Below are 71,200 nucleotides of genomic sequence, written 5' to 3'. Positions count from 1 at the left end.
CCAGAGCCTGTTTTTCTTGCCATCCCACTGTGTAATAAGCAAAATCCCCACAGGACTGAAACGAGGAGGTAGATCGCCTTCCCACAGCACAGTTTCTACCTAGCAGGTGGATGAGAATCAAGGACTGATAAAGGTGTGGACCAGCTAACATACCATTTGTCAATTCTCTAAAAATGTCTTGAGCGGGCCAACTGAAAAAGCTGTACCCACTGAGCATAAAACTGCTCACCGGCTTTCCAGGGTGGAGAAAGCTAGCATACATGACCTCAGCCCAAGAAGCCTGGTTCCTTCCAGACCGATTAGGGATACAGTTAGAGATGTGTGTTCACACTGCAATCAGAATCACAGTTATGAAGGGTTCTGGATTGCTAATGGGGTGGGGGCAGGGAGCATCAGCCCTCCCAGACAGCATGTTCCCAACTACCACATCTAGGATGCCACCAGCACCTGCCACTATCCCACCTGGTCAAGGGGGACCCAAAGGGGAAAATGACTCAGAGAACACATCCCATTGGTCTAAAGCAGGTGGTGTTTTATTAATTACAAGGAAGCACAGTACAGAGATAAATAGTTAAGCAGGGCCAACCTAAGCACAACAATGCCCAGTTTCTTCCTCGCAACTGAACTTAACGACTCATTCCTCTTTGTAATTTCACTATTAGATTAAAAACCACAATCACAAAAAGGAGATGAATTTGTTCCAAACAGTATGAGCCATACACTGTTCTGGGCTCCAATGCCCTTTCCTGAGACAAGCCCAGAGGAGAGAGAAGTTGATCATACAGGGGAAGAAACAGCACTAGACTCGGGATCAGGACGCCTGGGTTCTCCCCTGGCCCCGTCACCACTCAGGGAGGTCGGCGATGAGCACCGCATTTCCCATTCTTCCTTTCCATAAAGCGAGGAGGTAGGAGGAGACTATCCCCAAAGTCCCATTCTTCCAACTCTAGCATCTAATGAACCTAGAGTTTCTCTCATCACATACTTGGTTTGCTGTTCAAGAAGTTTTGGTAATATCTGGATACTATACTCAAGAATTTTAATCTTCAGATAAGAATTTTGTATTACCTTACTCCCCCAGGACTTGGGAACAGAATTTGCATTACCAGGTAGAGAACACTCAAAAAATTCTAAAACTGTGGCAGGGAAGTTATGGCTGCATACATTTACATTTACACTTACACACATATATACACAGGAACTTTCTGGAAGGATTGATCCTTGGGCTTGGCTCCAGGTACAGGAAACTAATACAGGTCCAAGAGAAGATAATTCAAGTTCCTACTTTTTGTCTGGCTTATTGGACAAAAGGCACGTGCCCTGTGCCCCACATTTCTCTGGGGTGGAAGCATCTTGATCTTCTGATAAGAAAAAAAAATTAGGTGGCCTGTATACACATACTTTCAAGAGCTTTTGGTATGAACCAGGAGTCAGGAAAGCAAGAACAGCTATTGATCACGAATGCTAGTAGTTCCAATTAGGACAAGGGCAAAAGGAGGCACTGCATTATTTCAGTCATATGGCTGGTATGGTGTGAAACCACCCAGGGGTAGGTCCTGTAGAGGAAACAACACTCGCAGCAGTACCATCTGTTCCTCTTTGTGTCTGGCATGAGCTATATTTTTAACCTCAGGTGCAACTGAGGTCCACCAGCAAGAGCCCTGTAAGAGCTGCTCTAAAGAGCAGTCTTTCTCAGACCTATATTTAAACCACACTCGCAGCCCCTCTCCCTCCCCTTTACCTTGATGGTTGGCTCTCCATTCCAGCCTACCAGAAGCCTCTAAGCAGGTGCACACAGCCCCGCCACGGAATGTTTCATAAGAAAAGGAAAAGCTTCTGAGAACTATAAATTACATTTGATAAGGAATGCTCTGTGGGGTTCATGGTAAAGTTCACTCCATAAAACACAATGACGCAATTTAGAACGGAGACTTCAGGCTGAAAAAATCCTTTTTTTTTTTTTTTTTTTTTTTTAAGCAGCAGTACATGTGCACTGAATTTAGGCACTACTGCATCTGTGAACTCCCACTACTGTTTAAAGTTCTGCACCGAAGATTTGGAAACAGTGTTATATTTTTTTTAAACTTATTTATTTGACAGAGACAGAGAGAGTGAGCAGGGAAGGGGCAGAGAGAGAGGGAGAGAGAGAATCCCAAGCAGGCTCCACACTGCCAGCGCAGAGCCCAATGTGGGGCTCAAACCCACGAACCGTGAGATCACGACCTGAGCCAAAACCAAGAGTCGAAGCTTAGCGGACTGAGCCACCCAGGCACCCCTAGAAACAATGCTATATTCTTACACATAATTCTTCCTTTCATTTTCTCAGTAGCATCTTTTCTGAATTCAGGGCAATATCCTCAACAACACAGGACCAAAAGGTTCTGCTATAACACTGTTCTTCCCCAAACAAACTGTATAACCAAGTAAAATGTTAACTCTAAAGTAGAAATATGGATGCAGCTTTTAAAATATCTCCCTAAGAGGGGTGCCTGGCTGGCTCAGTTGGTAGAGAATACAATTCTTAATCTCAGGGTTGTAAGTTTGAGTCCCACATTGGGTACAGAGATTTTAAAAATCAATCAATCAAATCTTTTAAAAAATAAAATAAAATACCTCCCTAAGAAATAAAAACATATGCCTACACAAAACTTTATACTAATCGGTGTTCACAGCAACATTTATAATAACCAGAAAAACAATTCAGATGTCCATTACATTGCTGATGAATGGACAAACAAAATGTGATATACCTATACAACAGATCATTTATCAATAAAGTACTGATATATGCTAAAATATGGATAAAACTCAACAACATTATGCTAAACGAAAGAAGCCAATTACACATTCTGTTTATGTGAAATGTCCAAACAGGTAAACTGTAGAGAGAAAGAGATCAGTGCTGGCCATGGGCTACAGGGATTGTGAGGAACTGGGGCGTGACCACTAATGGAGTTTCTTTTTGGGGTGATAAAAGTGTTCTAAAATTAGAATATGGTGACAGTTGTACAACTCTGTAAATATGCTAAAGTCTACTGGATTGTAAACTTTAAATGAGTGAATATTATGATATATAAATTATGTCTCCGTAAAGCTGTTTTTAAAAATTATGACAAATGAAATGACCCCTCTGAAAAAAAATCGCATTGAGCAAATCTTAGGAATAATCTAGACAGGGGCATCTGGGTGACTCAGGTGGTTAAGCATCTGACTCTGGATTTCGGCTCAGGTCATGATCTCCTGGTTCTTGAGATCAAGCCCGAGTCAGCTCTAAGCTGACAGCACGGAGCCTGCTTGGGATTTTCTCCTTCTCTCTCTGCGCCTGGTCCCACCCAACACCCCCCCATACGTGTGTGTGCACACATGAGCACGCTCTCTCTCAAAACAAATTATAAAAAAAGAAAGAAAAAAAAATAGTCTAGACATATGAGAGGCTATTTATTTTTTTCATGTTTCTTTATTTTTTTCAAGTTTATTTTTTTTTAAGTTTATTTATTTTTGAGAGAGAGCTCACACGTGCAAGCAGGGGAAGGGCCAAGAGAGAGGGGGACCAAGGATCTGCAGCAGACTCCACGCTGACAGCAGTGAGCCCAATGGGTGGCTCGAACTCGCGAATCGCTAAGATCATGACCTGAGCTGAAGTTGGATGCTTAACCAACTGAGCCACCCAGGTGCCCCTATTTATTTATTTTGAGAGAGAGGGAATGAGAGAATCCCAAGCAGACTAGACTCAAGCTCGATCTCATGAACCTGAGATCATGACCTGAGCTGAAATCAAGAGTAAGCCCCTTAACCAGTTGAGCCACCCCGGTGCCCCCAATGAGAGGCTATTTAAATCACAGCTGATCTAGTTGATGGAATATTATAAAGGCATTAAAAATAAAAATAATTATAAAGCCTATATGTCATTACAGAAAAATATTTATGGTGTAACGCTAACTGGAAAAAACAGAATACAAAATTAAATGCACACCAGGATTCCCAACTGAAAGAAAAAGCAAAATAGATGGAAATGATGTTTGTGGTAGGATGGTAGAATCACGGTGATTTTTTCTCCCCCTCTATTTTCCAAGCTTTCGGTAATCTTATCCCAGTGTATTAACAATTAAAAAAAAAGTAGCCCCAGTCTTCTCCCTGACCGTTTGCCTAGGCTACGACTTAAAATGAATAAGCAAAATCACCTTGTTCTCTTTTTCAAGTTCCCTTTTTAAACTTCCACCCACTTAGTTTATTGAGATCTACTGAGAACAGCCCAAAGAAGGAAGAATGGGATAAACAGTCCTATCCCATTCCCAGAAGCCGCTTTCATTTTCCTGGCTTTGTCAAAAGCCCAAGCCTAGTCTAGCCAAAAACCTAGCAAAGACAGTCTACACACAGGCCAACTCCATGCTCTGATCTTAAACTTCTGTGGGTGAAGGCAAGTCAACGCTGGCAGGAGGGTGGATTTGGAAAGATTAAACTTTCCCCCTCCTTCAGAAAGGATGGTAAGAAAGGGAAGGTTGGGAAAGAGCCCCTATTTATATCTCCTCTCTGAGGTTTTACGTCCAATCTCCAACTACAGGAGAAAAGAATCCTGAGTCACTGAATTTTTCACCACAAAAGATCCTCCTCTTCTGAGTAACAAAGAATTGTCAGTCACCAACTCTGCTGTCTGCAAACCCCCGAGAACCTATTTCTGTCTTCAGGAACCCAGGCTAACTTTCCTCAAACCAAGCAATGGAGCTCTACCAAAAAACAAAAAACAAAAGACCAGTCTAACACTTGTACATGTGCGTGTGGGAGGGGGAGTATAAGACGAGAGAGTACATTTAAGGGCACACACAGCTATCAGGTAATTTTCAGGATCTACTAACACTGGCGACAGTAACAGGGAACTACATGTGTTTCTGCTTGAGAAAAATGCTTCAATAATATCCTGTTTCTGGAGTATTGCATGAATTCTTGGCATGCAGCCTTCACATGTTTCAAGGGTGCTATTTTCCTTTTCTGAGATGTGAGGGCCCAGGAAAGAGACTACATCACAGACAACAGCAGAGCCTGCCTGTGAAGCCCGTCCAGTTCTCACTACAGTTGCTACATTTTCTGCTGTTGCCATACCAGTACCTTCACAGAGACTCAAGTGTCCCCAAGCCCCGACAGAAGCACAGGTGGCCTTTCACAGCCAAAGTGACCCAGCTCAGCACCACTGGAGGTCTACCAGCAGAGTGGAGACTTCCACACTCAGGTAAGAATCAGAGGATGAGAGAGCAAATGGAGACACCCTGCTGGTTTCTAGGCCAAAGGACTAAAAGGGAAAGAAAAAGGACACCATCAGAGACACACATGAGCACACAAAAAAAGGAAACGTCCACAGGTGCCTGACAGGTTTTAATGCTAAAATCTAAGCCGTATAAGAGGTACCTCTTTCCCCCGCACCTCTACTTTTTCAAATAAAGGTTTTACACAAAGACACGAACTTATAAGCATCCAAGGGAACAATGGCTGTTGCCTTGAATCTGAGCCAGAGTGGGAGTGAACAGATCTTGATGCTCAAGGACAGTCACCCCAACGCTGTCCTGAAATTGCTTCACTGGTCTCAGATTCACAGCGGTTAGCAGCTTCAAATAAATACCATCACAAAACCCTCAGCCCCAACCTCAATTTGCATCCTTTACTTCTACCTGTATGAAAACAACCCTCCCACACTACAGGCATTTTTTTTTCTCACTGATCTAGTTTCCAACTTGCCTGCAATGTGGCACCAAAACTTAACAATGTTAATTTTTTAGGGGTGCCTGGGTGGCTCAGTCAGTTAAGCGTCTGACTTTTGTTTTCGGCTCAGGTCATGAGCTTGGATTCGTGAGATCGAGCCCCACATCAGGCTTCATGCCAACAGCGTGGAGCCTGCTCCGGATTCTCTCTCTCTGCCCCTCCGCTCCCCACGCACTCTCTCCCTCAAAATAAATAAACTTTAAAAATATATATTATTTTTTTAAAAACCATTCCACTCAATGAAATCTCACTATAGTGGAATATGTGGGTGGCCCCAAGACTGAAGCCTTCTTGAGGAGAAACCAGGAAAAAGAGTCTCTATTATCATATACGTATTTGTCCTAATGCTTACCCTTAACCCAACTGTCCTAATCCTCAACACTCAAGTCTGCTTTCAAATATGCGTTCTTTCTCCTCTATTTGTTCTTCCTCCTACTACTTAAAGGAATGCCTCTAAACAACAAGACTTTCCTACTGTCCAGGAAGACAGAAGGAGGAAAGTGAATCCCACTGATCAGCTTCAACTAGGAGACCACATGTCACGTCAGGAGCTCAGTAAAATGCTTTCTGCGTGGCAATTACACAACCAGTACCGGGGGGTCTGCTGACATTCAGGCTTCCCAGTGGGCTTTACAGTCCCGGGCTGCCTCTCAGGGGAACTAGAGGGGAAAAAACGGCATATCTGCTCTCTGGTCTTCCTTCTCAGCCCACAAGCAGTTCTGCTAAAGACTTCACAGTTTCACTGGTTTTAGTACAGAAATGAGTTAGATTAAGTGACTCAGATTTTTTTTAAAGATATCATTCTCTGAGCCCAGAGACAGGCACCAGCACAGGTGACCCTTCAACAACACTGGTTTGAACTGTGTGGGTCCACTTCCACACAGATTTTTTGCGGTACAGTATTATAAAAGTGTTATTTTCTCTTTCTTGTGATTTTCTTTGTAACTTTTTTCTCCAGCTTACTTTACTGTACTAATGCAGTATATAATACATGTAACATACAAAACAAGTGTTAATCAACAGCTTATGTTATCAGTAAGGCTTCCTGTCAACAGTAGGCTATGAGCAAAGTTTGAGAGGAGTCAAAGTTATACATAGATTTTCGACTGCATAGGGATCAGTGCCCCTAATCCCGTGTTCTTTAAGAGTCAACTGTAGCAAGCATAGTTATCTGGTTGTCAAAACAGCTAAGGATATGGGAAAAGAGCACGGGAAAAATTTAAAACATAAGGCAAGTTTTTATCAGGAGGACGGAAAAGTACGGAGGGAGTGAAATAATGCTTAGTAGCAATAAACCTGAAATAAGCTCTTACTTTTAAAAAGCCAGATGCCTTATTACCTTCAGAGAGTGCCTATGTGTGTATGGAATGGGAGGGTAGCTGTAGAAATTGCTGCCCTGGCAACAGCAAAGGAGGAAATCCCCTGCCAGGAGATGCACCATTACATAAGAGCACAAGTTCAGCCACCACACAACAGACACCTGCCAGGAAACCAAACAAAGTGCTGAGGTCTCTTCATCCGCCAGGCTGCATCTGTAACACCTCATTCTACCTTTCTTCTTCTTTCTGTTGCCTAAATTCTGGGCTTTGAGAAGGCAGGCCTCAGCAAATAAGTTGAACACTGCCATGTGACACTGGGTTTGGGGGTGGGGGGAGGGGGTCAGTCCTACTCTGAGCACCCAGGGACCTGATACCCCCCGATCTAGCTATAGGTGAGGATTTGTTTCATATGCCGTGTCTACTACAGTATCCAAAAAGCCACTCTGTGGACAGGAAGTCCTATCTATCAGGCTTCATACCAGTAGTCTCCTCTAATTTAACTTACCGGACAGAAGTTCCTTAAGCAGCAAATGGTTGCCAATGAAAGTTAACAACATAAATCAAAATACACTGACTTAAAGACCACGAACTCCATGAGGGCATGGCTGGATTCTTACTCACTGCGGTATCTTCAAAACCTAGCACAGTGCCGGGCATACATTCTGTATGACATAAATACTTGTGAATACTGAATGAAGGAATAAATAAGCAAATGATTATTGTGCACATACCATAAATGTGTACCTGGGAGAGTTATGGGTGCTCATGATATGAGAAAGCCTGAAGAAGTAGTGCTTTGAAAAAGTTCTAGAAATACTCCATTTTGAATTTTACCAAATGGCAAGCAAATGAGAAGCTAACAGTAGAATCTAGCAGTTAAAGTGTGGGCTCTACCATGGGCTACTTTTATGACTCTGGGCAAGTTATTTGTTTGGCTTTGGTTTCAACTGAAAAAAAAAAGGAGGGGGGAACAGTAACAATACCTAGGGGCGCCTAAGTGGTTCAGTCTGTTAAGCGTCTGACTTGGGCTCAGGTCATGATCTCACAGCTCGCGAGTTCAAGGGCTACGTCGGGCTCTGTGCTGACAGCTCAGGGCCTGGAGCCTGTCTCAGATTCTGTGTCTCCCTCTCTGTCTGCCCCTCCCCTACTTGTGCTCTGCCTCTCTCTCTCAAAAATAAACATAAAAATTATATATATATATATATATATACACACACACCACAAAAGTCTGTTATTAAATGAGATCAAGAAAGTAGTTCTTGATACAAAGCTTGGTACACAGTCCTCAAGAACTCTTCCTATCATTGCTGTTATTGTTGTTTTATTAAACATCTCTTTTACGGAGGGGGAGGTAAACCTACTTCCGCTTCTCCACCCAACCAACTGAAAATTTTCATTTCAGGCTGAATCTGCATCTAGCTAAAAATGCAAAGCCCAGAAAATTCAAAACTCAATGCCATGAACATGTCTCTACTAGCCTCCACTAGATGGTGACAATTTGGGTGTGGAATTCCCCAAAGAGAAAAGGTGTGTGCATCCTTCAGACATATGTTTTAAACCAGAGGAATGAAAAAAGCAAGAAATGAATTCACCACTGCTGAGGATGGAAAGACACTTCGTACTCCTACCGCTGCAGATCTCGAAAGGGAGTAAATGCCTCCTCCAGTTAAGTGAACTGGGTAGTTTCACTGCACCTCTGCACAGAGCTGACACAAGCCCAGTTAGCAAGAGCAACAAAGCCCTGCGAGCCGCCTGCCACGGAGAGTACGTTCTCTGGGAACAGCAGTATCAGGCCTCTGGGCCAAGACATGAACTTCCCCCTAGCCAGCCAAAGACTTGATTGTGACTCCTCTTTCCTCCTGAGTCTTGTGGTCCCACCTCACCCCCACCCCATGCTAACCTCGTTACAGGTAACTTTCCAATTCAACAGCCCCACAGCCGGAAGACGCGGGAGAGTCAGACCTCCACCAATATCTGGAGTCCCCAAAAGCCAGGAGTAAGAAAGCAAGTCTACATATACAAACAGGAAGTGGTTTCGGTGAGTCTCAGCCCGGATAATAAGTAAAGTTTTTGAGATTAAAGACCAGACGAGGCGCGGAGGCTCCAGAAAGCTCCGATGCTCCCACACACGGGCTCCAAGATTTCCTCAGGAAATCCACCGTCGCCAAGCCAACCCGGCCCGGCGCAGGACCGGCGGCTTTGGTCGGCCCGAGGGGAAAATAACAGCAATAAGAAAGAGGGCCTCCGCCTACCTTCTCTCCCGCGACCCGCAAAGTGTGGTCTCCGCCCTGACTCCCGGGCAGGGAGCACGACCCCCACGGCGGGCGAGGCCAGGCGGCGCGCCCCGGTCCCGGCCACCAGCTCGCAGCCGAAGACCGGCAGTCCGGTCCTCCTCCCGGCCTCGGCGCAGCCCACGCCGCCGCCGGGTCAGCCTCCCCGGTGGCCCTCCCGGCCCCTCGCGCGGCCGTCCGGGTGACAGCGGGGCCAGCGCACACAGCAGCAGACGCCGGGCGGCCGGCCGGGGCTCCCCGACGTCCCTCCAGAGCAGTGCGCACCAGCCCGGCGCCCCTGACAGCCCGCGGGGCGCGCCAGTGACACAATGCCTGGCCCCGCCGCCCCCGGGCCGCAGTGACAACTCACCCGGGGAACGGCACCGCGACCTCCGCGAGGGGGGCGCTCGAAGCTTCCGCAGCGCCGGGATCCGCTCTGCCGCCTGCGCGCGCCCGTATCCCTCTCGGGTCTAGGCGAGGCCCTGCGTGCCTGGTCTGGCTGGCGCTGGCCCGCGCTGCGGGAGAAGGCGGTGGGAGGCTGGGGGCGACGCTGTCGCCGGCTTAGGAGAATGGAACGCGGTGGCGACGGCAGTGGCGGCGGCGGTAGCTCCCGCGTCACTGGCCCAGCTGTACCGCGCGGGCGGGGGAGGACCGCGGAGTGCGGGGGGAGGGGAAGGGGCCGGCAAGGGGCGGGGCCAGGCGCGCACGCAACAAGCGCCGGCGTCGCGCCGCCGGGACCGCCCCGCTGGGAGGCCCTGCAGATCGACCGCTGCCAGCACGCACGCGCCGCCGGCGGGGCCGCATGCCCCGCGGGAGGCGAGCCTGGAGCCGTGACGGGGGGAGACGGGGGGGAGGCGGGCGCGGGGGACTGCTTAAAGGGACAGTCACGCCAACTGCGCTGGAGTGGCCGGGGCCGTGGTACCGACCTAGCCTGCGCCGCGTTTGCAGTGCGCTCTCCAGTTCTTTTACTATCATTATTTTGTGGATATTTGGGATGTTATTAGGATTATTGGATTACTATTATTTGCAAATAATTTGCTCTCAGGTTCACAGGACACTTTCCACGCACGTTGGTTGCCTTGTTAGGTCTTGAATCGCTTGCCAGACCTAGGGCTGATGCAGATCATTATCTCCCTATTCAGAAGTGCTTCCCAGACTGTGTAGCGTAGATGACCAGCCCCCAGTTGTCCCGGGGCTCGCGGGGGGGGGCGCGGTCGCTGGGCGGGGGGGGGGGTGCTTGAAAAATGCAGATTCGGGATAGTCTCCAGCCATTCTGATTAAGTAAAGCTAGGATCGGATTCTGGGATCTATTTTAAGAAGCATTCCGAAGTGATTTCTCAGCATACTGAAAGCACTCAATGGATCTCAAGGTTGAGAAAACAGTAGTTAAAAGCAAGAATTGGCAGAGTCAGGGCTAGGACCCTGTCATACTCCTAACTTTGTTTCCCATCCTGAGCCTTGCCCCTTTGGGCTGTTTTCCAGCATATACTATGCCAACAGTTTGTGCACTGTATCACTACATCATTTGTTGGTGATCTCACTGCAACCCTGGGAGATAAGTCCTCTGTTTGGGTGTTTACAGGGCTTGTGGCCCGTTCATGGCCAAGATGGCGACTTACTGTCTTTGTGCCCCAGGGCCTCATGCAGTGCCTGTTCAGAGATGCTCGCTGGCTCAATAAATGTTGCAGCTCTCCTACCTGAGAATTCAGGCTCCAGCTGCAGATTGGGTCAGGCAAGCCCTTTCTCCCAGATGCCCTTTGGACAGGATACTCCCCCCGCAGGACCTCTCAGCAAACCTAGTTCTAGTAGGTGCTCTGAGAAGATGCTGTGAATTACCAGGGCAAGTCCTTGAGGTAGCTCAAACCAGACAAGCAGAGTGTTCCTCACCACCCCATGCACAGGCACCCATCCCCAAGGGAACCCTCCCCTTCTAGGCCCCGCAGAACCTGTGACTGTAGCTACCTTTTCCATTATGTCTGTCCTTGCTCTGCCTTCTTTCTCTCTTGCCTTCCTGCTGGGCATCCCTCCCTTCCTCCTCATTTTCCCTCTCTACTGGGGTTGCACTACCCAGACCACCAGGGGGTTGAAAAGCAAGTATTAGCTTGGCCTGGATCTGCAACAGAGCTCAGCAACCCTATGTGGGCTGCAAGTACACACCAGGCACACCCAAGGCCCAGGAAGGGGACAAGGGAAAGGGTGGAGGAAGAATTAGAGAAGACAAATGGAGAGGGAAAAAAAGGTGGGCAGATTACCTACAAAGGCAGCTTGGTGTAACGGAATATGGATTAGGCCAGCCATGAGATCCCCTGGCTTTTTGCCACTAACCAGCTCAGTGACTTCATGCAAGACTCACCACCTCTCACACTGTAAAATGGCTTCTAGACCCTCTGCAGATCGGTAACTCACTTCTTAAAAATCGTCCCCTGGGTGCCCCCAGTGTCCACAGAATGAAATCAAACTCCCAAGCAAGGACTGTGTCCAGGGCTCTCCACAATCTGTCCCAAGTCTTCTCCATCCTTCCATACACCCTACATACCCCCTCTGTACCTCAAACATGCTACCTACTTCACATCTCAGAACTTGTGCTCACACTATTCCCTGGGCCTGGAATGTCCTTCCCACTTACCCTTGCCACCTTTGCTCTCCTTCTTCCATTCTATGGCATCTTGGACAAGCCTCAGTTTAGCACATATTCCTTTCTGCTTTCTATTACAGGATGCGGGGTGAATCTCTTTTCTTCCTTTGTAAATGCTGGCTCCCCAGCCTCTCCTCTCCCACATTTCCCCTCCTGCTTGAGGCTCCACAGGCCTCCTACAGAACTGAGCAAAAGCCTCTCTACATTCTGCTGTGGGTCTTACTCATCTTACCTGCAACATTGGGGTGGTATTTCACAGCCTAGGTTAAACATTATTATGCCATTGAAAAGATAATTCTTAAAATGAGGGTTAAGAATAATTTAGATTTACACGCTCTGTGCTGGGCATAAAGCGTGCTTAAGACTCTCTCTCTCTCTCTCTCTCTCTCTCTCTCTGTCTCCCCCTCTGCCCCGCTACCCCACTTGTGCACTCTCTCTCTCCAAAATTTAAAAAAAAAAATTTTTTTTTAAAATAATACAGGCTTAGAAAAAAAAAGAATAATTTAGACTTAGAGATTCTAATGTGGAAGAACCCTTTTTTTAAGTCAAAAATTGTCTTAGGGGCACCTGGGTGGCTCAGTCCGTTAAGTGTCAAACTCTTGATTTCGGCTCAGGTCATGACTGACCTTACCTTAATGAGAACCAGCCCTCGGGGCGCCTGGGTGGCGCAGTCGGTTAAGCGTCCGACTTCAGCCAGGTCAGGATCTCGCGGCCCGTGAGTTCGAGCCCCGCGTCGGGCTCTGGGCTGATGGCTCAGAGCCTGGAGCCTACTTGAGTTCGAGCCCCGCGTCGGGCTCTGGGCTGATGGCTCAGAGCCTGGAGCCTACTTCCGATTCTGTGTCTCCCTCTCTCTCTGCCCCTCCCCCGTTCATGCTCTGTCTCTCTCTGTCCCCAAAATGAATAAACATTGAAAAAAAAATTAAAAAAAAAAAAAAGAGAACCAGCCCTGTGTATCGGGTTCATTGCTGAGCATGGAGCCTGCTTGGGATTCTCTCACTCTCTCTCTCTCTCTCTCTCTCTCTGCCCCACCCCCGCTTGCTCTTTTTCCCTCTCTCAAAATAAATAAGCCCCCAAAAATATTGTTTTCAAATTTTTTGTTTTCTTAATTCAACAGCTTTATTGAGACACAGTTCACATACCATACAATTACAGTTTAAATGTATAATTATGTATTTAAAGTATATAATTCAATGGGTTTTAGTGCATTTACAGAGTTGTGCAACCCTTACCACAATCAACATTTTCATGATCCCAAAAAGAAACTCTATACCCATTAGCAGTCACTCCCCACCTCTACCCTGCAACCAATAAGCTACGTTCTTTACCCATAGATTTACCTCTTCCAGGCATTTTATATAAATGGTATTATATAATACGTGGTCTTCAGAATTAATTTTTTGTATCTTACACCTACCATAATGACTTCTAGGACCAGAGCTAATTTTTTATTTTCATTTATTTATCTAGACCCTGTCTTGTTCTAAAAGGACTTAAAATGGCTCTTTGAGCTGGTCGTGTTCTTGGGTCCTTCCAGATTTCCAGTACAAATCCTAGTACTCTAAGCCTAGGTACTGGAAGATGGCTCGGAGTTGGACCCGAGTTGGTGGTGAGTGGTCAATTGTCCCAGTTTGGCTGGGGCCCAGAGGGCCCGTGGGACTTGGGACCTCTGGGCTAAAACTAGGAGAGTCCTCCTGTCAAATCGAGAGGAGTTGGTCACTCCTGTGGTATGAGTCAGAAGGCATGGTTTTCTTCCTTTTCCAGGAATGTGACTAGGAGCTTGTGCTTTTACCACTTAAAGGGCAGGAAGTAAAGGAGAGGAAAAACTTGGCAATTAGTACTTGGGATCTGTGTTGCTATCGTCATCTGTTTAACAGCAGGAATCACAGCTACTGTTAATTGAGCACTTACCGTGTGCTAGGTACTTAGAAGACTTTATTCATGTAGCCATTAATTTTGACAACAACCCTCCAAATTAACATTTCACACAGGAGGAAACATCCTCAGAAGACATTTTTGTAACATCAAATACTACATAGGGGCGTCGGGGTGGCTCAGTCCGTTGGGCGTCCGACTTCAGCTCAGGCCATGATCTCATAGTCCGTGGGTTCAAGCTCCACGTTGGGCTCTGGGCTGACAGCTGGGAGCCTGGAGCCTGCTTCAGATTCTGTGTGTCCCCCTCTCTCTGCCCCTCCCCTGCTCATGCTCTGTCTCTCTGTCTCAAAAATAAATAAAAACATTTAAAAAAATTAAAAACTACATAGCATGTATGTTGCAAAACAAGAATTCATTTGTGTTTGTTCCTAAAGTTATACTTTTCCAAATACACCATATATGGCCCCTTCTACCCTCAATAAAAATAGCAGATAATGACACAAATTGTCCTTACATATCTCTTGATCTTCTTGAAAATGCTTTCTTGCATACCAGCTCATTTTATCTACACAACATCCCCATAAAATGAGACATTATTAATGCCATACTTTCACCTATAAGGAAGTTGAGACACAGAGCAGATTACTGGTTTGTCTGACCTCACACAGGAGTTAGCATGGGGTTTCTTTTTTTTCTTTTTTTAAGTTTATTTAATTTTGAGAGAGAGAGACAGAGAGAGGGGCAGAGAGAGAAGGAGACAGAGGATCCAAAGAGGGATCCATAAGGACAGCAAAGAGCCCCATTCGAGGCTCAAACTCACAAACTGTGAGATGATGATCTGAGCCGAAATCAGACGCTTAACTAAGCCACCCAGGTGCCCTGAGGTTTTCTTGTTTTGATGCAAGATTCCTTGGGCAGATTTCAAAGCCCCATGACAGTAAGTAAGAAAACCCACTTGACCCCAGAGCATGAGGATGTCTTCACAGAAAGTCAGAGTCCAGGATGGGTGGGCCAGGCAGTGCTGAGCCAGCAGAGTTGAGGCGCGGCTCCCAGCCTGAGGAGGAAGATCATCCGCTCAGGTGGTTGGTCTGAATACGCAGGCCTCTGCCAGTACCTTTCCTCTGTTGTGTTAGCAGCCTGTGACCCCTGACGAGTCAGGAAGCTTTGAGAGCCAGGCTCAGTGACCCAGGTCCTGTTGGCCTCCAGGCAGGGGGGCTTTGCAGAGGTCAGAGGTCAGAGCAGGGCTGCTCAGAACAGCAACTACGATTCCCTGCAGGCCCCAACGCTGAGCCCAGCCCTGGTAAATGTACACCTGAGGCAGCATGCACCTGATGCAGCCCAGTCCATGAGCGCGTGTGAGAGGGTGACCCAGCCCCTCCTGCTTTTCTGAAGCACTGACAAGTCTTTGACATTTTTATCTCTGACGCAAACCAGGTAAACTGGGGGCAAGTGTTAGCCCCGTTTTACATTCAAGGAAAAGCCCAGGTCGCAAAGAGAGTGTTCACCTGCTATGTCTTCAGAGGAGAACTGCCCCAATCCTCCCTCCACAGGTTCCAGCCGCCCTGTTTCCTTGTTTCTATTTTCTGCCCTTTGCCCAAGGGCTGGCAGTGACTCTGGGAGTCAACCTGCTGGGAAGAAGGAAGGCACTAGGGGCAGCCCAAGGTCTGACGCTCTTGCAGACACAGACCCCACCCACATTGCTCCGGGTCACTTGAGCCCGCATTCCCTTGATGGCTTTCTTCCTCAAAGCTGCCCTGGGCGTTCAGTTTCAGGTGACTTAATGGTGGATTGGCTCCGCTTAGCTCTGAGCTGCAGGTGGATGGAGGAATGGAGGGGCCCCCTCATTCAGACTGTCTGAAGAGGCAGAGACAGGGCTGCAGAAGCCCACTGCTAATTTACGTCCCAATGTCTGTCTGGCACTACGCTCATGGCTTTACATACGTGACGTCATTTAATCTTTGCGGTAACCTGATGAAGTCGATATTAATACTATTATCTCCATTTTACAGTTGAGGAAACTGAGGTACAGAGAGATTAAAGATAAGACCAAGGCCACAGTTACTAAGTATCGGGGCAAGGCCTACCTACCTCTTAAAGAATCCAACCGCAATTTGCACTGCAAAAAACAAATGTGATTTTTAAAGGGAAATCACTGTCGGTTACCTGCAGTGCTGAAGTCTGCTTGTACTGTGTTTCAAGAACCAACTGTAAAATTGCCAAGATTTTTGTGACTCAGCTGTTAAATATGGGTTTTAATAAAAATTAAATTATATATGGAAAATTAAATAAATTGTATTTCTTAAGTTTATTTATTTACTTTGAGGGAGAGAAAGCATGAGTGGAGTAGGGGCGGAGAGAGGGAGACAGAACCCCAAGCAGGCTCCGCACTGTCAGCACAGAGCCCGATGCAAGGCTCGAACCCATAAACCGTGAGATCATGACCTGAGCCGAAACCAAGAGTCAGATGCTCAAATGACTGAGCCACCCCGGCACCCCGGTAAATTGTATTTTTAAGTAATAAGTACTCAAATCTTATCACTTCCCAACTATTTTACTATATTATATCCTTATCAAATAATGTTTTTGAGTTTATTTACATCTATTATACATGATGGGAATGCTGTATATTATAGTACTTAACATCTCTTCCCAGCTCCACGTTCAATAACATTTCACTGATAGCTTGAAATCAGACATGGTGGAATTTTTTACATCACAGAAATTAGCAAACGCTACAAATTAGACCCCACTCACAGAACAAGTTGTTAAACATTTATCAACACCTGTGTCTGTAGAAGTCACCGTGTGGGAATAGAGAATCCAGCATTGGTGGCCCAGTGCTAGATAAACTCACCAACAAAGCCAGTAGGGTGAGGGTAGGGAGCCTGTGGGTACCTCTAGGAGACAGCCAGACCCCAGAGATTCTCCATTTAACAGGGAAGGTGGGTGAAAAATATTTAATACCCTAAAAGGGAGTCAGTTCCATCTGCCATCTGCCCACTGTGAGGTGCACTATGAAGGTTTTTGTTTGTTTGTTTGTTTGTTTGTTTGTTTTAATTTCCCCAGGTAGAGCTGGATCTCCAGTTACCAAGGGAGAAGAAGGGGCAGGAGGACCCTGAGAGGAAGCCTGCCTGGAAGAAGGGGGTGGGCCAGTCCCCAGTCCCTTGTGAATGCCTGACCTCTAGTGGTGGGAATGAGAATGCAAGCTTCTGCTTTGTAACCTTATGAGGAGGTTCTCCAATCTCTCCCTCGGCAAAGCACAGCCCTGGTGCTCCCCAGCACGGGGCACAGGACAGAGGAACAATCCCTGTGGAACAAACAAATTGACCATGGACAGAAGCACCTGCTTCAAACCAAAGGGTTTCAATTACTCCCTCAGAACCTGTGCCTCCTTTGGATAGCAAGTATTTTATATCACCCCCTTACTACCATGAAATGAAAATCACACATAACTTGCCTACATACGTAATTGTAAAAATTAAATGCATACATATCCCCCCAAAAGACATCAACACAAATGTTCACAGCACCATTATTCACAACAGCAAAAAGCTGGAAACAACCCCAAAGTCCACCTACAGTAGAATGGATAAACACATTATGGTATATCCATACAGTGGAATACCACTCAGCCACAGGAAAGAACAAACCTGCAGTTTATACAACACTGACTAATCTCACAAATATTATTTTTATTGAAAGAAACTAGACACAAAAAAAGTATACACCATATGATTCCATTTATATAAAGTTCAAAGATGGGCAAAATTAATGTATAGGGTATTAGAAGTCAATATGGTGGTTACCTTTAGGGAAAATTATGATAGGAAGGCAGGAGGATGGGACTCTCCGGATGCTGAGAATGTTCTGTTTCTTGATCTGAGTGCTGATTACACAGGTGTGTTCATTTTGCCAAAGTTCATAGAATGTATACTTATGATTGGTCAACTTTTTTTTTTTTTTTTTTTTTTTGGTGCGAAAAGATGAGTTTATTAAAGCATGGAGACAGGACCCATGGGCAGGAAGGGCTGCCTAGTTCACTTTTTTGAAGTATGTAGTTATTCGATAAAAAGTTTACCGAGCAAAATCAGTTAATGAATTCAGTGCATGCACCTAGAGTCTCCATGACTTTGGCAACTATAAATGCAGATGGATGTAGGTGCACAGTTTTAGAGACTCAAATACCCTGTGTAATGTATGCGCCCACTGCGTGATTTTTCTGAAATGGTGAGCTCCTAGTAAAATGCTGAAAAATAAAACCCACTCTTTTTTGCAATTTACATGATAGTTGTATTTTTGATCATTATAAACAGGATTTTTTTTTCCCCTGCATAGACATCCAGCGGGGCACACAAGAGTCTTGTGGAGCTTGTGGATGGTTCCCTGTCCATTGCAGATGGACTAGTAGCGCCCCCACCTCTGTCTGTGGAACGGGGATGATGGCATGCACCTTGTAAGGCTGCTGTGAAAATTAAGTAAGTTCACGTCAATAAAGTGCTTGGAACAGAGTCTGGCAAACAGTGAGCACAAAATAAGTTCTTGATACTATTTTTATCACCCTGACTGCCACCCACTGAATGCCAATGGGTCTGTCAACCATTGTAGCAACCAAAAACACCCCCACACGTGTCCAAACAACCCCAAGGGGGTGACACTGCCCACTGTAAACCATAGTTTTTTTTTGTTTTTTGTTTTTTGTTTTAATTTTTTTTTCAACTTTATTTTGGGGACGGAGAGAGACAGAGCATGAACAGGGGAGGGGCAGAGAGAGAGGGAGACACAGAATCGGAAACAGGCTCCAGGCTCTGAGCCATCAGCCCAGAGCCTGACGCGGGGCTCGAACCCATGGACGGCGAGATCGTGACCTGGCTGAAGTCGGACGCTTAACCGACTGCGCCACCCAGGCGCCCCTGTAAACCATAGTTTAAAGCCTACTGCACCAGGGCGCCTGGGTGGCGCAGTCGGTTAAGCGTCCAACTTTGGCTCCAGTCATGATCTCACGGCTCAGGAGTTCAAGCCCCACGTCGGGCTGTGTGCTGACAGCTCAGAGCCTGGAGCCTGCTTTGGATTCTGTGTCTCCCCTTCTCTCTGCCCCTCTCCCGCTCACACTCTGTACCTCTCTCTCTCAAAAAGAAATAAAAATTAAAAAAATAAAAATAAATAAGAAACCTACTGCACCACAGCATCTAACAAGGGGCAGGGTCATTCACTCACTCACTCCTTCATTTACTCACGCCTTCGCCAAGGACCGCTGTGTTCTAGGCTCAATCTCCAGTCGCTGCCAGGCTGTGTGGGGAGACAAAGATGTCCACAAATAATGACAACACGCTGGGACAAGAGTCTACATAGCCCAGCAGCCGCAAATTGTCCACCTTTGGCCCTCGCCTTCTGCAGAGGGGTTTGGTCTGCCTTGTGGTTTGCTTTCATTTTTTTATTTAGTTGCCAGTATTTGAAGATCAGAAGATTTCACATAAAACACCCAGACTTTCCCTCCCTTGAAGACCCTGGAGCTTGGGGCCACTGTCACAGATCCATCTGCTGGTAGATGCTGGGGAAAACTTAAAAGCTTCCACAAGGGGCAGATGAGTGAGCCTTGAAGGCTCAGTGGGAGGCAGTCAAAGTGGGAAAGGGCATGGGGAGGACACAGCATGTTCAAAGGCCGGGCTCTGAAAACAGCATGTCTGAGGACGCGTCCCTAGTACACGGAGGCACACTGCAGCAGAGGGAGGCCTAGGACCATCCGGGAGCCAGGCCAGGGCTTTGAGCTTCTCAGGTCTGACACCAACCTGCCTTCTCTGCATATTGCTCGACAGAGGTACAAGTTCAACATAAAAATGAACGCCAAGGTTGAGGTGCTGTCAGACATTGTCCACGGCGTCCTTACACCTGAGCTTGCCTATTACATGCCTAGGGGGTTGGGGGACCTTGGGAGATGTGCGAGCAGTGGCGGGAACAGTGTGGTCTTTGGGGTCCCTGCAGGGCTGGCCTCACGTGGTATGACTGGAGGGCAGAGAAAGGCTTCTTCTCACTTGTCTGAAATATTCCGTTCACATGGCCTAACTCAGTGCTTCTCAATGTTATGTGCACAGAGATCATTAACATGGGGAATCTCATTAAAATGAAGATTCTGAATTAGCTGGTCTGGGATGGAGCCTGAGAGTCTGCATTTCAAACAACCCAGCAGGGATGCTGCTCTGTGAGTCCAAAATCACACTCGGAGATCCTAGTTTACGGTTTCTCAACTGTGGCACTACTGATATTTTGGACCGGACAATTCCTTGTTGTGGGGGGAATGCCCTATACATTGCAGCATGGTGAACAGCATCCCTGACCTCTACCCACTAGATGACAATAGCAGCCCCTCATCTTGACAACAAAAAATGCCTCCAGATATTGCCACATGTCCCCTGGGGCAGTGACAAAATTGGCCTCAGTTAAGATCCACTGCTCTAGAGTCTACATGGACTCTTAAAATGTAAGAGTTTATATGTTTATGGGTTTTACCTTTAAGGCACAGAGGCAGAGCAGACAACATAATTTGGGGGGCGCAGCGCAAAGTAAAACATGCAAGCTCTTGATCAAAGAGCAGGGAAATGGTGCCCCTAAAGGTACTCTCTCTGCCCCTCCCCCACTCACATTCTCTCCCTCAAAAATAAACTTTTTTTTTTTTTACATCTAGTTTCTCTTTCTAGGCTTGTGAATATACGCTTTGCGAATTTTGCGGTTTTCCAAACCGTAGATTCTAAACTCCTTGAAGAATCCTAACAATTCCCTGATAAGCTCCATTGCAATGCCTCTGTATATGCTTTTATTTTGTAATGATTTACCGACAGAGTTCACAGCCTGGATGCCAGCAAAACCCCGAAAGTTAATGTTTGAACAAGATGCTGCAGGGAGGGACTCCAGGGATGCAAATGAGCCACCCACAAGGGGTCCCTGCCCTCCTATAGGGCCCCTCCTCTCTCCCACAGTTGCTGCTGTTGCCACTGTCACTGGCAGCAGTCTGGGCCCGGGCCGGCCTGGCCCCCTCCGGGCCGGTGGTGCTCCAGACTGTCCCAGGAATGCGTGCGTGTGTAGACACATGAGGCCCATTGCTCCGTGTTTCGGCCACCCGCACTTATAAAACATTTACCTACTTCAAAGATAAAATTACTATGAATTTCAAGATCGAGACAGAAAAAAAGCATTATTTTTCTTAAATGTTTATTTTTGGGGTGCCTGGGTGGCGCAGTAGGTTGAGCATCTGACTTCAGCTCAGGTCATGATCTTGAGTTCGTGGGTTCAAGCCCCCCCCAGCGGACTCTGTGCTGACAGCTCGGAGCCTAGATCCTGCTTCAGGTTCTGTGTCTCCCTCTCTCTTTGCCCCTCCTCTGCTGGCACTCTGTCTTTCTCTCTCTCAAAAACAAATAAAACATTAAAATTAAAAAAAAAAAAACGGCCAACGTTTATAAACTGTTTATTTTTGAGAAAAGAGAGAAAGCACAGGGGAGGGGTGGAGAGAGAGGGAGACAGAGGATCCAAAGCGGGCTGTCTGCTGTCAAACTCAGGAACCATGAGATCATGACCTGAGCCCAAACCAAGAGTCAGATGCTTAACCAACGGAGCCACCTGGGTGCTCCCAGAAGAAAAGCATTAAATCGAGGCAGGGTCCTTCTGCACACGGGACCTTGTTCCACTACACAGATGACACTCCGAGGAAGCCTGCCCTGCACTGGGTAGTGACAGGCAGTGCATGAGGTGGGGCTTGGTGACAGCATTTATCATGAGAACCCGTGGGCTTCTCACAGGCAGCAGGGGGCAAGTGGAAAGGGGAGCCGGGCTAAGAGACTGAGGGCAAAGGCAGTGTGGCACTGATTTTAGAATCAACTAGGCATCACCAGCACGGCTCCGAGGGACAGGCTGCTCTGCACCGTGGAGGGGACTGGAGTGCCTGGAGAGAGCAAGCCCCCGCCCTGGGGCCGGCTGGTTCCCCCAGTTTCTTAGGGAGCGCACCTCCAAGTTCAAGGCCCCCTCCTATCACTGCTGGCTGCACTTCCCCTACTTTCTCTCTTGGCTGCTCTCACACCAATTCCTTTTCCTGACCTCACTCCAACTTCTTCCCTCCTCTCCGTCCTCTGCCCTGCCCCCTCCCTTTGTAAATTTGTCCGGGGGCAGGCCCAGATCTTCCTCGGTGGTAAGAAACACTTCCAGTGCAAGATTAATTTCAGGGCAGCTAGAAAGACGAAACCTTCTCCCAAAGGCTGAGAACAAATGGAAAAAACATGACAAGGGGAAAACGGGCCTCAAAATGCAGATACCTTTTGAAGGCTTCGGTGAAATCCAAGCCTCCTGCCTCTCAACGGGCTTGCAAGAAATACAGCTGCAGCTTCTGAAGTAACCGCCCAAGAACAAGCCCGGGTCTTGGGCTGAGATGAGCTGTGCCAACAGAGAATTCGCTAGGCCAATGGAGCATCCTGGTCCCAGACACCCATTGCCAGGGATGACCCTGGGGCTGTGGCTTCCAATAAATCACATGTGCGCACAAGGTCTCGGCAAAAGAGCACGTTCACACTCACAACAACCTTGTGAGGCAGGAATCATTAGCCAGCTTTAGTGATAGGAAATAGGGACTCAGAGGTGAATAGCTCAGAGCCACCCAGCCGGTAAGCGTCAGAGCCGGGATTCAAACCCCGGTCCACTTGACTCCAAATCCAGTGTTCTTTTCTTCCACAACGTGTCTTTGCCCCAACACCGCCCTGCAGCAAATGGACACAATCAGCAAAGGGTACCTTTCACCACGTCTTTTCAAGCCTCCTGATTTGCTCCCTTCTTTGCCCTGACTCAGCTACCCGGTGCTTCATGCTGGCAGTGTGGCATTTCAGGCACAGGAACCTATCCATGAAGAGACCTGTCCTCCGGTTGGCATACCTCTCTGGTGCCTCAAATCACCAAATTCCAAAAGGGGGTAACATCAGCTCTGTCGCAGCAGCTGGACTTTGTGTGCAAAAACGTGGCTTACGGACTTAATGCCTACGTTATTTCTACCGTTTTGCAAAGCCTGACTCCTTTGCAAATTTCAGGCATTGAGTTGTTCCCATTTTTAAAACAGGGAGGTTGAGCGCAGAGCTGAGGGAGGGAGGAATATCCATCGAGCACCCTGTGGGCGAGGTGTCGGGGAAGTGTTCCCGGGAACACTTGTTCTGTCCCCTTTCTTTCCGCCTGAAATGACTCACTGCGATTTCAGTCTCTTGGGCAATGAGCAGGCTCCCCAGGGACCCCTGACAGCTGACCCTCGCCCGGCCTCTCCATCAGGGCAGTGTGTACATGTCTTTGTTCGACAGCTCTGTGAGCTATCCAAATCCCAGTCCGAGCCTGCTGCCTGCCCAGCTCTCTGAATGCTGGCAAGCCACAGGCAACATCTGCTCCAGAGGCTTAATCCAGCATTTGGAAGGGCTCCCTTCCGAAATCTCTGGCCTGGCACCATGCCGAGCCCCAGTCAGCAAAGAGCTGCAGCATTTATGTGGCTTTTCCAGTAATGGCTTTGTACGGTCTAGGGAGCGGCTTTGATGTCCATGGAGTGGGGAAGGGCTGAGGGTGGAGGGAGGAGGCGCAAAGCTGAGAAGACACGAAGGCCCGCACCCACTCGCTCAGGATCCAGACTTTCCACCCAGCACATAAAGACTCAGCACAAACCCCGAGGAGCCCACAGAGGTGGCTTACATGATTCGAATTCAACTTTGATATCAACCGTCAGGCAGAAATAGTTGTCGGTCCTCGCAGTATATTGTGGAATTTAGATTTCAGAGCAGTGTCTATGAATGTACCTTTTCATCTAGTTGCAGGGCATTTAAATATTTGGTGATCATATTCACAAAGACACTCTTTCTGCAGCACTGCTGTCTGGGTTCCCCAGCTTCTCAGATTATTCTAACGTGTTGTTCTATAATATGCCTTGGAAGAGGACAAGGCTCTTGCAACAAGTGATGACACAGAAGCTCAAAAACAATTAGTATTTTGATGGAGGTCACAGCAATTTTGCAGAGAAAAACACATAACAAATGATCTAATGAATTCCAGGACCCAACAAACAACTGAACCCAGGGCCCAAAGATCTCCATGGCCTCTCTGGCCCCTGAGCCCCTGCTGCAGATCCTCCAGATACCCCCTCCCCCATCCCAGCTCCCTGCCCTTTCCCAGTGGGCCCCTCTGTGGTCTTTCTAGAAGCACTGAGCATTCACTTTGTGAAACCATCCTAGGATCTCTCAAGTTTCTCTCCCCGCCCACCCCAAACACACTGCCCTCTTGCCCTGCCTCAGGCTCAGCCCTCTGACTCTAGCTCTCCTCCAGATGTCCAGTCCACCCCAGGGCCCCTCAGAGCAAGGTTCTCAGCAACCCCCCACCCCCTCCCATCCGAACCCTCGTAGGACTGGCTGTCTCAGGACATGTTGGGTTCAGGGACAGGAGTAAGTGAAAGCCCATCACCACTGACTGATCATTTTCTACCCACCTTCCGGGAGGCCAAAGGCCTTCCTGGGCTCTTACACCCACACCCTAGAGGCCTTTTCCCTTTCTCCCTGAAACTGACATCACTGGTTGGAGAACTGAACACCATTAAATCTCCTGAATGCTTCTCTCTGACGTCAGGGACTCAGGCTCTAGAGGAAGCTGAGGGATTGCCAGCTCACTCCTTCCTGTCGTGAGTGTCCTTAACATCATCAGAACACCTCCATGAGCATCACATCTCTTTTTGTAAACTTTTATCGACTTTTACAACACTTACTGGTTTTCAGGCATTTTACCGGGGCTTTGTTTCAGTTAGTATTACCTTTTTTTTTTTTTTTAAGTTTATGTCTTTATTTTGAGAAAGAGAGAGAGAGAGAGCACCCATGAGCATGAGTGGGGGAGGGGCACAGGAGAGGGAGAGAGAGAATCTCAAGCAGGCTCTGCACTGTCAGCGCTCATTCCACGAACTGTGAGATCACGACCTGAACTGAAATCAAAAGTCGGTTGCTTACCAACTGAGCCACTCAAGTGTCCCAGTTAGTATTACCTTTAACAGAGATCTAACTACTGTGGCTTAAACACACTCAAGATAGCTGCCATAGCTCCAGCCATCACATCTGCATTCCAGTAGTAAGAAGAGGAGCAGGGAGAAAAGGGGGTGCTTTCTTGGAAGCCCCACCCAACCACTTACATGTTACTGCAAGGAAGGCTGGGAAGTGGAATAGTTTAGCTGGGCATGCTTCTAATCTCAATAAAGTCACTCAGAGTTCTATATTAAGCAAGATGGTAAGAATGGATATTGGATAAGCAGTTAGTAATCTCTGTCCTTCCGCTTTCTAATACCTTATCTTTCTTGTCACTCTTGGGCTAGAGGTGTTTTGGAAGTCTGAATTCCTTGGATTTTATAAGAGTGATATGGAGCCTATTACTGCAAATTATATAACATCCCTCCTAGTGTCTGGTTACAGCACTAGGCAGCCCACACATTCACTTTTATGCGGTGAAATGTTGACACAGTCACATGAAACACGATAAATAAAACTACATATGACCTCACATTAGTTCAGGTCAGATTGTGTTGCCTAACCAGTTTTTATGCCAAACTAAGGGGAGAAAAAACTCAGTTTTTAGAACTTCTGGGATTTCAGTTATGAATAAGAAATGGTAATCCTGTATCCTTATTTTATTGAGGAAGAAAGCAAGGCTCTTCTTCCTTGGAGAAGTTAAGTAACTCACTCAAGGTCATACAGCTCCTAGTGGTGGAGCTAAAACTAGAATATGGGTTTTGTTTACTTTATTTTTTGAGAGAGACAGAGACAGAGTGTAAGCAGGGGAGGGGCAGAGAGAGAGGGAGACACAGAACCTGAAGCGGACTCCAGGCTCTGAGCTGTCATCACAGAGCCTGACATGGGGCTCGAACCCACCAGCTGTGAGATCATCACCTGAGCCAAAGTCAGACGCTTAACCAACTGAGCCATCCCGGTGCCCCTACTTTATTTTAGAGGGAGAGAGAGGCTCCACGCTCAGTGCAGAACCTGACGCCGGGCTCCCTCCCACAACCCTGGCATCATGACCTAGGCCGAAATCAAGAGTGGGAGACTCAACCAACTGAGCCACCCAGGCGCCCTAACTCCAAAGCAAATACATGGGGAAAAGAGGCGTGTGGGAACATGGCCTCCTATGCTGATGCCCAGAGCCATGTTGAGAGAACACAAGGGTGCCTGCTTCAGGGTCTGTCTCAGGGAAATTCTATTTGTTTTTAAAACAGTTTTTTTAAGTTTATTTATTTTTAGAGAGCGAGTGCAAACAGGGGAGGGACAAAGAGAAAGGGAGAGAAAGAATCCCAAGCAGGCCCGGAAGCAGGGCTTGAACTCACGAACCGTGAGATCATGAAAGCAAGAGTTGGAGGCCCAACCGATTGAGCCACCCAGGTGCCCCGGGAAGTTCTATCTAAAGCAAAGTTTTATAAATACATTTTAAATGCACTACGGATAAGCTTAACTGTAAAGAAACCGTAAGTTATATTCTCCAAGCAGTCCAGATAACTAGAGTATTAGCTTCTCGTATAGTCCAAAGAGCCTACTCCTTACCATTATTTACAGAAAATGATACATCTTTATATTTTTTTAATGTTTATTTTATTTTTGACAGAGAGACAGAGCATGAGCGGGGGAGGGGCAGAGAGAGAGGGAGACACAGAATCAGAAGCAGGCTCCAGGCTCCGAGCTGTCAGCAAAGAGCCAGACGGCGGGGCTCGAACTCACAGACCGCGAGATCATGACCTGAGCCGAAGTCGGACGCTCAACCGACTGAGCCACCCAGGCGCCCCAATGCATCTTTATATTACATGCACATGGCACAAAATTCAAAATGTACCAAAGTGAGAAGTAAAATTTGTCTCCCACCAATTCTTCCCAGAGACAACTGCAGTGACTTTTTGTGTATCGTTCCAGAGCTAGCTCCTCATTTAGAAATGACCAAATGTTATCTGTGGTTGCCTCTGGAAAGTAGGATTAAAAATGATTCCAGTGTGTCTGGGTGGCTCAGCCGGTTAGGCCTCCGACTCTTGATTGTAGCTCAGAGATTGATCAAACTCTCACTGGTTTGTGAGTTTGAGCCCTGCGTGGGGCTCTGCGCTGACAGTGGGGAGCCTGCTTGGGGTTCTCTCTCTCCCTTTCTCTCTGCCCCTCTGCCCCACGAAAGAAAGAAAGAAAGAAAGAAAGAAAGAAAGAAAGAAAGAAAGAAAGGAAGGAAGGAAGAAAGAAAGAAAGAGAGAAACAAATAGGGAAAAGCTTTAAAAAAAGCCATCTGTTTAAAAAAATAAAAGATTCCTTTTCCTTCGGTGTTATATTTGCGGGGGGTGGTGTTGTACCAATTATTTAACACTCAGTTTCATCTTTGGTAAAATAGATAATATTTTTATAGATACATAGTGTCAAGACATATATATTGGTATATAATATTGTCGTTGTAGCATGTGTAGATAATGTGCTTATGCCAAAGTCCAGCCCTGAGCAGACACCCAATCTCTTCCCCTCTGGATCATAGGTCAGGCTGAAACATAGCCGGGCCCAGGCTCTAAGCGCACCAGTATGAACTGGCTGCTGACTGGATGTTTTCCCCCGGGGACCCACCCTTGTGCAATGAGGAAGTATAGGTGACATGTCAGGACAGGCAGGCCTCAAAACCTTTCCAGAGTTCTCATCCCCTCCCCCTGCCCTCTTCTTCCTCCTCCTCTAGGCAAAGGACTCCGCTTCAGGACTAGAGGCCCAGGAGGTCTCCAGGCAAATCCAGGGTCTTGCTTTTGTAGCATTAAGGCAGCAAAAAAACAGTGTCACTGCTCTCCTGTAATCAACAGAGACAGGACTAGCTACATAATTTGCAGGACCCAGTGCAAAATGAAAATATGGGGCCCCTTGCTTAAAAATTAAGAATTCCAAGATGAGGGACGCCTGGCTGGTTCAGTCGGTAGAGCATGCAACTCTTGATCTCAGGGCTATAAGTTTGAGCCCCACACTGAGTGTAGAGGTTACTTAAAAATAAAATCTTAAGGGGCGCCTGGGTGGCACAGTCGGTTAAGCGTCCGACTTCAGCCAGGTCACCATCTCGCGGTTCGTGGGTTCGAGCCCCGTGTCAGGCTCTGAGCTGATGGCTCAGAGCCTGGAGCCCGTTTCCGATTCTGTGTCTCCCTCCCTCTCTGCCCCTCCCCCATTCATGCTCTGTCTCTCTCTGTCCCAAAAATAAATAAACGTTGAAAAAAAAATTTTTTTTTTAAATAAAATCTTAAAAAAAAAAAAAAAAAAAAGAATTCCAAGATGAAAGCAGAGGAGCATTAAACTAAGGGCAGGGTTCTACTGAATTCGGGGCCCTGGGAGACTGTGCAGGTCTCTGCCCATGCAGCTGGCCCTGGATAGGGGGCCAAGATATGCCCTGTCCCCACAGGAAGGCCCTCTGTGGGTCACCTCCTCCCTGCCACTTAAGTAAGGCATTCAGGGTTGCCTCCTCTCCTTACCATACCTGAGGGCACTGGCCAGAAGAATCAGGCCTTAGAAGAGACTCGGGGCTCAGATGGAGGCCACGTCCACCTACCCAGCCAGCCAGCCACATGAGCACAGGCTTAGCCCTTCCAGCAACCTCTGGGCGGCCTCAGAGGCCTCCAACTGCTGTGTGCCCAAGCACCATGTGTGAAGGCGTTCGAACTGAGCATCTTTAGGTGGAGTATGTGGGTCCCTCTACTCAGAACTACCAGAACCAGCTGCAGAGGATACAACTATCTGACTGACGTCCGAGCAGCTCAAAAGCTACGGTCTTCTATCTCATGAGTCAGCCCAGCTCATTTTCGATCAGGTCTTCTCGGAGAGGCACGGGGAGGGGATTCCTCAGCAACTAGCTGCCCTCCCCAGAGACAACCATGTTAATTAGTCTTTGAACATCTTTACAGAGATTTCATGGCTTGAGCTAATCTGGACTTTTTTTTTTTTTTTCAACGTTTATTTATTTTTGGGGACAGAGAGAGACAGAGCATGAACGGGGGAGGGGCAGAGAGAGAGGGAGACACAGAATCGGAAACAGGCTCCAGGCTCCGAGCCATCAGCCCAGAGCCCGACGCAGGGCTCGAACTCACGGACCGCGAGATCGTGACCTGGCTGAAGTCGGAAGCTTAACCGACTGCGCCACCCAGGCGCCCCTGGACTTTTTTTTAAGTGAGCTCTACACCCAATGTGGGATTTGAACTCAGGACCACAGGATCAAGAGTCACATGTTCTACCAACTGAGCCAGCCAGGCACCCCCATGCCAATCTGGATTTTAATCCTGGTTCCACTAATTAGCTGGGTGTTAACCAGAGCATACTTCTAAGCAATTCATTGATACACATCAAGTAACCTTAAAACGCCTGGACTTGGGGCGCCTGGGCCGCTCAGTCCGTTAAGCGTCCGCCTCTTTTTTTTTTTTTTTACATTTCTTTATTTTCGAGAGGCAGAGAGAGACAGAGCATGAGTGGGGGAGGGGCAGAGAGAGAGAGGGAGACCCAGAAGCAGGCTCCAGGCCCTGAACGGTCAGCCCAGAGCCCGAGGCAGGGCTCAAACCCACGAACGGTGAGATCGTGACCTGAGCCAAAGTCAGACACTCAACCGACTGAGCCACCCAGGCGCCCCAAGCGTCCGCCTCTTGATTTCAGCTCAGGTCATGATCTTGTGGTTCGTGAGTTCAAGCCCTGCATCAGGCTGTCCACTGACAGCGTGGAGCCTGCTTAGGATTCTCTCTCTCCTCTCCCTGTTCTTCCCCGACTTGTGCCCTCTCTCTCTCTCAAAATAAATAAATAAATTTAGAAGAAATGCAAGTCAGTGCCCAGAGTATGCTCAAGTCTCCAGGTGGAGGCTCCAGGGAGAGGGTCAATGCCCTACTCCACCCTGGACCCTACTTTTATCAGAGTAACTCTGGACTACGTTAACCGTGCCAGATCACAGAAGCTGAAGCGCCCGTCAGCCAGGCTGGTGCAGGCCAATCCACCATGTCCTGTGTTTAGGCAGTTGCCCTGAGCCCAAGTACAGGATATTTATCCCAATCAAGATCTTGAAAATCAGTCTAGGGGCACCTGGGTGGCTCAGTCGGTTGAGCTCTGACTCTTGATTTCAGCTCAGCTCAGTATCTCACAGGTTCGTGGGGGTCGAGCCCTGAGTTGGGATTCTCTCTCTCTCTCTCTCTCTGCCCCTCCCCCTCTCAAAATAAACAAATAAACATGTAAAAAGAAAGTCAGTCTAGAGTCACAGTTCCCTTAGAAACCATTAAAGTCCAGTACTCTGTTTCTCAAAGGGGCCAAAGCCATTCCCCGGCCTTCCCTCAGAACATTCCCACCGCCGCTCCTTTTGACCCAGATGTCGCTTCGTCAGGGACATCTTCCCTGACCGTTCAGTCTACGTGGCTCTGTTACCCCACTTTATTTCGCGTGGCACTTCTGTGAAATTATCTTTTTAATTTTACTTCCTTATTCCCACTCTCCTCACTAGGATTTACCTCCACGAGAGCAGGATTTGGTCCGCCTTACCTCAAACACTGCCTGGCACGTAAAAGGAGCTCAGGAAATTTCTACTGGATGGATGAATGAATGAACGAATGAATGACTAGAGTCTCTCAGTACTGGAGAAGGGCTTTCGATGGCTTTCCAAGCCCGTCCCACCACACGCCAGCTGTGTGACCTTGGGCATTTTAATTCCTCTAAATATGTTCATGTTGTCTACTGTCAACTGGCTAATCCCCACATCTTAGGGTCACCAGGAGCATTCACTAAAAAGCAAAAAGTATGTGGCAAAGTGAAAAGTGCCTGGCATATGAATCTTAGCAACAACTATTTGTATTGTCTTTCTGCCCAGATTAGTGTCATCTTTGATAGCATGGTCTATATCCAAGCTGTGCATAAAACCCCCAAACAGCACAGCATTTGGGACAGCATATGGCTATAGTCTGACTAGGAACAGGCTTCTCCACCCCCTCCACAAAGGGCATCCGGGATCTCACCTTTGTTTGCCAGTGTTGCCCTCATCTGCCAGCTCAGTCAAGAAAAGGAAATGAAAACAGACTGGCTCCATTCTTGGTGAACTTTCATTTCCTTTTGAGGTTCACAGACTATCTGTGGGCTGACCTCACCCTGGGCTGCATCAAGTTCACTTTCTGCCCCGGGGGCTGGGTTCTGTTGCCAGGCAACAGAACACCTGCGTGCCCTCCCAGATCCCCTGAGCTGCCCCCCCCCCCCCCCCCCGGCCCTGGCTTCGAGCTGTGCCCAGTCAGGAAGGGTGGGCTCTGGATATTGCCAGGTTGCTCCGATGGGGAGAGGCTAAGGGGAGGAGTGACACAGAGAAAGAAGAAAGATTGCTCCGTGAGGCAGAAGGTTGTACTCAGGAGAGAGCCTACAGCCACCTGGATTCCCCAAAACACTGGCCAGAAAGTGCCTGAGAGTCTCAGTATTTGGAATTTGTTCTTTAAAGATAGTTCCTCTGTAAGCATCCTTGAGCAGAAGGCAAGTGCTCCTTGAAGAAAACACATTTCTCAGCTACCATCTTACAGTGACTTCCTCGGTGAGAAGGAGACTCTAGCCCAGGAGGCTTGGGAGGGGGGCCTAGGTAGAGCTCTGGGTTGCATGTACACGCAGGGCACTGCATGAGGGGAAAGAGGACGACCCAAGGTGGGAGGAGGGAGGGGTTCTCTTCTCCCCACATGCTTGGCCTGGCTAACTCCCATTGTTTTTTTAAGTTTATTTATTTATTGAGAGAGACAGAGAGAGAAATAGAGAGTAAGAGAGAATGAGTGGCGGAGGGGTGGAGAGAGAGGGGGGCAGAGGATCCGAAGTGGGCTCCTCTCTGACAGCAGGATGCGGGGCTCGAACTCAGAAACCTTGAGATCAAGACCTGAGCTGAAGTCCAACGCTTAACCCACTGAGCCACCCAGGCGCCCCTCCCGTTTGTTCTTAATATTTTGGCTTCACTGTCACTTCCCCAAGGGGGCCCTCTTATTCCCCAGACTAGGTTAGATCCCCTTGTCATTCCCTATCATAGCCCACACTGCTTATTCCTTGCCCTTATCCCTTGTTGCAAGGTGCACCTGTCTCTACCTCCACCCCACCCACAGACAGCTCAGGTTCTGTGAGGGCACGGCCAAGTCTGTCTGTTCACCACAGCCCTAGCACCTAGCCCCAGGTCTGCACACAGAAGGCACTCAAGACCATGGAGCGTCTGCTGAATGAATAAAGGAGGAAGAAAAGACAAATCGAACAGGGAGGGTGCAGTGCAGAGACCCTGCGGCCCCTTCTCATTTTGGCTTGGCCAGTCTGGCTTCCCTTGTCAGATACAGTGGGCGTGGACACATAGGGGGTGGACATTTCACTTCCTATGCCAGGCAGGGGAAGCCGGTGTTTCCCGAAGATACATGTTGTCATTGTTCCAGCTGCGTGATGAATAACAGCCATTCTCCCCCAAGGATGAAGTCATTTCCTTGGAACCAGCATAAAACCCACAGGAAAGGAAAGTAGCATTTACTGCATACCTACTATGTGCCAAGCAAGTGGGTATCTTATCTGATTCTCAGAAGAGTGCTGCAAAGCAGGCATAATTCCTTCCTTCCTTCCTTCCTCCTTCCTTTTTCTTTCTTTTCTTTTCTTTCTTTCTTTTTTTTTTTTTTTTTACAAATAATGTAACGGAGGCTCAGAAACATTAACCACTTTGTCATGTTCACAAAAAAAGACAGAGTTGAAATGTGGTCACATGTGTATGCGGCAGCCCACAGCTGCCTCTCTGCTTGCCTCAAAGGCCAAAGGCAGGATGGGAAGAGACTCCCCCAAAAAAGATAAAAACAGGGAACAGTGGAGTAGGGAAGCAGGACCACGTGTACGTGCTTCCACTTATTCCTCAAATCTTTATTAAGTATTTATGTCAGGCACAGGGGCTGGGGACACATGCCATAAAATACAGTTCCTCTCCCCCCAGAGGCCACTGTCTAATGCACGAACCATGTAAGAAATTCAGAAATTACAGTTCGGCAAGACTGATGCTATTAGGTCACTTAATTCCATTTTGTTTAAATGTTTATTTATTTTTGAGAGAGAGAGAGAGAGAGAGAGAGAGAGCACGAGCAGGGGAGGGGCAGAGAGAGAGAGAGAGAGAGAAACAGAATCCGAAGCAGGTTCCAGGCTCCGAGCTGCCAGCACAGAGCCCGACATGGGGCCAGAACCCACGAACGGTGAGACCATGACCTGAGATGAAGTCAGACGCTTAGTCGACTGAGCCACCCAGGCTCCCCTATTTTTTGGTATTTGAAGTTCTCTATAACAAAATGTCTAAAAATATACATTGGGACGCCATCCAAATGCAATGCTCAGGGTGTGGTAAAAGCACAACCCAGAATGGAGATCTAATCAGGGAAGGCTCCACTGAGGAGGTGACATTTTAGCCGAGTTCTGTGAGGCAAGAGGGAGTTGGTGACACAGAGTAGCATGGATCAAGTACTGCAAAGAGTACATGCAGAGACACAGAAGCATCAAGCAGCAGGGCCTCCTTAGGGAATGGTGGGTACAAGTCCAAAGCCCAAACTGAAGAAGATATTGTCTTCAAGTTGCCTTGCGAAATTGTCTCTCAGGTGCACTCAGCACCTCTCTGGGTTTTAGGGATTACCTTTGGTGCTTTCAGGCCCGGTTTCTCACTTTAGAAGCTTGGCGCCAGAGCCAAGAGATAAGCGGCGGCGTGGCGCCACCTGGAGGTCAAAAGGTGAAGTGAGCCTCGAGGTCCCCTCTGGAAATTTTCCTTGGGCAACATAAAACAATCCGGCCTGCTACTCAGCTCTCTCAGAGCACCAGGCAAATCCTCTGATCCCCAGAAACAAAAGGCAAAATAAGTAGAGGGCAAGGTTTCCAAACGGAGCAGAGGAACTGAAGGCCAAGTTAGAGACACATTCTACACGTGCAAGGGAAATCAACCAAAAGAAAGCTTGGATTTGCTCATTTCATCCAAACTACTACTAACTATTGATGGCCTGTTTGTTGAGGCTTACTCTGCACCAGGTACATGGGCATATTGTGCTATGTGCTGAACATATTCATCTCCTTTAAGTCTCAGCAAAAACCTTATTTAAAAAAAATTTTTTTTTACCTTTAAGTAAGCCCCGCACCCAATGTGGGGCTTGAACGAGGACATGGAGAAAAGGGAACTGTCATATGCTATTGGCAGGAATGCAAAGTGGTGTGGCCACTGTGGAAAACAGCATGGAGGGTCCTCAAAATCGAACTACCCTACAATCCAATAATCGCACTACTGCGTATTTATCCAAAGAATACAAAAATACTAATTCAAAAGGATACACACGGGGTGGGGTGCCTGGGTGGCTCAGTCGGTTAAGCCTCTGACAATTGGTGTCAGCTCAGATCATGATCTCATGGTTTCGGGAGCTGGAGCCTGGCATCAGGCTCTGTGCTGACGGTGTGGAGCCTGCTTGGTATTCTCTCTCTCCCTCTCTCTCTCTCTGCCCCTCCCTTGCTGGTGCTGTCTCTGTCTCTCTCAAAAATAAATAAATAAAAACTTAAAAAAATTGTTTTTCAAAAAGATACATTATCAGATGTTCAGAGCAGCATTATTTATAGTAGCCAAATTATGGAAACAGCCCAAGTGTCCAGTGACTGAAGAAGGGATAAAGACGTGGTATATACACACAATGGAATATTACTCAGCCATAAAAAAGAAGGAAATCTTGCCATTTCCAATGACTCGGATGGAGCTAGAGAGTATTATGCTAAGTGAAATAAGTCAGGCAGAGAAAGACAAATACTATATGACTGCACTCATAGGTGGAATTTAAGAAACAAAACAAATGCGCAAAGGGAAAGAAAAAAGAAAGAGGGAGGCAAACCAAGAAACAGACTCTTAACTATAGAGAACTAATGGTTACCAGAGGGGAGGTAGGTGGAGGATGGGGGAAATAGGGGATGGGGATTAAAGAGCGTACTTACCATGATGATAAATAAATAAATAAATAAATAAATAAATAAATAAATAAATAACAGGTCTAAAGTGTAACTCATCATCTTTGCCAAAATTTCTTCCTCTTACTCTATTTTCCAACTCAGCAAATGCCACAACCCTCCCCCCACATCCAGTTGTCCAAGCCAGAAACCTAAGAATTTTGAGTCACACCTAATCGTGCAACAGTAAATATCTTTTAACATTTTTCTATTCCCTCTGTCCTCTGTCCTCACCACGGCTGCCCTGGTTCAGGCCGTGGCAGTCTTGTGCCTGACTCAATGAACTCCCAACAGTCCTCCTTCCCAGCACTGCTGGGACTGATCTATAACCATCTCCCCTTTTCTCTTAATAATAGGGCCCCACGAGAGTGATCTCGGGGCTTAGCAAACAATAGGCACTCGATCAAAATCTGAATGACTGCAGATAGCCAGGAGCCATTATTTCCATTTTATCAGTATTATGGGCTGCATTGTGTCCCCTCAAAACTCAACGTTGCTGTCCTAAACCCCTGTGTACCTCAAATGCGACTGGGGATGGGGGCCTATAAAGAGGTTAAGTGGGGTCATCCTGGTGGGCTCGTGTCCTTATAAGAAGAGATCAGGCCAAAGAAAGATGTCCCAAAGAGAGAGATGTCAGAATGAAGCAACCCTTCTCACAACTTGATCTTGCACTTCCAGACTGTGAGACAACAAATTTCCATTGTTGAAGCCACCCAGTGTGTGAGATTGTTACAGCAGCCTTAGCAAACTAATACAATCCAGAAAGGAAATCAGACTCAGAGAGGTTGAAGAACTTACCTAACACTGTATGGTAATTAGTGATGCGCTAGTTAGCAATGCATTAATGACATTCTGCCTTGTGGTTACACATGTAAGTTGTTTACCAACTCTTGTAACTGATTGAACCCTATTATCATTGAACTTCTTGAATATTTGGGTATTGTTACTTCAACTGGCACTCAAGGGGGAAGGTCAGTCTCAACCTTCTTGGTACCCCCAGGCTTCCTGGCCAAGCTTGGGGTGCTTTTTAATAGCAAGTTTTCATTGCTTTTGTTGTTGTTGTTCTTGTGTGGTTGATGGACACATCTGGATGGGTAAAATAGAGCCTGATGGCAGATTCCTGATTCCCAAGACGAACAGGCAAACAGGGGCCACAATCTCCAGTAATGGAATATGATTCATCTCTGAATCTCCAAGCATAAACATCAGGATGACTGGTTTAAGACATTATGAGAGTAACGGTGCACAACATTTGAAGTTAGGACTGTCCATTACATAAAAAAGGAATTAGTAAGAGTGTGTGTGCATATGTGTTGCAGATAGTGGGGGAAGTGGCCTGTGGAGAACAGAAGCTGTAACTTCAGAGTAGCCACTTTCAAAATGGAAGGGCCCCGGGGCTCCTGGGCTGCTCAGTCAGTTAAGGGTCTGACTTGGGCTCAGGTCATGACCTCTAGGTTTGTGAGTTCAAGCCCCGTCGAGGCTCTGTGCTGTCAGCTCAGAGCCTGGAGCCTGCTTTGGATTCTGTGTCTCCCTCTCTCTCTCTCTGCCCCTCCCCAACTCACACTCTGACTCTCTCTCTCTCAAAAATAAATCTTTTTTTTTTAATTTTTTTTTTCAACGTTTATTTATTTTTGTGACAGAGAGAGACAGAGCATGAACGGGGGAGGGGCAGAGAGAGAGGGAGACACAGAATCGGAAACAGGCTCCAGGCTCTGAGCCATCAGCCCAGAGCCTGACGCGGGGCTCGAACTCCTGGACCGTGAGATCGTGACCTGGCTGAAGTCGGACGCTTAACCAACTGCGCCACCCAGGCGCCCCTCAAAAATAAGTCTTAAAAAAAAAAAAAAAAAGGAAGGCCCCTAAAGTGCTGATCACGCAGGCGGCTTCATGCCAGAGACAGACAACCCAGTGAGAGAGACAGAGGGGCTGGAAACAAGGCCAGCTCCTGAAGAACAGCCCGCTCTTTTGAGCAGATCCATTTTGTTCACAGACAAAACAGCCATGGGGCAGCACCTCCCTCCCCCCTCTCCCCCCAGTGCATGGTCATACTCAGGAACAAGGACACTTCTCCAATGTCATGGCAGGGGAGGGCGGTGGATGGAATGAGGTGTGGCCCTTCTTAAAGTGAGAGAAAACCCCATCAGATGAACTGTAAGACTCCTAGATTCCCTTGCTGAGGCACCTCCATGGTCTAGGGCAGGTTGGTCTCTCCTGTCCCTATGAGCATCACCTGCTTATCATACCGAACTCCCAAAGAGTCATCAAAGTGGCTTAACAGCTCAAAAATACTTTGACAAAGGCCACTTGCCTTGTATATATGGTGAGCAAAGTAACACCAATTAGACGCGTTCACGCACTCTTGTTGACCCATTCAGCAGGAGGACCTACTATGGGCCAGGCCCTAAGCAGTTGTGAGCGAAAACAGACAGGAACGTGTCCTCCTGCAGCTTTACAAGTCCCCACTGCCTACACACCAAGTTGTAACCAAGCTGGTAGTCTTTGAGTGATTCTTTTCCTACAGTTTTTTTCCTTCCTGTATTTTCTCTTTTCCTACTGTCACAACCACATATTACTCCAACAAAATACGAAATAAACAATTTCTTCTCATTTATTTATTTTGAGAGAGAGAGAGAGAGAGAGAGAGAGCAAGCCAGGGAGGGGCAGAGGGAGAGAGAGTGAATCCCAAGCAGGCTCTGTGCTGTCGGCACAGAGCCTGAGGCAGGGCTCAAACTCATGAACTGTGAGGTTATGACTTGAACCGAAACCACAAGTTGAATGCTTAACCGACTGAGCCGCCCAAGTGCCCCTAAACATTTTATTTTTAACTAATATTACCTTTTACGTGCTAGCTTGTGTCCTGAATTTCTTCTGAAGGCCTTAGTCCCAAGAACTGGGAATGGGTTACATTTTGCACTGTGCATTACACTGATCTAGTCAGGAGGCAGAAACCACACAGTAATCTACAGAGGAAGCTCATATAAGGAGGCATTAAACTATAAAAGGAGAATAAATATAGATATACAGAGAACTCTCAAGGGTTCCCTAAGGCTGAGGGAGAGTACTCAGAAGGGACAACTTGGAAGGGGACCCCCCCCCCCCACTGGGGGTTGGGATTCAGAGCTCACTGGGAAAGGTGTGATTGCAGCCCCCTGGATGTCAGAGAAGTTTGTCTGGGGCAGGGCTGCTCCACAGGCAAACAGGAAATCATCTTTAGAGGTGGACGAGACTGGAGAAAGGGAGTCAGAGAACCACTATGGGGCATGTGGTTTAGCATCTGTGGTGTCTGCCTCAGGAAGGCCCAGGAAGGTGCTCACCAGACCTGGGCCGGGGCTGTGAGTCACTGACGGCTCTGGGGACACAGCTGGAGCAAAGCGTCACAGGATGTTCCCCCACACCCACACCACTCATCAGGCAGCAGAAACAAGAAAAAGCAGAAATCACAGCACAAAGGAACCAGGAAGAGAAGCCCCTTTCTCCTGCAACGTCCCTCTGGCTCCCTCTACTGGCTAGCCTTAGCATTGTGCTTACTGTCAAGTAGAAAATGCACACAGTCCACTCTCCCAGAGCAGGAAGAGTGAATTTGGAGGTGCAAGTCAATAAACTGATAGCTGGGCAAAAGCTATCATCAGTCATTAGAACAGGGACTGGCAAACTTGTTCTTCGAAGAGCCCGACAGCAAACGTTTTAAACTTTGTGAGTCATACATACAGTCTCTTTCAAAACTACTCAATTCTGATACTGTTGCCAAAAGGTAGTACAGACAACATGCAAACAAATAAACATAGCTGTGTTTCAATAAAACTTTATTTACAAAAACAGTCAGTGAGTAGATTTGGCCCACAGATCATAGTTTACCAACTCTTGATTTAGAGCTTTAGATGGAATAATCTCCATTCTATGAATAGGATTATATTGAGAAGAGGGAATAAACACAAGTGCACGGAGCTGAGGTAGGTGGTGAGGACTGAGAAAAATGAATTTAAATGGAGATAATAATGTCTACATTGTAGGAGGGTTTTTTGGTCCAGATTAAGTGAGTGTTATGGACTGACTGGTTGTGTCTCCCCCAAATTCAAATGTTGAAATCCTAACCCCCAGTGTGATGGTGTTTGGAGATGGAGGTAACTAGGTCATGGGGTTGGAGCCCTCCTGATGGGCTTTGTGTCCTTATAAGAAAAGACAGGACAGAACTTGCTCTCTCTCTGCTCTCCGCCAGGTGAGGCTACAAGAGGCTGGCTATCTGCAAACCAGGAAGTGGGGCCCTCACCAAACACCACACCTTGATCTTGGACGTCCCAGCCTCCAGAACTGTGAGAATGTGTGTTGTTTATGTTCATGGTAATTTCTTATAGCTCCCAGGCTGCCAGTGAGCTATTCTATTAAGGGATCTAACAAGGTACTTAGTAAATTATCATCTCTAAAGGCCTGTGCAACGCAAAATAACAGTCCATATTGTGGCTCCTCTTTTGAGGAAGCTGAGGCTCAGAGGAGCTAAGAAGCTTGCCTGAAATCATACAGCCTGGTTAGCGGGCATTTGAACTAGTCTGTATGACTCTTTAAGAGTCACCTTCCTCATCACCATGTCCGCAACCTCACTCACAAGGGGCAGATGCATGTTCCCAAACTGGGCTGCTTTCTTTACTGGCTGCCATAATAAAACTGGATTTAATACCTTTGATGTTTGGCAGGCTAGGACTCCCAACCTGAAGGAAGCCAGTACTTAACCTGTTTGAAACCCAGCTCCTGAAATGTCCAAGGCACCTACCTAAAGATGAGAGGTGAGAGATCCAGGATAATTCAGTAGTACCCCCACTGTTTGCCAAGTCACTTCTGCTCAAGTGGCTGGCTAGAGATCAGTGTCCTATTTCAGGGACCCCTTTGCATGCCCTCTCCTTCCCTGACCTTTCCCGTAGGTGAATCATTCCTTAATTAAAGGTGGGGCATTTGTTGCGCTTCCCGTTTAAAACTTACAGATACTACAGATGTTTCCTGATTGATTCTGACCATACCTGTAAGATGAGATGTATCCAAATGAATAGTAACTGTTTACTAGCCCACTATAGTCCACTAGGCCACTAACTATAACTAGTCCACTCATCTGAATCCATAGATCCTTTACTTTACTTCTAGATGCATTACAAGGCATGGGATCCACTTCAGAATTAGACAGAGCCAGGTCCGAATCCCAGCCCCAACTCTTACTAGCTAATCTGATCAATTGCTCCTTTTCTCTGTTGAGAGCAATTCTCCATGGCATTTCTGCATATCTTGTACAGGCTTTTATTCTGGACTATTTTCCAAGGATGTGTGTACAGCCAACATCCCTGGAAGACAGAGAGAGAAGGAGTCTCCCTCCAGATCAGAGAGAAGACTTGATCTCGGTCCCAGATAACGAAGATATTGCCTCCCTCTGGGGCAAAGGTTGAGCAGGTCTGCTAGTCCCGCCCCTGAAAAGATGAAGAGTTACTAAATTTAGTAGGGTCATTCACCTGTGACACAAACCCATTGTATGTAAAATAGCTATCTGGGCCCATCTCCCCAGGGCTCTGAGGGAGTTAGGCACAGGGAGGCAACAAAAACAAGGACCTCCTGCTGTCTGCTGTGCCAGAAGTAACAAAGTCCTTTGTTTCTGACCAAGGACATGCTTGTCCAGCATCTATGAAACTGGCAGGTTAATGTGTCCGCATGTCAGTGGGATGAGGTCTCAAGCCCTTTACAGCTCCAAACACTCTCATCCAAATGTCAAAGAGTCAGTGATACTTTCTCACCTCCCCCGAACCTCAACCTCCTGCAGTTTGGCATTGACCCCCAGGAAGATACTGAAGCTGTTTTTGTTGATGTCACCAAAAACCCCGTCACTGCCAATTTCAGTGGGTATTTGATGCCAGGGGAAATCCTTCTAGAACTCTGTGGCCTCGACACTAGGGTACCCCCTCCTGTAGTGCTCTGTTGTTAGCTTCACAAGACCTTAAATTTCGTGCTAGTGCTGACTGGTCCCCTTCATGGACTCCTGTTCCTTTAGCAGCCTCATCATGCCCTGCCTGCCTCCCTTGTCACTCTTCCTGCCCTTGCTGGGTGCTCTCACTCCCACTGCTGGTTTTAGGAACACCGTATATGGTGATGATGTCCTAAACTCTAGCTCCAGTCGAGACGTCTGACACAACTTCCCAGCCACCTGCTGGGCAGCTCCACCTTACATGCAAGTGGTCCAAGAAGAAACTCCTCTCTCCCAGGCTCTCCTCATCACCTACTCCTCCCTTCTGGCTCCGTACTCTCACTGGGTGCACCCAGCTACCTCACTGCTCCAGGAAGTCATCCCTGACCCTTCACTGCTTCTCACACCCCCAGGGCCAAGCTATCTTTGAACATTCTTTGTCTATTTCAGGAATCTGTACACCCCCCAGCTCAACCAGGCCTACTTGTCCTGCTGCTGTTCCCCCTCAAGTCCCAACCTTTCCTGCCTTGGGCGATGGTACAGCTAACAGGGCTTCCAGCCTCCCGTTGACCTTCCCTAAAGCCCTCACTCCATTGCTGCTAGAGTTACGTTCTGAAAATATAAATCAACCCACGTCATTTTTCTGCTTTCAATCCTTCACTTGCTCCTCATTACCATCTGACAACATCAAGATTATTAACAACATAGTTTACCATGCTCTCTAATGTTATGTCCCACACACCCAGCAAGCTCCCTCCAGGCCTCCCTTCTGCTTCCTGTGGCCAAAACCACTCCAAATGGAAAAAAGGTGGGGAGGAGGTGTCTCAAAATAACACCCATTAAACAGCACTAACTGGTTCTAACATGTATTATCTGGAACCAGGAAGTCCCCCAAATTTGCATTAAACACTGGTCACACATCTTCTGCTTGCCTCACAACAATCTGAGTGCGCTTAGTTTTTCTTAAAAAGTAACATTAATAATTTGGATTAGGAACCATATTTCTACTCAATTAGTTACTATCAAGTTTGTATGTTCTCAGGGCTCCCTTGAGAAGCAAGCCAAGCTATTCCTTCATTCTACCCAGTGAAGGTGCTTAAAGATTAGTTTCTCAGTGGATATATGCTCCAAGTAAGTGTGTGCGTATTCACCTTCATATATATATACACACACATATATATGTATACATATACATATATGTACATATGTGTATACATATATGTATATATACATATATACATATACACATATGTACATATATGTGTATATATACATATATGTATATATACATGTATATATGTGTATATATATGTATATATATTTGCAATGATGAATATATATTTGGGATATGAATATATATTTGGGAATATATTTATTTGGGGGACTATGTATTTGGGGGAATATATATTCCCCCATATATATATATATATATACATATACATATATATATATACATCCATCTCTACCAAATATACATATATGTTTATATTTCATATAGAAAATATATTTCATATATTTTTACATATGTATATATTTATATTTCATATATAAAAACATATTTCATATGTATATATAATTTCTCTTCGCCCTCTAAGCAAACAAACCAACATTGAATGTCCACCAGGAGGCGCCGAGGGCGTCGCCAGACCTGCGGTACCTTCCCCGTCGGAGAGGCAGCGAGGGATGCGGCGGCGATGGAACCCGGCTTCCTTTTTTAAAAGAATCAGCGTGAGGGAAGGGAGCAGCGCTGCGTTATTTTAGGGAGGCCTTGTCGCACTCCCCCTCCCGCGTGTAGGTAGCGTCTGGGATGTGTGCGGGCCCCATGGAGAGACGCTGGCGGTGGCTGCGGTGGCAGCTGGGGCTCCTACCGCGGCTGCAGCCGTTAGTAACCCGACCCCGCCGGCGCGGGGATTGAAGACGCGCAGGGGAGAGCGGCGAGCTGCGAACAAAAGCCCTCCGCGCGGGGCCGGTGCCCGGAACGTGTGGTGAGTGAACCGGCCAGGAGACCCGGGAGCAGCGGGCACTGGCGTGGCTGGGCAGGCAGAGTCCCCGGAGCCCACCTCACTGAGATACGGTAGGGGGACCCGGAGGATATCCAGGGGCAGGTGTCCGAGCCTAGACTGGGGTGGATTGGTGCCTTTAGCACATTCAGACTTGGAGGGTATCGGGTGCATTTGAAAGGACCCAGGCGCCTTCCCCATCCCCAGCAAACACCCGCGAGGGGTGGGGGTGGGGGCGGGCACAGCTCCTAGCAAGCCCTGCCCAAAAGGCAGAGCCAGGATCGAACACCCCTCCCGAGGAGGCCTTTTGTAATTGAGGCATTTCGCTTTGCCCTTCCATCAGCTCCGGACCCGGGTCTCCTTTGGCAGGGGGAAATCGTATGGTATATCTCATGTAAATTTATCATACAAATCACAGGGCTTCTGGGCCTAATCCCAAATAAACTTCTTCCCTAGGCAAATGGGGTCCTCGCAGCAATGAGCTCTGAGGATGAACAGGCCTCTTCTTTTTTTTTTTTTTTTTTTTTTTGTTCCTGCAAAGCTGCGTCCCCGGTCCCCGCCTAAGCTACAAACAAATACACTAATCCTCCCGGGAATCCTCCACTGCCTCCCTGGCCGGCCACTGCCTGCACCGCGATCTTTTCATTTTAACTTGCAGCAGGAAGGAGATGCATCCAGCGGGCCAGATGTCCTGGGGAGCCGGGCCCCAGGACCCTGCCCTGCACACCGGGGCTGACGGAGGTTGAGGCTTTTCTCCTTGCACCAGTACCCGCCCCCTCCCACCCCCCGCCTGGGTTTTCAGGACAGCGGTATTATGATTTACGTTCCCCGGGGCCTCTGAGCCTAATCCCAAAGCGGATTAAGTTGGGAGGGGGTGTATATGAATGGGGCAGACGGAACCGCTCTCATGTATTCCTCGGTGTCCCTACCTTGTCATCCGCAGAGACTCCACAAAAGGACAGGGCTCAGCCATGGTGGACCCTGTGCCGGAAGAGGAGAAGGAGGGAGCCGAGCCTGAAGGTTCGGGAGGGGACGGCGCCGCCGCGTCCGTGCCCCCTGACGCCCAGGGCGCCCAGCAGCCCGCCGCCTCCTCGGCCTCGGCCTCCGCGGCGGCGCCCCGCAAGGCTGAAGTCCCGAGCGTAGCGGAAGAAGGCGGGCGGCGGGAGCAGTCTCCACTGCTGCATCTCGACCTCTTCAACTTCGACTGTCCGGAGGCCGAGGGCAGCCGCTACGTGCTGACCAGCCCTCGCTCGCTGGAGGCCTGCGCTCGCTGCGCCGTCAAGCCAGTGGAGCTGCTGCCAAGGGCCCTGGCCGACCTGGTGCGCGAGGCCCCGGGCCGCTCCATGAGAGTGGCCACCGGCCTGTACGAGGCCTACGAAGCGGAGCGACGTGCCAAGCTGCAGCAGTGCCGGGCCGAGCGCGAGCGCATCGTGCGCGAGGAGAAACGGCGCCTCTTCACGCCACTGGGCCAGGCGGCCGCCGCCGCCTCGGGCGCCAGCGCGGGCGGCAGCAGCAGCAGCTGCAGCAGCGCCAGCCTCCCGGCCTCGCCCGCGCCGCGTGCCGCCCGCAAGGCCTCCTCCAGCCCGTCCCCTGCTCGGACGCAACCTCCGCCCGCGGGTTCGCGGGCAGGTAGGAAGAGCCACTCGCTAGACTCGCTCTCCCGCCGGCGCGAGGGCGCCCTCAGCTCCGAGTCCGGCGCGTCGTCGTCGTCCTACAGCGGGGAGAGCCTGAGGGAGCTGCGCTGGCCTCCGCGGGCCTCGGCCAGGAACAGCTGCCCAGCGGGCTCCGCGTCCTCCGCCCCCAACCCTCTGGGCCGCCCATCTGCCCTGGCCCTGGTGCCGCTCACCGGCCGCAGCTTCAGCCTGGGCGACCTGAGCCACTCGCCGCAGACGGCTCAGCACGTGGAGCGCATAGTGCGCCAAGTGCGCGCCGAGCGGGGCCTGCGGGGAGTGCCGGAGCGCGACCGCAAGATCGCGGCGCTGATGCTGGCGCGCCACCAGGAGGAGCGCCTGCTGCTGGAGCAGCGCGCCGCGGCCCACGGCCAATGGGAGCAACAGCGCGTGCGCGCCGAGCAGCGGCGGGAACGCGAGGAGCGGGAGAAGCAGCGCGCGCTGGAGCAGGGCCGCCGGGCCTGGGCGGCGCAGGTGGAGGAGCGGCGCGGCCGCCGGGGGCGCGAGGAGCTCGAGGCGGCGCGACGACGTCAGCGGCAGTGCGAGCGCAGCGAAGAGCGGCGGCGGGAGCTGGCGGAGCGCCAGGGCCTGCTGCGGCGGGAGCGGGCGGAGCGCGCGGCCCGGGAGGATAGGCTGCGCAAGCTGCAGCAGGAACAGAACCTGAAGCAGCGGGAGGAGGGCCTGCAGGAAGGGCGCGAGCGGGCCGAACAGGCCCGCCGGGAGCGCGCCCAGCGCGCGGCCCGCACCAAGCAGCGGCAGGAGGGCCAGCTGCAGCGGGAGAAGCGGGAGCTGAGCCGGGCCGAGCGGGCGCGCCACGAGGCGCTGCTGCAAGGCCGGGCCCGGCAGGAGCGCGCGGAGCGAGAGGGCCTGCGGAGCTCCCTGGAGGCCAGCTTGGGCCGCGCGCAGGAGAACTACGAGCAGCTGGTGGAGCAGCGCGCCCGCGAGCTGCGGGAGCGGGCCCGGCGGGAGGAGCTGCAGGGCCGGCGGGCTAAGGAGGCGGCCGAGCGCAAAGAGCGCGAGCACCAGGCGCACCTGGAGGCGCTGGCCCGGGCCGGAGAGCGGCGGCTGCAACACGCGGCGCAGGCGGCCGAGGAAGCGGTGCAGCAGAAGGCGCGGCGTGTGGGCCAGAGTCGGTTGGAAAAGGAGCGGGCCCAGCGCGCCAATAAGGAGAAGGTGGAGAGGGACGAAGACTGCCGCCGGCGGGAGCTACTGCAGGCCATCGGGCGCAAGCTGGAGCGCAGCGAGCAGCTGTCTCGCGAGCGGAGGAGCGCGCTGGAGAGCGCCCGCTCCACAGCCCGGGCCTCCTTCCACGTGCGGGAGAAGGTGCGCGAGGAAACCAACACGCGCTCCTTTGACCGCATGGTGCGGGAAGCCCAGCTGCACGCCAACCTGGACCGCAAATGACCGCTACCCCTGGCTGGCCAGCCTGCCACGCTCAGCCCTGGGCGGCCTCCATTGGCCTTTATGACCAGACCGTGGAAGTCCCCCGTCGGGGCTCAGCACAGTGGCCTCGCCAGGCTTCCGATTAGAGAGGCATTGAGAGGACAGATAGGAGACCTGACAGCCCAACCGCCTTTTTAAAAACGGACTTTGTTTGGAAATGACAGAGCACAATCTTTGACCACATCCACCCTTGGTGGCTCCCGCAGCTACCCTTGCCAAGCTTCCCCATGTGTCTTTGGGATTGGAATAGAAAAAGAGTTGGGGAGAAAGAGGCTGGGTCGGGCCTGCAGGGAGGGCCCCCCTGGGAGTGACCGCCCCTTCTGCAGCAGTGAGCCCAGGCACCTGTCGCACATTGGTGTCTGAGGTGACAGCGGAGGAGGCATCCCCTCGGCTCGCCTCCATCTTTTTAAATCTGGCAAGTTGCACAAAGCGTGGAGGCCACGCAGAAAAGCACAGCTCTTCCAGCGAGTTAGGCCACACCAAGTGACCCCAAAAGCGATGGGTTCTTTGTATGCTTGACTTTTAATCTGCCACTTGAGCAAATTCTGATCTTAGTTCTGGTAGTTTTTTGGTTGATTCCCCTTGGCTTTCTAGTTAGACAATCATCTGCAAATTTATGATTCATTTGTGTCTTCTTTTCTCTCTCTCTCTCTCTTCTTATTCTTCCAAGGGACACAAGAAATGTGTTGTTGGTTGGCTTGGTGACGCTGTTTTGGCTTTAGTGGAAGCCCCCAGCCCCGGGGGAGATGAGTTCCCTAGGCAGCAGTGTTCCACCAAATGATGCTTTCTTGCAGGGTAGTTTCAGGGGAGGCAGCGGTCTGACGCCCACCTCCCAACGTGGATGTGAGCCCATTCCTCGAAAGACAGCAGCCATGCCTTAAGAAGCAGAGCTACCTTATGTGCCTGCCCAGGCCAATCCTGCCTCAATCTCCAGCCCTGGATGCAGCCCCGAGGGTGGGCGCAGCGAGTCTGGAGCTAGGATTTCCTCTGTGGAGGAATCCTCACAGCTGCTCAGAGGGTGATCTCCTGAGGTGGCTGGGATCCTGCCGCTTTGCTGTTGAGAGTTTGTGTTTGCTATTGTTGGTGGTATGTTTCCCCCTCGTCCTCCCCCACAGAAGAAAAAGGGAAGGTCCCCCCCCCCCCCCCCCCCCAAGCTCCTGGTTCTCTCTCACTTGTGACTTAAAGTGTTTAATCAGTCTCTCCGTGCCTCACCTTTCCCATTGGCCAGATGGGGCCATCAGTACTCTTTTCCAGGTACCTCAAGGTCTTCCAGACCCAAAGCACCGCCTCAGTATTATTTGTTGGTCTTCTTTGTGCCTTTCTTGACCTGGAGTAGGGAGGCAGGAGGGCTGCTGTTGGCCTAGCTGGTTTCTGGGAATATGGATTCCTGGTGTTGGAGGGGGCCGGGCGCGTCAGGACAGATGATCATTTAGCTTCTGGGGGAAAATACTTGCAAGTCTAACAAATTCCCATTCAGTTGTCTTCAGGCTACTTTAACCCTTAGAGTGCTTCCTTTCCGTGAAGCCGAAATCAGCCGCCGGCCATATCTACCCATTGACTCTTGCCTTCATCACAGAAAACATTAGTTTTTTCATTAAATAGGGACCAGGAAATAAAAGTTACCAAAAAACCAAAAACAAACAAAAGCAAGAAACAGGGTAGAGAATTACTATATTGGACATATTTCATGTATATTCTGCTGGGCAGAATTGTCCCTAAAATGTCTGATATTACACACACACATATACACACACTCCGTCTGTACCCCACCCCACCCCCAACTGCATGCCAGCAGATACAAAAGCATTGTGTAGAAGGGAGCAGTACTTGTGTGTTACACTTCAGGTGTAACACTGGGAAGAGAGCTGTGCCAAGGTTTATTTCTGGTAGGGGTGGATTTTTCCCTCAAATTTTCTTGTCGGTAACCAGGTTATCAGTAGCTAGCTATAACAATTGGCATTGTCTGTGAGTCAGGGGCATTTAACTAAAGGGTTAACTGGATACTTACTGGTTCTTACTTTGTGGCCCCTGATTTCCTAGAGAGCCTTTGCAACCTTAATAGAAAGTTCCACCTAAAACTCCTTTCTTCTCAAGTATGTACATTCACTCGAGAAGGACACAGTATGGTTTTGTGGATGAGACACTGAAAGGTACACAGGCGATCTTACCTCGCCCTTTGTTCAGTTTGTTTTCCCACTTACTGAGTGACTTTGGGTAGATCATCTCTCTGTGCCTTGGTTTCCCCACCTGTGGAGAGGGGGTCGTGTCTTTGGCCCTCCTCAGCACTGTGAAGATGAATCAGAGTCTCAGTTCTATGACTTTAGAAGTGCAGGTGCAATTGCCGTAAACAGAAAGGATCCTCTGACTGTACCGTGCCCAGAGAGTACAATGTACTGTTGCAATCTGGGGCAGAAAAGAATGGTCTCAAAAGCCCCATTACAGCTAACTGGAATTTAAATAAAAACTTTAAGAAAATAAAGAGTCCTTCAAGGAAAAAAAAAAAAAGCACATTGCAGCTCATAGTGTCACATGTGATGCAAAGGCCCAGGTCTGAATGTCACCAAATTAGAGGTTTGCACTTAGAGAAAAACACCGTGTAAAGGAGAAAAAAACCCTTTGGATTAAAAAAAAAATCCATAAGGCTAAATAAAATTAAATCAAAAACAGAAGCCAAACCTAGTAATGGTAAAGAATGGTTCTTCCAAATTTCAGACCACTCTGTCTGTAGAATATAGATCCATCTCTGTATTCTAGAATAAGTGGTCCTGTTGCCCTTTGAGGAGGAGTGATTTCCAGAATCCTTTGTTGGGCCCTTTATTTATATTCTTCTCTTTGAAGTGACACCAGAGAGAAGTGTCTTTTTTTCTGAAATACAGCAAGGGAAAATTGGAGGAGTGTGGGGCAGTGGGGCTGGTGGGTGAAGAAAGGCTTACTTCTCTTGATGTAAACATCCTAACAAGTGCCCGGAATTCGCCTCAGAGTGCCATGCTGGACATTTTCCTACCATCTGGAAGATTGCAGCCCTGAAGTGGCCTCAGACCTTCATATTTGCCCTCTCGGAGCGTCCTCCGGCTCTGAAAAGAGAGAACGTGAAGTGGAGTAAGGAGGGATGAGAAGGGTTGGAAGAAACTTTGGTTTGGTCCATTACCAAGGAAGCAAGCAAGACGAAACTGTTTTGGATGGAATCATCAGTGAAGCTAGCCCAGTGTCCTGCTCAGGCAGTGACCAATGCCTTCACATCTGGACAGGAAGATGGAAGTTTCCCTTCAGAAGCTCACAGACTGAACCTTCAAGGGAGCAGTAACCAGGATTCGCCAAAGGTGAAGAGTGTATGGAGTAGGGCTGGCATATGAGAATGCGGTTTATGTTCAGGCCACTCTATGAAGTCCACCAGTTATCGTTCCCTCTCCTTTAAAAAGTCCATTGAAACAAAGGGGTGCCTGACTTTGTATCAGGGGCTGTATATTGTTTACTGTCAAATCCCCTATAGCTTACGGTTTAGCACTTCACGTATAGTAAGCACATAAATACTAGATGGAGAGAGGGATAGATAGTGGGTGGATGGTAGATCAATCAACACTTCACAGTTCTAAGGAAATCTATGAAGAATAGATCGGGTGGGCAGGCCTCCATACTTTTGATGAATTTGTATCGAACATCTGCTGTGTGCCAGGCACTTCTTTTGATACTGGGAAGACAAAGTCTGGTCATTGACCTTGGGGACCATTTTTGCTTCATTGTCCTGAGCAGACATCTATATTTACCCATTGGGCTTACCTTCCTTCCCACCCTGATATCCATCCACAGGCAGGTCTTGCCTTGAAGCACTAACTTCAAGCCTTCCACTTTCCTAGGGAGACACCATCTGCCAACCAATCATCATTCAGTCAGTGTTGTTCTCTTTCCCTTGATTAATCAGGGGCCTTGATTAATCAGGTCAAATGCATAAGGTCATGTACTTAATCAGCTTTAAATTCCAGTAAAAAGAGAGACTATACCTTCAAGGGTGTTGTTTGTCGTGATGTTAACAGAGGCAGAATAAATAATGACCGTTGAAAAAATGGTCATTATCGTCAACCTAGAGAATGAGCCTCAGGCTATGCAGAGTCCCAGATCACTAAAACAGGGTACCACCTTCATCGTTCAACTGCGTGAAGACAAGAAACTCAACCTTTCAGAAGTGCTTCCAGTTTCAATGTTCCAACAAGATTTCTGATCAATACTAAATTGATGAGAAAGCTTAGTGAAGCAAATATCCTATTTCTTAAGACTTCCGGGTGATTGAGGTTCCCCACAGGTTGCTACGTGGACCTGAACGGCAGCTCCACTCTGCACGTCCCAGGGAAACATTTGGCAGGTGAGCAAAAAGCAACCTGGCAGTTCTTGACAGAACCTGGAACGCGGCTTTCAGGGACCCAGCGGATAACTCTCAGTTCTAGAAATGTTGTTGAGGTCTTATATGTGGTACATTTGGCTTCGGGTGTCTGGTGCGGCACCTGCAGGATTACGACCCATCACGTGCTTTAATTACATGACTCTGTAGAAGAGCACCTGGCCTGCTCACCTATGTACTCTGTTCCATGGAGCTCTGGTGCTCTATGTATACACACCTCCTCCCAGCCCCGTACATCCCTTCACATGCCCCTTCATACTGGGCCCTGGTGCTTTGGCTTCCCCTAAGTCAGGGCTGGGACAGAGGGTGGAGTGGAGTTAGTATCACATGTTAGGGTATAGAAGGGGAGGAAGGTTTCCTTTTGAGGAACAGTAGTGATCATTGTTACTTCCTGACTCATCAAATACTGTCACGTCCCACATGAGCACAAACATAGTGTGAAGTGATTTTTAAATTACCTGCCATTTTGAAGTGTTCATGCCTTTCTTCCTCTCCACTAGCACAGTATTGATGACATGTTTTTGTGTCAGACATTTGCACACTTCACAGGACTGTCAGAAAGACAGTAGGTCCATATCTGCTCCTGGGTTTGAGTGTGTGTATGCACACACACACACACACACACACACACACACACACACACACACTCCTACAGATGTGGCTACCATACCTTCAAGGCAAAGAGTTTGGCAAAGAAGCAAGTATCTTGACTTTTTCCAGCTGTTACCTACTACTCCATGGGCCCCTCTTGTCATCTATAAAAGGAGGACAATGATTCCCACATGGTAGGCAGTTGTTAAATGAGTTGATGCTTGGAAAGCAGCACAGTCCCTGGGAAATAGCACCCAATTCGTGGATATTGTTATTCTGAACTTGGGAGGGTAGAGAAGGAAGGAATGAGGTAGACTGCACATCAGCCAGGTCGTTCTGGTGGACGCCAGGCTTTGATGGTAGCCCTTTGCAGTTGTCTGCATCCCTTGCTGTTCGGCAATCCCCCAAACGATCCAAAGGAAGGGGCTCTGGGATAATTGTTCCCCCGTAATGTGCTGTAGCCTGGGGTCGGGGTGGGAGGGATTACCTTGTTTACCAAACGTTTGGCAATAAAATTGACATCTGATGGTAATTCTCAAAATTTTATTTTAAGGCTTCCTAAATGATGGCTAAGATGACAGAATGTTTTAAAATGGGGGAAAAGCATTCCTGTCGTGGTGCCAAATTCTACAGTCGTATCTTTAGCAGAACCACATGGAAGAGGTTGTGGGAGGCACACTGGTACTGGCAGAAATTCTGGGATACGCCACTGTCTCTGCTACGGTCACATGGGAATGAGAGACAGGGTCTGGGACAAGCCCAGCCTGGGGAAGTGCTGATGGGCTCATTGTAGGAACAGATGTGGGAGCAGAAGGAAAGAGCTGGGTGTTGCATCATCCTCAACAAATGACTTTTCCTAAGAAGGCCCAGAAAACGCTATCCTTCCCTGCCCCACTGGCCCTGCAGACAGCCACCTGGAGGACTGGGCTTGTACAAGTTGAGTCCCTGTCCTGGACGTATATCAGGGCACTGACTGAGTGGCCCTTGCTGGCTCTCACTTGTGCATCAGGAACTGGGGTGCCCTCCTGCTTTGTCACCTTTCTTCTGCCCTTGGACACCCTAGAGGGAGACCCCTGTGGGCCTTAGAGTCCTCCTGAGCCCTCAGAAAAATAGTAGAGCAGGCACAGCGTGCCTCCCAGGAACATCTGCTTGTTTGACAAGTACTTGCAGGGTGAGCAAAATGCATAGCCGACGTGAACAATTTGCAAATGCCGGGATTACAGGTAGTGATAACTAAAGCATACTGAGCACTTACACTGTGCAACTGTTTTAAGCACCTAGTCCTCACCAGGTCTCTATGAGGTAGGTACTATTATTTTCCCCGTTTTACAGATGAGAAAACTGAGGTACCGAGTTTCAGTGACTTGCCCAAGGTCACACAGCTAGTATTGGGCATAATCGGACCTGGACTGAGTCTGACTTTATAGCAAATGCTCCTAACCAGTATGTTCTGTCACTTCTTGGGAATCAGTGGGAAAGATTTTTTAAAATATTTTTATTTCATTTATTTTTTTAATAAAGTTTATTTATTTTGAGAGAGAACCAGTGGGGGAGGGACAGAGAGATAGAAGACAGAGGATCCAAAGCAAGGTTCTGTGCTGACAGCAGACAGCCCAATATGGGGCTCAAACTCACGAACCAAGAGATCATGACCTGAGCCGAAGTTGGACACTTAAACCGACTGAGCCACCCAGGTGCCCAGGAAAGATTTTTTTTTTTTTAATTTTTAAAATTTATTTATTTTCCCAGCACAGAGCTTGACATGGTACTCAAACTCACAAATCGTGAGATCATGACCTGAGCCAAAATCAAGAGTCAGATGCTTAACTGAGCCACCCACATGCCCCGGAAAAGATATATTTAAAAAACTTTTTAAATGCTTATTTATTTTTGAGAGAGAGAGAGAGCATGAGCAGGGGAGGAGCAATGAGAGAGGGAGACACAGCATCTGAAACAGGTTCCAGGCTCTGAGGTGTCAGCACAGAGTCCGACGCGGGGCTTGAACTCACAAACACCTGAACTGAAATGAAGAGTCAGATGCTTAACTGAGCCACCCAGATGCCCCCGGAAAAGATATTTTTTAAAGGGGACCCTCCTGGGGGAGGAGGCTGCTTGGGATTCTCTCTCTTCCTCTCTCTCTCCCTAGCCCTTCTCCCTGCCTCTCAAAAATAAAATAAATACACATTAAAAAAGGCAGTGCCCTCCCGGAACCTTCCAGTGCCAGCCATTTGAATCACCACCCACTTTGCCCAGATGTAAGGCCTGCAGGGAGAAAACTCAGACGTCATCCGGACTTGGTGGGTCGTGCTGGGACTGAGGGTGAGCCTGAGGCTCACTGCCTGGAGAAAAGACAAGGTTCTTATACAGATCCTAAAGCTACCACAGCTGGGTTGGTGCCTGTTCTAGAACAGAAGTTCTCCAAGGGCGGTCACAGGCCAGCAGGATCAGCATCAGCTATGCTAGGTGTGGGACCTGGCAATCTGTGATTTAACGAGCCCTGCAGGTGATTCCAACGTGCCCCTAAGCATGAGGGCGCTGCTCAAGACCTGTGCTTTCAGGAATCACTAACCACATAAGCCTGTTTCAATTTAAATTAGTCAAATTTAAAGGAAACTAAACATTCAAGCTCTTCCATCACACCAGCCACCTTTCAAATGTTCAGTCGCCACCCAATTGGACAGCATAGATCTAGAACATGGCCATCATCACAGAAAGTTCTATTGGGTTGCGATACTCTAGAACTTTGCTACTTCCTGTGGTCCACAGACATGAGCATTGGCATCACCTGGGAGTTGCTTAGAAATGCAGAACTCAGGCTCCATCCCAGAACTTCTGATTCAGAGTCTGCTTTTTTGCCAGAAACCCAGGTGATTTGCGCTGCTCTTTATTTTATTTTTTTTTTTAACGTTTTTTATTTATTTTTGAGACAGAGAGAGACAGAGCATGAATGGGGGAGGGGCAGAGAGAGAGGGAGACACAGAATCAGAAGCAGGCTCCAGGCTCTGAGCCATCAGCCCAGAGCCCGACGCAGGGCTCAAACTCACGGACCACGAGATCGTGACCTGAGCTGAAGTCGGACGCTTAACCTACTGAGCCACCCAGGCGCCCCTGTGCTGCTCTTTAAAGTTAGAAAACCACTGCTCTGCAAGGCAAGCCTAAATGAAGTTCATTTTACGTGTGTGATTAACTCCCATTGGTAAATTCTCCCTACCACCTTATCTTCTTGTTTCTTGGCAACTCTTTCCTTCCTGACAAATGTGTATCATTTGGGGCTAGGCTGCCTCTTCCTAGGCCACCAGATCATATTTCAGAACTCAAAGGGAAATTAGACACCTCCCATCCCTCTCTCCATTTGAATGATATGAATAAGTGCCCTCCCCTGGCCAGACATTATCCTGGGGGTTCCCACACTCCACTCATTCTGATCTGATTGGGAGGTTGCAGGTGTCAAGGACTTGGCTTCCCAACTAACCCTAAGTATGTGGTTTTATGAAAGCGGCGGGCCGCCCCGCCCCAAGCTACCCGCTAGAGCAGTTTAACAAAAATCTCTCCTTTGCTCTTTCCATCTCTGGCCTGCCAGCTGCAAGTTTTATCTTCCAGGTATTGCCTATGCTTAGAATTCCCAGTTATAACTGGCTACTCCTTCATGCATAGACAAGTGCTTGTTTTCACTATCTTGTGAAGCCAGGGGATTGAGTCAGAAAGTCTGGTGGTTCACCTGCTTCTTTGCAAAGGGGAATCCAGTAGGTTGGGCTTAACCTCGCCTGATACACCCATATCATCCGCCAGACCAGCCCTTCCTGCGTCTTGAGATTCACAACAGAAGTATATTAGGAGTAAAGCAGTTTAATTATTTGGTACGGCCCCAGCCAAAAGCTCTGGCCTTAGTTTCCATAGCCTGCCTCTGTTGCCATAGCTGAGTCGAGAATTCTGTGTGGGCCCCCCTTCCCGGCAGCCACTAGAAGAAATGGAAACAAATGACAGGGAGGGAGAGAAGTGAGCTGCTTTGGGAAGAGAAAAGGCTGATTTATGAAGGATTATTAAGTAAAAGCATCGCTACGTTCAAGAAAGGAGAAAAGGCAGTGAGAGCCTATATATAAAAGACAAGAATAAAAAGAAGGGAGCAGAGGCCAGAGAACCCTAAAATGAAGCTGTAGGCAGAACAATTCAGGCAGGATATATATCTTGTGAGTCTGGGCATGGCTAAATAAGTCAATGTTTCAGCGAAGGGAATAGAGGCCCCTCACTGGGACCATCTTAAAACAGCCGAAATGAGACCCAGGAGGAGAAAGGAGAGAGCAGGTGCTTTAGAAACTGATCGTTTACTATTGGGGTCCCGACTCAAAATGTGTTCATAGTCCACAGACGTCAGGTCTACATAGATGAGGGTAGGCAAGCTGACTCTACGGGATTTTCCACAAGTTGCCAAAACTTCTAGCAAAAAAGAATGTACAAGGAATGAAAACATTGTATAGTTTCTTCTGCCAGTGAGTACACCAGTTAACAAATCTTGGGAATCTGTTAGAAAGTACTTTTGAGATGTGTCTTCTCTGTGTGGGCACCACAACTGATCTAGTTCCTACCTCAAGTAGCAGAAGAAAAAGTATACCAAGCTCAAGAGCAAGCCTTGAAGGGAAAGTATACTTGGGAACTTTGTGCACATGTCGGGTAGCAAGTACATCGTTTGGCAGGTGAAGTCCTGAGATGTACCCGAAGTGCTAGGGTTTAGAATGATTTAGAAAGTAACCGATTATATTTGTTGGGCAAGAGAAAGCTGCTACTGACTTTCCTTACTGTTCTTATTGTCTAATCCTGATGACAGGTGCCAGATTGCCCTGCAGCTTTCAGTTTGGCTCAACGATACAAAATTGTTGATAATTCAACTGTTTTTTGACCTATAAAGCCGCAAACAGCAAGGTGACTGGTGGCCTAAATGGGCTGTCCGAAGCCCCTCAGGAACTGGGCGTGGGGCGGGAGGAAGATGCCCAGATGGTTGGGGTGTTCGGGTCTCATGCAAGAATAGATGTCCCTTAAGGAGCTGTCCCAGACGGTCAAGGGCAGCCTGCTGGTGTGCACAGGCAAAGGGCACTGTGCCTGCAGGAAGCATAAATTTATATTGGAGTATCTAAATGGGAGCTCAGGTGGCCCCCCTCACCACAGACTGGGCAGCACAGGCAGTTCATTTCCTTAGAATCTGCAAAGTTTTCTGCAGTCGGTGGCCTTCTGTCTGATGCGCGCTCCCAGGAGTCCTGTCGAAGCAAGCTGATCAGCATGCCGCTGCCTGTCCAGAATACCAAACAGCAATGCGGGCTCCCGTCCCTCCACCACAGCCCGCTATGCTGGCACCAGCTCTGCCCTCCAAGAGCCCTTTCCCTCCCTCCACCGTGGCTTTTCTACAAACCCACTTGTTTCCAGGTGGCAGAAATGCACCCCGCAATCCAACAATATGTTTCTAAAACCTTCTCCATGACAACGCAGGGCCATAAGCAGGCTGCCGGCTCAGAGTTAGCCAGAGAAGGGCTGTGGGGGGAGATCGCTGTGGGGGAGACGGCACAGAGACAGCACAGGGCAGCCGGGGATGCCCAAAGTCAGCCTGAGCAGTCTGGGGCTTAATGTCCCAAGCTCTGGGAAAGGGGTCTGGGGAAGCCGTGAGCAAATGTCTCCAGATGCCTAGCAGTGATCATTCACAAACCTTGACTTTAGTCCAGGACAGCGTGGACTTCCTCTCTTCCTGTTACAGGTGAACAAGAGGAGAGAAATCGTGAGAATCCAGCAGAGAAGGACCTGGTTTTTTAAATGGGCTGCCACTGCTTTGTGATTGGACAAATTCTTTTTTTTTTTTTTTGATATAATTTATTGTTAAATTGGTTTCCATATGACACTCAGTGCTCATCCCAACAAGTGCCCTCCTCCCTGCCCATCACCCACTTTCCCCTCTCCCCGACACCCCCATCTACCCTTAGTTTGTTCTCAGTCCTCAAGAGTCTCTTATGGCTTGCCTCCCTCCCTCCATCCTTCTCTGTAACTTTTTTTTTTTTTTTTGGACAAATTCTTTATAAATCTCCAATGTTCTCCAAATGATGTGTCTCACAGAGGTCGCCTCCCCAGCCGGCCCATTTCATCCCCATTTCCAGCTGATGGCATGGTGGCCAGAGCCTAAGGACCAGGATCTCAGCTTCCTCTCTCGAATATTTAATGACAACATTGACCTGAGGGCAGGATGCTGGTCATTGCAGGGATGATGCCTCCTTGAGGCCCAGCATCCACAGAGCAGCTTTCTAGAAGACATCTTACTGTTGGCAGTTGGGGGGATGGGGGCATCAGGAAAAATTATAAACAAATGAGAAAGCCAAACGAGCAAGGCAGGGGTGTATCTGTGAGTTGGAACTGGGAGTGAAGACAGAAACGAAACCAGATGGCATCAGTTCTCCTTTGCAACTCTGCCCGTCAATTTTGGCCTCTCTATGGCTAAACCAGGGGCAGGACCTCCAGACCTCTTGGCAGCCTTTGGCGAGGAGCCAGGTGCTTCCCCTGCCGGTGTGTACTGTGCCCCGCCCCAGCCTCCCCCACCTGTTTGAGCAGAGCCTTTACAAAGGTTTGGCTTCAAAACACAGGGTACCAAAGGCTTCCAACTGCGACTTGAGATCAGAAGGACATACTCGTGTCAGAGGTATTGAAATCGGACCATTTGCCATCGATGAGGGCATCAGTCAAACCCAAACTCGGGGAACCCCGAGCCCTCTCTCCCCATTCTCCTGGGATTTTCAGATAGGATCAGGGCTCCCCCCCTTCTCAACTCCTCTCTACTCTTGTGAAGGCCCACCTGATCTGCTGCTAACACCAGTTCTTGCTGCAGGGCAGGGGAGTGGACCTTTCCTTTGTGTGGCTTCCGGTGGTCACTTACTCTCCACACAAAGAGGGAGTTGACAAGGGAGTGCCCAAGGCATGTCAGCTCTGGCTCCCGGGTAGTTCATGGCTGCAGCTGCTCAATGTCAAAATGCATTACTTGCACCTCCTAAATTACCGGATGAGCTAGTAACTTGCCATGCCCAGTGCAAAGTGAAAATGCATGGCCTCTCATTTACAAATTATTAACAATTTAGGGGCACCCGGGTGGCTCAGTCGGTTGAGTGTCAGACTTCAGTTCAGGTCATGATGTTATGCCCAGAATTCGTGATCCCCAAAGACCACTAGGGAGCCGAGTCTGATGCAAAAGCAAAGAGCCTTTATTCGAGCTAGCTCGAGCTCAATCCCCTACCTGCACCGACGCAGCGGTGAGATACCAGGGAAAGAGAGCGAGTTTCAAAAGGACAAAGGCTTTATTGGGGCCTGGGGGCAGTTGGTGAGGTAATGGCTATGGCCTCAGCCGATTGGCTGCGGAAGGGTCCTGGGGAAGGGTCCGAGTCCTGTTAGGCAGGTGAGGGGGGGTTACTCAAGGGGAGGAGGTGTGGTCAAGGTGAAGGACACAGAACAAGATGGAGTCGGCTGGCGTAGGCCTGCCCTTTCATGATCTCACAGTTTGCGGGTTCAAGCCCCACGTTGGGCTCTGTGCTGACAGCTCAGAGCCTGGAGCCTGTTTCAGATTTTGTGTTTCCTCTCTCTCTGCCCCTCTCCTGCTTGTGCTCTGTCTGTCTCTCAGAAGCAAAAAGTAAACATTAAAAAAAATTAAAAATTATTAACAATTTCAAGACGGCCAAAGCAGAACATGGAACCATACATGGGCCTTTCTAAGCTCAGGGCCCTGTGTGACCCCATGAGTTGTTCCCCCATGAAGCCAGCTCTGCTGAATTCTTATACCTTATAGAAGACGCTGTAGCCAAACACTGGGAGATAAAGTTTCTGAAGTTTTAAAAAAAATTTTATTTACTTATTTTGATAAAGAGAAAGAGCATGAGTGGGGGAGGGACAGAGAGAGGAAGAGAGAGAATCCCAAGCAGGCACAATGCTGTCAGTGCAGAGCCTGATGTGGGCTCTAACTCAAGAACCATGAGATCATGACCTGAGCCAAAATCAAGAGTCAGACACTTAACTGACTGAGCCACCCAGGTGCCTCAAAATTTCTGAAGTTTTTAACATAGAGGATAATTAGGACTTTCAGAGCTGTAAAACCAGACTTGTATTAGACCAAAGAAAGAAATTCAGACATCCTATTTTGTTGTCTTTCTTTAATTCCCATTCAGATCCTTCCCAAAACAGGAGTAGAAGAAGTGGGAGTGTTTTTCTAGGACCATCAGATATGGGTGATAAGACTCAGCCTGATAAGGTGATAAGACGCCTGAACACCTTTCAGTAAGGTGAACATGAACTTTGGAATGGTGACCTTACGCCAGGTACTGTGAAACCTTGAGGGTGTGCCCAGGGGATTAATGATGCCAGAGGACTCCCCTGATTGATGGCTTGTTTGAAGGTGGCCTCCCCTCCCACCCACCTCACTCCAAGCTCCGCTAGGGAGGAAGTGAAAGCATAGCCCCTCAGGGAGCTCAGCCCTTTATAGCCCTCCGCAAATGTGTGGGATTCTGGCTCAAACACTAGGGACAGTAAACCACTATAATCTCCTTGTCACAGTAGGGGACATGCCTGAGACAAATGTGGGGTCTGTTGCCCCACTCCGAGCTTCTCTCTTTCTTCTCAAAAGTACCATTCTTACTCCTCTTTGGCTCAAGGATACATTCCTCTGCTCTGGGAAGGAAGGAAGGAAGGAAGGGGAGGGGGACAGACATTCAGACATCCTATTTTGTCTGAATGAGACAAAAAGAGAGGGAGAAAGAAAGAAAGAAAGAAAGAAAGAAAGAAAGAAAGAAAGGGAGAGAGAAAGGGAGAAAGAAAAAAAGAAAGAAAGAGGAAGGGAGGGAGGAAGGAAGAAAGAGAGAGAGGGATAGAGGGAGGGAGGAGGGAAGAAAGAAAGAAAGAAAGAAAGAAAGAAAGAAAGAAAGAAAGGGGAGGGGGAGAGAGAGGGAGAAAGAGAGAGGAAGGAAGAGAGAGAGAGGAAGGGAGAGAGGGAGGAAGGAAGAAAGAGGGAGAGGGAGGGAGGAAGAAAGAGAGAGGGATAGAGGGAGGGAGGGAGGGAGAGAGGAAGGAAGGAAGGCAGAAGGAAGGAAGGAAGGAAGGAAGGAAGGAAGGAAGGAAGGAAGAAAAGAAAGAAAGAAAGAAAGAAAGAAAGAAAGAAAGAAAGGGAGGGGGAGAGAGAGGGAGAAAGAAAGAGAGAGGAAGGAAGAGAGAGAGAGAAAAAGAAAGAAAGAAAGAAAGAAAGAAAGAAAGAAAGAAAGAAAGAAAAAGAAAGAGAGAGAGAAAGGAAGGGAGGGAGGGAGGGAGGGAGGAAGGAAGGAAGGAAGGAAGGAAGAAAAGAAAGCACTAATAAAAGCAGCAGCTTCTAAGTCCTGCCAAGGCCAATGCTCTTGGGAAGTGTCTTCAAGGAAAGGCTGGCTGGAGGCCACAACCCCAGCTTTCAGAGCAGCTGCCGAAGCCTTCGTCTGTTGGACAGTGCATGCTTCCGTCTACACAGTGACCAGAGAAATCCACCAGGGCTGCCCCGCCCCCACCAGACTTGTAAACAGACCACCATAACTGTATGGAAATTGAAAATAAATTATAAAAGAATTTGCACACTTTTCCAATTAATTTCGATGTGTAGATTTCTACAACCCCCTACCCCTTTGCCCAGGTTTTCAAAGTAAAGGTAATCTAGGAAGGATAACTCCTGCTATACCTCGCAGACCTACCCAAAACACCACCACATCTCATGTTTGGGTGAAGGTCACCTGACGACAGGGGCCACGGACTGGGATCTAGCACTGGGCTGCACTTTGGGAAGTACTTCTTCCTGGGGCCTGGCTTGGCTCACTGGACAAGGAAGAAAGTACTACTTGTGTTTGAAGATGGAGAGAATGGGGATTGTTCTTCAGTTTTGGTTGGGATGAAGCATGAAGATGAGCTTAAAATTCCTGTAGGTGAGAACCAGGGCAGAATGAAAGTGTATGACACCACCATTGATCTAGTCACCATTTACCAAGCGCCTACTGTATTTTAGATCCTGCAAAAAAGGAGCAGGTAAGATTGTGGTCCCTACTTCAAAGCGCTCCTAGGCTGGACCGGGTGGGGTGTGTGTGTTGCAGGCAAGTCAACAAGTTTTCATAGGATTCTTGGATGTGGGCTCCAGTGAGAGCATGGGTGAAAGCTCACAGGAAGTGCTGGTCCAGGGAGAATCACAGACAGCGTCCTAGGGAAGTGATATCTAAGCCAAGGTCTTAGAGAGGAGCACAAGGCTGAGAAGAGGCTTATTTTCTTTCTCTTATGTAATAATGCCTAGGCAGCCAGGTGGTCCAGGCTGGGTAGATGGTCCCGTGGCACAGGTTTTCCAGGGCCTAGCTGCCTTCTATCTTACCTTGCCATCTTCTAGGATGTTTTCATCACTTGCATGATCAAAGTTAACTCACCAGCACTACCTCCACATCCCGGGGAATAAGAAGACACAGAAGGCTGGGAATGCAAGCTGGTGCAGCCACGCTGGAAAACAGTGTGGAGGTTCCTCAAAAAACTAAAAATAGAACTACCCGATGACCCAGCAAGTGCACTATTAGGCATTTATCCACGGGATACAGGGGTACTGTTTCGAAGGGACACATGCACCCCCATGTTTATAGCAGCACTATCGGCAATAGCCAAAGTACAGAAAGAGCCCAAATGTCCATCAATGGATGACTGGATAAAGAAGATATGGTATATCTATACCATGGAGTACTACTCAGCAATCAAAAAGAATGAAATCTTGCCATCTGCAACCACGTGGATGGAACTGGAGGGGATTATGCTAAGTGAAATTAGTCAGAGAAAGACAAAAATCCTACGACTTCACTCAGATGAGGACTTCAAGAGACAAAACAGATGAACCTAAGGGAAGGGAAGCAAAAATAATATAAAAACAAGGAGGGGGACAAAACAGGAGACTCATAAGTATGGAGAACAAACTGAGGGTTGCTGGAGGGGTTGTGGGAGGGGGGATGGACTAAAGGAATCTACTCCTGAAATCATTGTTGTGCTATATGCTAATTAATTTGGATGTAAATTTTAAAAAATTAAAAATTTAAAAAATGAAGGTTATTCACTTCCGAATTAAAAAAAAAAAAAAAAGAAGACACAGAAGGCAATCAAATCCCTCTCGTAGACGTTGCATACATCACTTTTGCTTCCACCTTACTAGCACCTAGCACCACTAGCACTTAGTCATATGACCACTCCTAACTGTAAGGGAGCCTGGAGAATATAGTCTCTAAATTGCCATCTGTCAAGCTAAAACTAAGAGGAAAAAGAAGAGAATGGACACTAGTGGATAATTAGAAGCTTCTGTCACAGCGTAGAGAGAATGGTCTATGCATATACCACAGTCAAGGGCAAGAGGCAAAAGAGGGCACAATGGACTTGGGGAGGGATGTGCCATGCACTATAGTAAGTACCTTATCAACATTATTTCATTTAAACTTCACAGTCTTATTGAAAAGAGTGTTGCCATTTTTATTTTATGGAAGAGGAAAGCGAAAGTTGGAGTGGGTAGGGGATTTTCCTAGAGTCATGCAGCTGTAAGGGTGAAGCCAAGATGTTAATCTAAGTCCACCTAGCTCCAGACCTTCTGGTTTCTCCCTGAGGCTATATTTCCTCTCTGTAAAGCTACCTAGTAGGTAGCAGAGGCTATGGAAGACTCCAGGAGTCACTGGCAGAATGTTGCCAACGGTGGGGCACTGTAGGGAGTGAATGAAGACCAGGGGGCAGGGAGGGGATTGACAACAGTTGGCAGGTGAATCCAAGAAGCAACATCTGATGAATCCAACCATTTTTGAGTCTAAGGGAATCAGTGTTCAGAGTCTGCTTTTAGATCAAATTATCCTGAGTAGTTGAACCCTAGAATCAAGAAGCTCAGATACGAGGATGATCTCAATCCCAACATTGGATGATAATCCACAGACATCTAGTCCAATTCCCCCAAAGCAGGATCCCTCCTACAGCATGCTTAATGGCTGTGCGTCATTACCAACTCAAATATTTTGAGTTTGGTAGGGAGCTCACAACCCCCAGTCAGCGCATCTGTCAGGAAAACCTGGTCCCCTTCTGAACGGTCCAGCCAATAGGAAGATGGATTCCACACAGGTGCAGAGGTTGGGTGAGGCCCATCTAGCTGTTGGTATGTTTAATCCATCAATCCACAGAAGAACTCAGGGAGAACAGGGTTCCATCCACCCAAGGCCAAGGTTGTGTGAATTCCTACACAGAGCATTTCTGTTCACTGTCCTTGTCCTAGGGCCTCATGAGATAGAGACTGTGAACTGATGTCTGGTAGTGTTTCTAACCCCCAGGAAAGTTAGGCATGTTCATTAATCCTTTCACCCGTAGCCTCACAACCTCAACCTTGAATAAAAATCACTCTGAAATTTGCAATAGATTTGGTCTATGAATAATTCAGCAAGGCTCTCAACTCGGGAAGTATTCGGTTTCTGATGCTTTTTAACCTACAGGAGACAGTAGATAGCACGCCTTGGGGAAGCATCTGCTTAAATTTGAGTGAGTAGATGGGAGGAAGGAGGGAAGGAAGGAAGGATAAAAGGAAGGTGGACAGGGAGGGAAGGAGAGGAGGGGGACAGAAAGTTAAATATAGAACAGATTTCCTCCTTTGAGTAATCTTAGACCAAGAACTTGAGCTCATGCCAGGTATCAGGCTCTGGGGGAAAAGCTGTAGTCAGGTTGCGGGAGCTCTTGGGTGACAGGCACCCTGCCTCCCAGGGCAGCTGCAGGAGTATAATGCCTGAGTATGGAGCTTATCCATCATGGAGTGGTGACCCCAATCAGGAACCCAGAACCAATGTGCAAAACTCCTCCTGGAATGCCCAAGGCTACAGGACCATCTCCCCTTTTGGCTTGGCATTGTCCCAAGACTAGAAGGGATGGAAGGAAAGAGATGGGGACTTGGGTCCAAAGGCTGAGCTCCAGTCCCAGTTCTACCTTTCATGGCAGTAGGACCTTGGGTGATTCACTGGTGTGTGATATGAAAGGATAATGGGATCTGGCTAGAGATCTCATATCCTCCAACCCCAAACCATCAGAAGACAGACAAAATGCAAACTATTACTGAAGTGTACCTGCTCTGCTGGACCAGGCTGCCCCGTGTAAGGGGGCCCTTAATGTAGGCTGAGGGCTCACTTAAGGAGCCATTTTTCTTTTCTCCTAAATCCCAGAATGACTTAGCATTCCCATAGTAAAGAAAGGTGAGTTCCACAAAAAGCATGCCACAAAAAGGAAAAGTGAGCTAGAATTTCTGTCCAAGATTCATGCAAAGGAGGTTCCTTCTACATCCTTCATGCTTACCCAAGGAGGAAAGTCTCTGGGCATGAAGAGGAGTCCAAGGAGGCACCCCTCCCTGTCATGTAGGCCTAGAGCATTACCTCCTTCCCTGGATACCCAACCAGGCCTACCATCACCCTATTCCTTAGGGAAGGGAGAGGAGCGTAGACAGGGCTAGGCAGAGTGGGGTTTCAAGTTTCTCTTGAAACCAGCAATCTCTGACCACTGTTTCTTCATCTTTAAAATGAAAATTGTAGGGTGCCTGGGTGGCTCAGTTGGTTAAGCATCTGACTTTGGCTCAGGTCATGATCTCACGGTTGGTGAATTTGAGTCCCGCTTCGGGTGAGCCCCGCTTTTCTCTCTTTCTCTCTCTCTCTCTCTCACCTTCTCTCTCTGCCCCTCACTCACGTGCACCTTTTCTCTCTCAAAAATAATAAATGAGATGAAATGAAATGAAATGAAAATTGTAAAGGCACCAGCCCTATTTCCTCATGGGGTGACGGGAGGGTAAGCTGAGCCAATGGAGGTAGACATCAATGGCAAGGAGTCTCATTAATAGGGGTTATCTTCGTTGAGGCAGCCAGTCTCCATTTCGGCAAGCCCTTGCTGGACTGGAGATGGACAGTGAGCCGATCCAGGGAGCAGCGGGCTCCCTGGAGGGGCACACTGTGTTTGAAATCAGTCCCTGTCTGCAAGCTGCCTAAATGCTTGCTGGGAACGAAACACCCTCTTGGGACCCCTTGAGGAGCAACACTCCATGATAGACAATCTGATACAGGTTCCGGTAGGTGGTTGCAGGGAGGTGGTTGTATGTGTGTTTCAGAAGAGTCCCATAGCCTCCTCCTCCTCCTGGCCTCCTCCTCCATCTCGAGCCCGGAAACTCAAACTTGACCCCACCTGTACCTTTGCCAACCACTCCGCTGGGGCTGAAATGACCCAAAAAGCTGGACTTTGTCTTTCTGTGGCTCTTGGCAAGAGAGGGCTCATTTATAGGCGAATATTCAAAACATTCCAGCCTCAGTGTTTTCCTTAAGAGCCTCCCGGCAGCCCGTTGCCATGACAACCGTTGCTGACCCGCCTTCAGGAAGCCAAGGGAGCCGGAGCCGGAGCCGAGGAAGGATGTAGTCCTCCTGCCCCTGCTGCTCCTCGACATTGCTCACCCCATGATGCCACAGTCCTGGCAGGTAGCACTTCACTCACACACACACACACACACACACACACACACACACACAAGCAAAGACAAGCAGAGAGAGGACCAACATCCCGGTGGCAGGGTCTCCAGTTCTAAGCCCCGAGACCCGGTCCCTGTTTCTAATAACTCTGATTCAGAGTCTTTCCAGCCTCACGAGAGCCGATACGTTCTGTCATGGCAACAAGAAGTGTCCTGATGGGCCCTCCCTCTTTGCCGCTGAATTCTTCTCAGCTGCCTTCCGTCCTCTTTTCCAGCCCCATCTGAAGAAACGCCTTTCCCTCTCTATCTGGATCTGCAGAGCTCTAAAATGGAGAGAATGTACCTTGCTCCCAAATTCTGTTCATCTAGGAAACGTTAGAGAAGCAAGAGGAGACAGTGGGGGTTCAAGGCATACCAGGAAGTCAGGAATACCTCACAGAACTCCGACAGACATGGTTCACATGGAAGAGAGGTAGCGAGACAGAAAGGAGCCGGCCCACAAAGCTGGCCAGAGAGGGGAGACAAAGTGGGGTGCTGTACCAAACTGGGCATCTGGGCTCCTCCCGGCACTCACAGCCACCCCCGGGGGCTGCTGCCAACAAAAAATGCATTCAGTTTCCCCTCAGGTGAGAGGCAGGCATGGACCTAGAGTCCCTCCCTTTCCTAAGGATTTACCCCCAATATTAGGCCTCGGTTCCCTAGCCCTGACTTACAGGCTTTACCCTGAATACCAAATAGAACAAGCTGTGTGTGTGTGTGTGTGTGTGTGTGTGTGTGTGTGTGTGTGCACGTGTTTGGAAGGAGAGGGAGAGGCTTTCAAACAAGTGGCTTAGAAATGTCCCATCAGACGCAGTGAGCGTGAGCACGACCACTGTCACTCACTCAGGGAGCATTCACGCAGCGCAGACCCTGTGCCCTGTTCATCAACACGATGTAGTGTTTGTACGAAGCTTTAGAGTTCACAGAGCTCTTCCTTACTTCTGCTCTCTGGATCCTTCCCACAACCTGTGAGGTCGCAAGGACAAGCTTGACGGCTACGTTTACATTTGAGGCGTGTACATTTACAACGGAGAGATCCAATGCCCAGAAATGTTAAGTAATCTGCCCAAGTCACACAGCCTGTAATTTGGTAAAACCCAAACTCCTGCACAGGACATCAACTGCCCCCGCACCATTGCTCCGTTCTGTACCCTGGAGGCTGGAGCTGTGCATTTCTGGTCACTAGCATAGTCTACTGAGCCAACAAGCCCGTCCCCATCCCCCACCCCACCCCCGCCCCAGCAGGCAGAGAGGCAGAATTGGCAGTGCTGAGTGATCGGGCTTTACAGGCACTCCTGAAAAATCTCTTCTTCCCAAAAAGATCTCAAGTCGAAAGTCACGGTTTAGGATAAGCACCACAACTCCTTTAACCTTATTAGTGCCCATGGGTCACTTGGTCTACCAAACACTAATTCCCAGTGGGCTAATATTCTGAGTCATGAAGCATCTTCCTATCGGGTGATGGGCCTGATGTTCAGCTCAGCATCCCCAGAGACATGACGGCAGGACAGGCAGGTTGGTGTTTTTGTTTTCTTTGGGGAGGCTGTGGGCTGCTGGGACTCTCCCCCATTTCTACAGGGTTGCTCATCGTGTATAGCAGGACTACGGGTTGCTCCTTAGTGTTCATATTCACCTCTCACCCTGGGTGCTCAGCCAGGGGATGAGGCCATGTGACTGAGTTTCCACCAATTAAATGAGAACAGAGGTGCTCTGGGCTACTTCCAGGCGCAATGGAAATTCGTATGGATCGCTGGAGACTGTAACCCCAGGGCAACCTTGGAAGCCTCCAGCTGGTAGCGAAAGGTGACTGTCATAGAGATCCCTGAATGACATCTAAAGGACTCTCCACAACGAAGCTGAACAACCAGGCTCTGGACTCTTATTCCCTGTCATCTCCCTGGCACAGGACAGAGCTGGGCACATAGTACATATTATCCAATTTACGACATCATGGAGTATAAGGCATACCATTATTTTATACACCACTAAGAAATCAAAAGGGCTGCCAATCAAACGATGACGCTATGCTTTCACTCAGACTTTTTATCTTACACTTATTGAAACAGTCCTTTTAGATTGGATGAGTCATAGATTTTCATCGTAAATCACTCTTGTGCATAAAAAATGAGAAATAGCAGTGAAAAAATGGGCTGAGGTATTTCTAGAGTTTCTTCTCATTCCAAATCTGACACCTCCTCGTTGACTGAAAATCACAATGACCATCTTTTCTCACATGCTGCTATCCTCTGAGGCTTCAAGAGTCTTGATGATGCAGCATTTCTCAAAAGAATCCATAAAAGAACTAAGTGTCATGTGGACTGGGCCCTGCGGCCAGCTTTATAAATTCTGTGGATCCAGCTGTATCACAAGTGCCCCCAAACATGTCAGATTCACCACTTCCCCGACAACCATGTGACTCTTACTTACTAAAAGCACACTCTGCGGGGCGCCTGGGTGGCTCAGTCGGTTGAGCATCTGACTTCATTCAGCTCAGGTCGTGATCTCACGGTTCGTGAGTTTGAGCCCCGCATCGGGCTCTGTGCTCACTGCAGCTCAGAGCCCGGAGCCCTCTTCGGATTCTCTGTCTCCCTCTCTCTCTGCCCCTCCCCAGCTCATGGTCTGTCTCTCTCTGTCTCTCAAAAATGAATAAACACTAACAAAAAAATGTTTTTTAAAAAAAGCATGCTCTGGGGCACCTGGGTGGCTCAGTCAGTTAAGCTGCCAAATGTTGATTTATGCTCTGGTCACGATCTCACGGTTTGTGAGATCTCTCTCTCTCTCTCTCAAAATATATAAAATAAACATTTTTCTTTTAAAAAAGCATGCTCCATGAGTATTTTGGGATTTTTTTTTTCACCAAACTATTGGCATACAGTCTACACATTTTGATGATGGGATGTCTGACGTCTGCAAAGGCAATGGCAACCTCACTGAGATTGTCTTGTGGTCAGCAGCAATCACGAGATGCTATCAATTTAAAATATATCCCAGGGCGCCTGGGTGGCAAAGTCAGTTAAGTGTCTGACTTTGGCTCAGGCCATGATCTCATGGTTGTTGGGTTCGAGCCCCATATCAGGCTCTGTGCTCACAGCTCAGAGCCTGGAGCCTGCTTTGGAGTCTGTGTGTGTGTCTCTCTCTCTTTGCCCCTCCCCAGCTCACACTCTGTCTCTGTCTCTCAAAAATGAATAAACGTTGGGGCGCCTGGGTGGCGCAGTCGGTTAAGCGCCCGACTTCAGCCAGGTCACGATCTCGCGGTCTGGGAGTTCGAGCCCCGCGTCAGGCTCTGGGCTGATGGCTCAGAGCCTGGAGCCTGTTTCCGATTCTGTGTCTCCCTCTCTCTCTGCCCCTCCCCCATTCATGCTCTGTCTCTCTCTGTCCCAAAAATAAATAAACGTTGGAAAAAAAAAATGAATAAACGTCAAAAAAAATTAAAAAATAAAATAAAATATATCCCAATTTCAGGGGCACCTGAGTGGCTCAGTCAGTTGAGCATCTGACTCTTGATTTTGGCTCAGGTCATGATCCTGGGGTCGTGGGATCAAGCCCCACCTCAGGTTCCATGCTAAGCGTGGAGCCTGCTTAAGATTCTCTCCCTCTCTCCTTGTGTCCCCCTCCCCTACTCGTGATCTCTCTCTCTCAAATTAAAAAAAAAAAGTCTTAAATAATAATGTAACATAAGATAAATTAGAACACATAATAAGAAGTCCTGAAATAGGACAGATCTAGTATTGGTTAACTCAGTGACGACTCAGTAAGGACCAAGTCTCCCTGCCATCTTTCTAGAGGCACAGCTGCCATCATGGTCACAAATTGGCTGCCTTATTTCTCAATTTCATATCTAGACATCAAATGTCCAGTGGACAAAAAAGGATTACATCTTCTATGACTCTAAAGGTGGAAAAGCCTGTATCAGAAGTCCTCTAGCAAATTTCTCATCTCATCAGCCACCCTGGGTCACATGTCCATGCCTAACGCAATCCCCCGCAGAGAAGTGTGATCCCCAGAATTACAGAAGGGTTTTGAGAGCATCTAATTCCACACCTCGTTGTTCAAAGCTTGCCCCTCTATTAGGATGAATCACTGTTTCTATAGCATCATCCTGGCCTCTAGAATCCCAGCCCAGGGGCTTCCCATTGGCTGCCTCTGCATCCCAGGGAGGATGCTTCTGTTCCAGAGGACACTGTACTGGGGAGCGTGGGGGAGGGCAAAGGAGAATGAAGGGCAAGAGACTGCCGGCCTAGAAGCGGTTGGAGGCGGCAAGCAAAGGCCTGGTTACTTTTCAAAGTTCTTAGGATGAGAAGCTCCAACCCTCAGGCCCTGCTATCTTTGACTAGCCAGCCCTTCAGAATGGAAAAATTCTCGGGAAACTGTGCATTACCAAGCAGCTGAGTCAATCCCTGAAGAACCTATAAAAGAAAAGATCTGAGTGCAGACTCTGGGGTCTAGAACAGAGAGGAGCTCAATCTATTTGCTGAAGAAAAGAAGGAAGAGGGGCACCTGGGTGGCTCAGTCAGTTAAACATTCGACTCTTGGTTTTGGTTCAGGTCATGATCTCATGATTCATGGGTTCAAGCCCCACATCGGGTCCTCACTGACAGTGGAGAGCCTGCTTGGGTCTCTCTCTCTCCCTCTATCTTCCCCTGCCCTGCTCACTCTCTCTCTCAAAATAAATAAATAGACTAAAAAAAAAATTAAAAAAAAAAAAAGAGAGAAATGGAAGGAAGGAGGGAGGGGGAAAAGAAGGAAGAAAGAAAGAAACCCACTACAAATAAGTTACATGTGATTATTTACATATTTACCTTTAATATTTTACATCTCCATATATGCTAGAAAGAACACTGGCCATGAACTCAAATGCCTAAACTTCCACTTAGAAGCTGTGTGACCTTGGGCAAAACTCCCTTAACCTCTGTGGGTTGCAAGGAGAGGGATGTTGTGAGGACAAAAAGGAGAAATCAGTGTGAAAGCACGTGATGTATTACAGGTTTAATAAATGACGGCTCAAGCGGAGACTTTTGTTTCCTATCTTAAAGGGGAGAACAACCAGGAGATTCATCACCAGTAATGCCCTCCCCCTTCTCAGAGAGGCTTAGCTCACTTTCCCACCAGATTTTGCAGGCCCAGCACAGAGCATGCTGCCACCTGCTGGGAAGACAGAGGAAGTGAATTCCAAAGCGTCTTTTCCTACCAGGCCATTCTGAGGAACAACCTGGGAAAAAAAAAAAAAGGGAAGCACAGGGACTCAACCTCCCCTCAGCTGCGAGTCTCTTATCCTTTACGACAGTCAGGGCCTTCATCGTTGGCCAACAGTTTCTCAGAAAAGTAAGATTTCAATCCATTTTTTTCTTTTTAAAAGTTGAGTGATAGGATATAATGCAGCCTTAAAAAGGAATGACATCTGATATATGTTACACTGTGAATGAATCTGGAGGACAGTTATGCTAAGTGAGATAAGATGGTCACAAAACGATAAATACTGTATGATTCCACTTTTATGAAGTATCTAAAGTAGTCAAATTTATAGAGACAAAGTAGAATGGTGGTCGCAGGGGCTGGGGGGAGGAGGAAACAGGGAGTTGTTTAAGGCACAGAGTTTCAGCTTTGCAAGATGAAAAGTTCTGCAGATTGGTTGCACAGCTATGCGAATACACTTACCACTTATGAACTCTACACTTAAAGATGGTCAAAATGGGGCGGGGGGGGGCGCCTGGGTGGCTCATTTGGTTGAGTGACTGACTCTTGATTTCAGCTCAGGTCATGATCTCCTGGTTCGTGAGTTCAAGCCCCACATCAGGCTC

The 71,200-nt window shown here is 48.4% G+C and overlaps 2 protein-coding genes and 1 long non-coding RNA gene across 4 annotated transcripts in view; 2 read left to right on the top strand and 1 right to left on the bottom strand.

Annotated features, from left to right (window-relative positions):
- SUSD6 (sushi domain containing 6) overlaps positions 1-10,017 on the bottom strand; it is a 97,736-nt gene extending 87,719 nt beyond the window's left edge. The window contains exon 1 of one of the 2 annotated variants that reach the window (XM_040477529.1): positions 9,711-10,017. The gene's annotated coding sequence lies outside the window, so the exon portion shown is untranslated. Of the gene's footprint in view, positions 1-9,322; positions 9,462-9,710 lie in introns of those variants that run through there. The other variant, XM_040477530.1, reaches the window with a different exon arrangement.
- Positions 10,018-42,421: 32,404 nt separating this feature from the next.
- On the top strand, positions 42,422-49,876 carry CCDC177 (coiled-coil domain containing 177). Its single transcript, XM_040477528.1, has 2 exons — positions 42,422-42,751; positions 43,710-49,876. Exon 2 carries the CDS (start codon positions 43,738-43,740, stop codon positions 45,838-45,840), a length of 2,103 nt encoding a protein of 700 aa, XP_040333462.1. The 5' UTR covers positions 42,422-42,751; positions 43,710-43,737; the 3' UTR covers positions 45,841-49,876.
- Positions 49,877-52,983: 3,107 nt separating this feature from the next.
- On the top strand, positions 52,984-56,727 carry LOC121031977 (uncharacterized). Its single transcript, XR_005791017.1, has 2 exons — positions 52,984-53,730; positions 55,686-56,727. It is a non-coding gene; the product is annotated as an uncharacterized LOC121031977 (long non-coding RNA).
- The last annotated feature ends 14,473 nt before the right edge of the window (positions 56,728-71,200 follow it).

Source organism: Herpailurus yagouaroundi, unplaced genomic scaffold (assembly GCF_014898765.1).
Source record: "Herpailurus yagouaroundi ecotype Mexico unplaced genomic scaffold, PumYag 141, whole genome shotgun sequence".
Taxonomy (NCBI): Eukaryota; Metazoa; Chordata; class Mammalia; order Carnivora; family Felidae; genus Herpailurus; species Herpailurus yagouaroundi.
The sequence above is the reverse complement of the archived record's forward strand: the minus strand, read 5'-3'. Positions and strand labels throughout refer to the sequence as shown.

Bases quoted from the DNA above. Each gene is read 5' to 3' on its own strand.
- CCDC177 (XM_040477528.1), top strand. From the start codon at position 43,738: ATGGTGGACCCTGTGCCGGAAGAGGAGAAGGAGGGAGCCGAGCCTGAA.